The 72,089-nt window shown below is 36.0% G+C and overlaps 1 protein-coding gene across 5 annotated transcripts; it reads left to right on the top strand.

The window, feature by feature from the left end:
• Window positions 1-37,036: 37,036 nt before the first annotated feature.
• On the top strand, window positions 37,037-67,576 carry LOC149537836 (RGG repeats nuclear RNA binding protein A-like). 5 transcript variants are annotated; one of them, XM_089799220.1, is made up of 8 exons: window positions 37,037-37,507; window positions 41,624-42,011; window positions 47,559-47,624; window positions 47,750-47,867; window positions 48,066-48,227; window positions 48,368-48,430; window positions 48,522-48,730; window positions 67,274-67,576. In XM_089799220.1, the coding sequence occupies exons 1-7, from the start codon at window positions 37,318-37,320 to the stop codon at window positions 48,711-48,713; spliced, it is 1,179 nt and encodes a 392-aa protein (XP_089655346.1). In that variant the 5' UTR covers window positions 37,037-37,317; the 3' UTR covers window positions 48,714-48,730; window positions 67,274-67,576. The 5 variants fall into 5 exon arrangements, with proteins under 5 accessions (XP_089655346.1, XP_089655345.1, XP_089655347.1 ...); XM_089799219.1 differs by lacking the exon at window positions 67,274-67,576 and adding an exon at window positions 64,616-64,751; XM_089799221.1 differs by lacking the exon at window positions 67,274-67,576 and adding an exon at window positions 55,600-56,130.
• The last annotated feature ends 4,513 nt before the right edge of the window (window positions 67,577-72,089 follow it).

The following is a 72,089-nucleotide window of genomic DNA, read 5'->3' as shown; positions in this document are numbered from 1 at the left end:
AAACCATTGCGGTGTTTTTTAAAATACAACATAGTTTAAATAATCGTTGCACTGTTATATAAACCACCATGTGTTAAAAAATGTATTTTTGAAATTAAAAAATTGCAATTTTTATTTTGTCTGCCTTAGAGTGCATGCCAGAGGTCGTATGATGTTGATATGCAAAAAATATTTGCCTCCCTATCAACATTGTCCAAAATTGACAAATTTATATAAAAATAAGGGTTTTCTCATCTTCTGAAGCCAACTGTAAGGTTTGTTTGGCCTCAAAGTGCCCCAAAAATTAGAGAGCCCCTATTTTTTATAGAAAATACTCAAAAACTACTAGATTTATTCTGTCAAACCCTCATTCTTCTTTTTCTCCAATTAAGAACAAGCTATTGTAGGTCAAGCTCTGATACCATGAAGGATTTGAGCAATAGAAATTCACAAAATCTAAAGAAAATCTGCATGCAAGAACCTATTATTGCTTATTTTTGCACCCCCACCAAAATTTGAATTCAAATACAAACCCCACCTAACGGCTAGTTCCCATGTTTAATATTATTTTAATGCCTGAGAAATACCAAAAAATTAAATGATTAAAACCTTAGTGTATTTCACTTTTTTCCTTCCGCTAGCCTGTAACTTCCTGCACCATCAAATCTTCCCTAGATCTATGGTTGGTGCTATCTCGCCATGGGAAGTTACACATCATTTTGCTATGGCGACATAGCTCCTTAGCGATGCGTGGCACAGATGACATAATGGGCCCACCCTTCTCTAAAGCAATATTACAGTTCATCCTCAGTGGCATGTTGTCAAGTGGGTCACAGTACAATGGTGGTTTTTCATTGGTCATTTAGCCAGCTCGATGCATAGTCTTACAGTTTGTTGATCACTTTAGATCTAAAGAAAATCCATAGCAGGCGCTATCTCACTATGAAAAGCTGTGAGGATGTTACGCATAGAAACATAGCGCCATTGTGACACGTGGATTAGTGGGGCCAGGATTCACCAAGACAAGGACACCAAGTTGTGCCAAGTGGTTGCCAAGTAGATTCATGGATTAGAAACTTTAAGGAGATAGCACAGTAATACGGTGAGTCTTCACGATCATCGAATCAAGGAAGATATACGATGGGTACTATCTCGCTATGGGAAAGTGCTCGAAGGATACGCATAGCGACATAGCCCCTCGGTGACACATGTCTCAATGGGTCCAAAAAAGGCAGTAACAGTTTGACGCGCTGGCAGATAATGTGACTGTCGCGGTCAGGGTTGCAAGATGGTGCGGTTAGTTAAAAGACATAGTCAATTGCGTGGAAACTTGCAAGGTGGCAGAATGAAATGAGGTTATTGGTCCACGTGGTGCATTTTCACTGTGAGATTTGGCTGACTCACTGACTCTGTTGATTCATGCACCAAAGAATGATAAGAAATCAGGTTTTACCGCGCGATTTGATCTCTGTAATCAATCCCAACCAACCCAGAATGAATGCGAGACAAGGAAGAACACTCCACCTCCGATCCAATCCATCTACTTGGTCATAACACAGTTATGGCACAGCCTTTGTCTTCTCAAGGCCCTGTTTTAGTTAAAAATCAGATTTCATGGTACCAAAAGGCTATACTTAGATCAGATTTCTTCAGATTCCCATGATTGTTCCTGACAGAGCCTTGATGGCGATGGTTGCAGGATGGTTTTAGAGGGAAAATCTCAGTTATACCTAAACTATAAAGGCAAATTTTGTGAATTTTGTCAAGGTCGATCATTCTCTGTTGTTCTTTTTTGTTGCTCTACAATTCTAGTGTAAAATTCCCTTTGCCTCTAAACTGTATGATTTCTGCCTTATCTCCTTCAGCCATTGGTGTGAAGTGCAAGAACTCTTTGCCTCCACTAGTGTTTTGTGGAAATCTATAATCTGCATGACTATACCTCCTTGGCCTATGAATGATAATATAAGTGAATCTCTCTTTCCTCGTGTATTCATCTTGGTCTTCTAATTTGCATGTGATTATTAGATTCAAGCAAGTCTAAATATGTATATCCTTAGTTTCATTCTGGTTCAAAAGTATATATATGGGCAGAGATTTTTCTGAACACTCTATTTTGGTGCATCACCTCTTTAGATTACATTAGGTAGATTTTCTTTCATGCTCTCCTTCTCCTTTTGCCTCTCCAAGAGTAGTTAGGTGCATCCTAATAGTAAGAGGAAGCCGGCCTTCTCCAGAGATTCAAACTCACAGTTCAAGTCCCACAGCTTGGAGGTTGTTTCCATGTTTCACTAGGTTGTCCTCATGCATAGGCTTTGGACAAGGGTACAAACCTAAGTGACAACACCTATCATAGAGAAGAAGAGGCAAGGGTTTGGCTCTGAGAATATCCAAATTATATTATTAGACTAAAAGAATGAGAGATAATTACAAATGATCAATACTTATAGAAAAAGATCGAAAAACCTAAAAAGGAAACCCTAAGATATAATTGACATTTAGTAATTACTAATTAATTATTAAATGGAAATACAAGTCCATAAAGTGAAATCATAAGAAAGGGAGTAAAGGTAACTTAATAAATTAAATTAAATTAGCACTTTACTCTAACAGTTAAAGCTACTCTACTAAGAGATTTGAACCCTGAAACACCTATTAAAATGTTCAATACTCGATCCTTTGGTTGTTTCCCCACTTTTCGTTCTCTAACCAATTAGCAAAAGTGAATACTTGTGTTTAAATGAAAAGAGAAAATTCTTGGTTTTGTTTCAGTCTAGGTCTAAGTCCTTTTAGGTTAGGTGAGTCTCTATCAAATTTTCCCTTTTCTCCCTCTCCTCATTCCTAGCTGGGTGATTTTTCATTTTGTTGAGTGATCTTATGGGTAGATTAGTGCCTAGTCCGATGGAGATTCATGTTACTCATTCAATGATCAACTACAAGTTATATCCATTTGTGACCTATTACTATTTTAAAAATTGATGCTTGCAAAAAATTGGAAATTGTCTTCTCCTCGATGGGTTTTCTACCCATGAGGATGATTTCCCATGAAAGGCACTAAAGGATGCACATAGATCAAAAACATGCAAATAACAAGGCATCCTATAGTGAATCAATGTTTCATCTGTTATTATGACTTCAAAAAATGGTTCAGTGTCATTGTGGCCCTCATAATCATCCTCAACAGAAAACTCAAAACTAACTTCTCCTCAATGGGTTTTTAACCCATGAAGTTGGTTTTCTAAAAAGGCAGTTTGGAAAGAGAATGAACACTATTAGACACTTCCAACTTCAAGAAGGGTGATTGTCCAAAATTTTGATTAAGAAAGGAAACTTTAATAGAGAAATGGAAACTATCTTCTCCTCAGTAGGTTTTCAACCCATGAGGACAATTTACCGAATTCCAAAGAAAATCAAGTTAGTGATCATATTGGATTTGAAAATCATGTTTAGAATGTCTTAGAATGATAATAAAGTGAACCTAACCATTATGGAAAAGAAATTATGAGAAGGATCTAACTTGGTGGACATTCTTCCATGGAGTACCCTAATGGTAACTTCCCAAAACTTAAAGGAAAATAAGAAAGTAAGTTATGGGAATATAGAAAGTTACCATTGAGCCCAATGAAATAGTGAAAAGACCTCTAGATGCCCATTAAACCCTCACATTTACTATTCAATAGGTATCCCCTTAAATTCATTTGTGTGGCATGAATTTTGAAGATCAACAAATGAATTGAGGCTCCCATATATATATAGAAACATAAATAATTGAACAAACTACCACTCTTTCTTTGAACTGCTATTCTATTAATGTGAATAGTTTTTTTGAAAAGCTAGTAATTGTTGCATGAGCCATTCCTTTCACTTTCTCAATTCAAATCTTGTCCTCAAAGTCATGGCAACCAATTTTGCAGGTTTTGATGGATTGACTAGGATCAAATCCCAATTGCAAAATTTTGCAGACACCTCTCTTTGTTTCTATGACATGGGGGATTTTCAAAAGAGGGTAAAGCCTAAGCAGATTCACCCCATCAATGAGAAACTCTGAGGCTATGGGTTGGTCAAAGCTACTAGTTTTTCGATTGCAATTTAGGCCCTGGAGCTAATCTACAAATGCATACATCATTACAACCCAGAGATAAGGTAGATTGTGCTACCTAATGACACAGTATTGATTTCAATTAATAGGAAAACTATGGTCAATTGCCTCCATGTGCTAGAATGAGAAGAATTCTTAGATTTGACCTTTGGGGGAGCCATTTCTGAGTTCTCTGCAAAGAAGATGATCTAGAGAATTAAAATCATGTAGACATGGTTCTAGAAATCTCAAAGTGCTAAGAGTAAACTCCCTAAAACCTTGTTTGGGACCAACCTCAAACCAGAGATTATCTATATTTTGGTTCTCCTACATAGTTTGAAAGGTGAGGTAGAAGCTTTGTATTTCATTGAGTAGTATTTCTTTTTAGTACAAGTCATTTTCTCTAACACTCAATACATTGACTGGGCTCATGAGGTAAGCGAAATTCTTGCCAATGCTCTTTGTGCAACCAAATTTTATAATACATTATATATGTCTTCTTTCCTCATCTATATGTTGGCCTTGTTGCAATTATGGCCAGGCCTCCCAAGAGTAGAGAATTATCCTAATGATGTGAAATCTTATGAGTTTTATCCATGCTTACATTTATAGAATAGTTATGTAGAGTATGTGAAAGTAAATGATGCATTCACCATGTGGATTTTTAGGGAGCTATGGGGATGCCCAAAAAGGAGATTCAATCCTGAAGCCATGGCTGCCATCAGCTAGTTTGGGAGCTATTTCATTCAATTCTAATCTTTTTTCTTATTTGTGTCTTGCACCTTTTGATGGATTCCCCTTGATGCTACCAAGGTATCCCAATGACATGCTCGTGTTGATCAAGATTGTGCAAAAATCCTTCAAGTGAACATATCGGGTGGGAGCTTGAAGAAGAAGGGATATGAATTCCCCATGAAGGTGGGGGTTTTCAGCTATGATACTCACTTTGATGCCAAGAACATGTTGAAAGTATTTGAGATGAAGTACAAGTTGGACATGTATGGAGTCCTAATGCCCATGTTTGATTCGAATGGGTATGCTAGAGATTTTTTACATATAGGAAGTGTAATTAAGCATATCACCACCATTTAGGATTATTGGGCTGACTGCAAGGATGAGTTTGAGAGCTGTGATCGAGCCTTTTCTAGATTAATAGTTGATGAGGTGAAGATGTACAAAGTCAACATTAATGTAGAAGGGGTGGAGGATGATGGATAAAACATGTATAGAAACACTTACCTAACCAAGCTCAAAGGCACTCTAATAAGCTCAAAGCCTTATGAAGACACCGAGGAAGAGCTAGATATATAATGATGGCTCGAATCTACAAGAGGGCTAGAAAATGGGTTGAATGAACCACATCTTAGAGGAGTCAAAGCAAAGGCACATCCACTCAAGCTTCTCCAAAAGTTGTAGTAGCTTCCTCTTCCCAAGGTGGTATATATGGTACAACCTTGTCTATTACTCAAGGTCCAACACAACCATAAGGTGGAGGTGATCAACCTCCTAACAAGAGTATTCCTCTAGCCAAAACTTATCAAGATGGTTCTCTTCCATTGATCAGAACTACAATAGAAGCTGAGAAGAAGGAGGTGGAGGAATTGAAAGATGGTGCAATCACAATGGCTCTCTCACCCCATAATAGTTTGATTCCATCTGTGAGTCCTATACTAATCCTACCAAGTAGTCCCTAAGTACAAGTGTTGGATCTTGAAGATGCTGGTAGTAGTGAAAGTGAGTCTACTGAGTTCAATGAAGCAACAAAGAAGACCACAAAAGTGGAGAAAGGTCCTGAATATTCAAAGCTCATTTCGCAGGTCTCAAAGAATCCTTTCACTTTAGCTACAAAGACATTGGCCCCAATCAAAAGAAATATGTTTAGTATAGACACACTTTGGACTACATCCAAGGTGATTAGCACAAAATCATCGCTAGAGGACACCCTAGATAGAAAAAGAGAGAGAAAAGAAGAGTGAGTTCCCAATAAAGAAACTTTATCTCTAGCTATCCACTCTAGATCAACATTGAGTAAATTCAAGAAGCAAAAGATCTTATCAAATCTTGGACAAGATCCTTACATAGGGCATCTGACTATGGAGATTGCCAAGCCCACTAAAGAAGGAAGAATCAAAGACATATCTATGGAAGATTTTTCCCTACATTTTGTGGATCTGAAAGAAGTAAGACATGATACTAAGGTGGGCTTGTGGAAGTCAACAAATGATGTGATAGAGGAACAACAAGAAAGCCTTAAGCTAGAAAAAGTCAAAATGAAGGTAGAGATTCATGAGCTTAATGACGTTACCAAGCAGTTAGTCACCCTGTTGGTGAGCATCTCAGGAATGTCAATCACCAATGATCCTACTGTTAATGACGTTCAAGCTCTCATCTCCTATTTACAAGAATACAAGCACTTCGGGTAGATTTTTAGAGAGTGGAGCAGGAAACTCAAGTCAAAAAGACTTGCGATTATAGAATAAATAGGCAATGTAGTACTAAGGTTTGAAACAGAGAAGGATAATATCTCAAACAATCAAGCCACCTTGGTAGTAGAGAAAGTTAAGAGTGAAGATTGCATTTCTTTACTAAATATGATTATACATATGAAGGCTAAGGAAGCTATAGAGGTAATTATTCTATTGTGGGAGATGAGCCTCTATTTGAATGGCTATAGAGCATGCAATTCAAATCTAAAATGATCCTAGTGACAGAGGAATGGCTGAAGGAAATGGAAGCTAAAGTAAAAAAGGATCAAGATAGAGACAATAAACTATTAAGAGGTTTGCATATAGATTCCTAGGCTAGTGGATAAGGAAAAGGGATCATCAGAGTGGCCTTCATGCAAAAGAATTTCTCTAGTTATCTAGATGGCTTGACAGAGATATCTTCTAATCATCAAAATAGAGTGTCTGAGCTCTAGAAACTTGGCAGTTGTGTACACATTGTTATGGAGGAAATACAAGAGCAGTTGAATGTCATCAAGGATTTAGCTAGAGAGCATTCCAAGTGGCTCTTGAGATACACCAAGATCCATGTTCATAGGCACGACACGTTGGTTCCAATCATTTTCACTACTAAGGCCTATAAGGCAAAGTTAGGAAAAGGAAAGAAGGTGAAGTAATTCATATCCTATCCTTTCACATTTTGATGTAATGATTGTAACTAACAAATTGGCTCCTTGCCATTTGTCAATTTTGAGGAGATGAACCAATTTGAGTCTCATTTTGTAACGATCATCTCAAAATCCTATATGTATTGAATCAAAAGATTAATAAAAGGTTGGTTAATTTTTGTTGTGAAATACTTGATGTTGCAGAGACAATTTGAGGGTATTTTGTGTCAATCATTTTCTATTCCATTTGTTTCTATATTAGTTTTATGTTTACTCTTTTTGTTTGAATTGAATCATGGAATGAATAGAGTTTTATTCTCCTATTTTGAAACTATATATTGAAGATAATAGTATTGTTATTGGAAGTTCAAGAGAAATCCCTTTCCATGCTTTCTTTCAAGTTAAGTCTTTTTCATTCTTAGTACTAAGATCTTGTTGATATTAATTTAGTTGTAGATAGTATACATTGTTCAATTGTTTAAACTTTTTGGGTTCATAAGATGTGTGAATCCATAAACTTAACTAATCCTAAAATTCAAACTCTTTCCTAAGTTAGTTCCTATTTAGGCCTAACTTGGTTCACCTTTCCTATTCTCAAGTTAAGAACATAGCCCATTTTAGAGTTAGAGATTAAACATAATTCATTGCAAATTCTAAGCATAAAAGGGAGTTGTACCTAAGAATTTATTGGGAAGTTAGTCACTTAGTAACAACTTTCCAACTATTGTAATCAGTTGTTGTTCACAAACATTGGGCATCCAAAAGAGTAAAAGGAAAGAATAATCTATTTACCAACATATTTTTGGTGACTTACTGGGGAGAGGAACAGTTGCTAGACTAATAAACCTATGACATGAAGAAAATGGTGTTACCTCATGAGAACATAGTCTTGGTACTCCAACCTTACCTTGGATTCTAAGATGCAAGAAGATGCAATCTCATCCCCTAACACATTCACTTGGAGGAATTGGGGGAATGTAGAGAACTATAGAAATGCTAGCCAGGTGTTAGAAGGAGAAGAAGCTAGAGTGGAAGCACTAGAAAGAGCTATTCATAGGAGAGAACTCTGAAGAGGAGAAATAAAAGTAAAACGTGAAGCTCAGAGGAAAAATTAATCCAACATCCTGGACCAAGAAATGTTTCTCAGAAGCACCAAAGACTAAGGTGGGCAAGACCCTGTTTCTGAAAAGCTTACAGAACTTGGTTTCCCCATCCTAGAAGTACCTCAATGAAAGGGTGATAAGAAAAGTCAGAGCAAGACACCTTTACCCTCTAGAAATCAAAACTCTTCATATACTACTTGCCAAGTATTGACCTTACATGGGTGGTCACCCCTCCAGCTGTCAATTTTCTACCATATCTCGCTAGGACAATCATGGTTGTTCCTTGGACTGCAACAACAGGTCCATTAGCACTTATAGCTTATCACCCACTCCCATCCAATTCGAGGAAGAATTTCCCTAAGTTTTTAGGTGATGGGAAAGTTACTATTGATGAACATATCAAGGCCTTTTTTGCAGCTACTCATATCTTAGGGGTAGCTCATGAAGATGTAGCCGTAAGGCTATTTGTAGAAACAATGATGGAGAATGTAGTGGATTGGTTTTATCATTTGAGTGATGGCTCAATCACAAGTTGGGACATGATGAGGATGACTTTCAAAATGAGATTCAAAATGGTGGAAGATGAGCATGTCCTATTAACACAATTGATGTCCATTAAAAAATAACCTCTTGTAAGTATGAGAGATTTTGTTGCAACTTTCAATAAGATCACTAGTAGAATTCCTAATGCTGATAGACTCGATGTTGGAAATTTGAAAACATTCTTCATAAGTGTGATGCCACTAGATATCAACTATGATCTAAGGAGATAACCCCATAGACTTAGCAGATGCATAAAGGAAAATCATTGAGTTTGAAGATGACTTGATCTCTGCAGGAAAATGGAAATGAGAACTTCAATCGAAGGGAAGTTCCAGTAATACCACTTCATCTGATGAGATGATATAAAATTTATCGAATGAACTAGTCATTGTGAAGAGGCAACTGATTGGATTTAATCACTCCTACCAATAGAATTACCAAAATATGTTGGGAAGGAATGCTAATGGAAAATTTTCGCAACTTGTGGGTCCACACTAAAGGTTGGCAATCAAAGTGGCACCTAGGAAAGGGAATATGTGTGTTTTTCATTTAACAATAAACCATGATAGTGAAAGTTGTCTTGAAATAGCTCATATGATGCAATTGTTGTCTACTAATGAGTTAAATATTCCAACCCCTAGCTCTAAGTCAGATTTGTACTCAAATGGTGACTTTGGAAGTTTATTTGTAGAGTATGAGTCAAACTCTGGTCAATAAGGTAAATGCTATGCAACTATTGATGGAACTTCATATACAATGTGATGCAGGAGCATCTTGCATGGGAAAATTATTAGGGAAAAAAAAAATTGAAAAAAAAAAAAAGAAAAAGAAAAAAATTGAAAAAAAAATTTGTGGAGGAGAGAGAAAGTGACGAAAATTAGAGGAGAAATAATAAAAAAATAAAAAAGGGGAAAAAGGAGAAAAGAAAGGAAAAGAGTATTTCTATTTTTGAGGTGCATAGGTAGCATAATAAAACAAAATAAAAAATAAATGGTTGTCATTCCATTTATCGAGGTGTGTGGGTAGAATTCTAGAAAGTTATGAATATTGTAGAAAGTTGTGGAAGTTGTAGAAGGTTGTGGAGGAATTCTAGAAGCTTGTGGATAAGTCATGCATTGGGTGGTAAATGCCTATTTAAGCAAGGCATATGAGCATTTCTAAATCAAGCTCAAGGAGAAGCTCGAAGAGTAGAAGCTCGAGAAAGAGAAGCTTGAGAAGTAGAAGCTTGGAAAGGTGAAAGTTGTGGAAGTGGAAGCTTGACAAGCTTGGAAGGCTTCAAGGTGTGAAAGAGAAAGAGGACGTGAAGAGTGAGTTTTCCTGAGTCTGTGGACAGAGCGCCGAATGTGAGGCAGTTTACAGCAGGATTGTGATGGACTTGTGAGTGTAGACAGAGCGTCGAATATGAGGTAGTTTACACTTGGATCTTGGATTAAGTTTGTGAGAAGAGCTAGTGACTGCGGTTTAGAAACAAGGAGGTTGCTTGGTGGCTTGCGAGCACAAGTTGAGATCTCAGAGGTTTCTACCAGAGTGTGGATTTGGGCTAGCTTGGGTTTGGATTGTAATTGCTAAGCATTTTCAAGTTTAATAAAATTTTGTGGGAAGCATTTTATCTCTCTTTGTCTTCATATTTTTGCATTCTTGGTTGTGATTTGGTAAGGGTGGTGTGGCCCTTCGTCAGTGGTATCAAAGCGTACCTTCATTACAATGTTAACCAGTAGCCAAAAGCACAAGAACTAGTCTTCCAGTCATATTCTAGGAAGTGAGGTACTAGTCATTTCAATCAAGGAGCCACCATATCTCAACTAGGTAAGGACAAGAATCCTTTTGATTTTATCCACTTTTGTAAATATTCCAGGATCCAAATCTCTCCCATAGATTACCTAAAATCTCATCCCTATGAGTTAAAAATATTAGTAGATCACTATAAATGAGATGACTTCAATTTGAGTCATAAGGTTACCACTAAAGAAGAAGATAAACTCCTGCCATCTAACCTTTTTGATCAAGATGAACCCATAGTCTTAGCAACCTTCCCTAGACAAAAATACAACCCATTCCACATATCATTATACATCAATGGGTGCAAGTTAAGTAATTGTATAATCAATTTAGATGCATCAGACAATGTGATGCCTTATCACATAGTTAAAAAAGCTCTAGGCCTCACTCTCACCAAAGTTCATGGTAGATGTTATTCTATGGATGCCAAATAAGTCCCATTACTCAAACAAATTAAATATGCTCAGGTAGCGTTGGCCTCTCATCCTAAGAAGAAACTATTGTTGACTATCTTGGTTGTAGATATCCTGGCAAGCTATGGCCTACTCTTAAGTAGAATTTTTTGTAGAGATTTGGTCTCAAGCAGTCATACCCATAGGAAGCAAGAAGGTTAAGTTGGAACTTGAAGAGAAAGCTAAATTTATAGTTCTAAAGTTAGATGATGCCAAAGTCCAAATTCTCTACCAAGAATTAGAATTTGGTAACTATATGTTGTCTACTGAAGATGTTTTAAATAATCAAGGAGTCGAATACCTAGGAAATAAAATCCTTGGTGAAAAGGAAGAAACATCATCTATATGGACATTAGAGTTTGATGGAAGTTGCTCCTCATTAGGGTCTGGTGCAGGTGTAGTGTTGATACCCCCTAAAGGAGAGTTTGAACCCATGGCTTTAAAACTAAAATTTATAATACAAATTACATGATAGAATATGAAGCTCTATTACTTGGATAATAATTGCAAATTAAAATGAGATAAAGATCATAAAAGCTCTAGGTGATACAGAGCTCATTATGTGACAGATCAAAGGACAATACTCTATGAAGAACCATAAATTCAAAATTTATAGAAATAGGGTCTGGGACAAAATAGAGGGGCTAGATGCATTTGCAATTGAGTCAATGCCTAGAGAGATGAAATCTAAAGCAAATTCATTGGTTGTTTCTACCTCCTTGTTGCTCCCTCGTCTAGAATTCAAGGACAAAAAGTACTTGGTAGAAATTGTGTACAAAGCCTTTGTTCCTAACAATATAGAATCTTGACAAGTGTTCATGTAATATCCTCCCCTGATTTGAACTTTGACTTGCAAAAATTTAACTTAAGCAATATTGTCAAACACTTTGTATGCAAACTCATAAAGCTGATTTCCTCAATAAATTGCTTTCCAATGAGTAGATTTACGAACAACTATGAAGTGACATTAAAATGCATAATACACATCATAACATTTTCACAAACACTTGGCACACATTCAATAGTGTATGAAAAATCTGGAAACTCTTTCAATCTACTAATAAAGGGTGATTTTTAAATGTAGATGTGCACTTACAGCTGCCTTAAAGGTTGCAACAACTATTCAGACTTGTATTCAACAATTATTATGCAAAATATCAAAATTTGACAGAAGAAACCTGGAATTAGTTGCCATAGTATTTTGCAGATGTAGTCGGCCAGCCCTCCAAACTTCTAATTAGCCAAAAAAACAAGTAAACTTGATACCAACACTATTCACGCCGTACTGTAGCAAAATACTGTTGATGCCGACTGTAGCAAAATACTGTTCATGCAGCAGTATAGCAATAAATAACTTCAGATCTGCACCTCAAACCCTTGTAAATTTCTTTATGCAAATGCCCCAAATGAAACCCAGTGTGTTTCTTGAAGTGAAAACACCCTTGATCCTCCTGACTATGTCTTCCAATAGTGAAGAGAATGCTAGCAAAGAGGGATTCTGTCCTCCAAGCCCGATAATCAGATATCCAGCAACATAACATTAATCTTCATCCAAGCATACAAAAAAAAAGCTCTTCCATTTCTTTTATAGTGTTCTCACAAGAGCTCAATCCTTCGTTTTCTCAATGTGGGATAAAACATAACTCCCTTTATGTACCTTATGTCTCCAATGTGTTATAAAAATAAAGGGAACTCTTTTAATTTAAATATTTCCCACAAACTATAGTCTATGCATTAATAAAGTTAAATATTTAAATTTAACTTTATAAAATGGCTTTATCAATGCATAACAAATCTTATCAATGATAAATAAGTCTTCCTGTCGATTTTAAACAATTACCATCGACATACCAATGTGACCGAATGTCCGGCCATGTCCAAGATGACTTACTATAAATAGTAAGTATGCCCAAAGTTGCCTCAGAACCCCTCAGAAAGACCTACAACTGAAACTGTCTAGGCCAAATGGCCTCTAAGCCCCTTTAATGTCCTAGTTAGCCTACGGGACTGTGGGGAAATAGGCTAACGACAACATCATGCTATGAATGCTAGAAAGGGGACATTACAGTCCGCCCTTCCCAAAATTGCTTGTCCTCAAGCAATTTCAGCTCTGGATGCTGCAATATCTGCTCATTTTCCCAAGTAGCATCCTTGACAGGTAGGTTCCTCCACTTCACTAGATACTCCCTGATAGTCCTCCTACGAAGCACCCTCTCCCTGGAGTCAAGTATGGCCTCGAGAACCAAGATAAGCTTTCCCTCATCATCAAGAGGTGGCAATACTACTGAAGGCACCACATTGTGACCCAATGCCTTCTTAAGGCGTGACACATGGAACACATTATGCACTTTACTGTTTGCAGGCAACTCCAACTCATAAGCTACTTCGCCCACTCTCCTGATTACTTTGAACGGTCCATAGTAGTGTGGTTTCAATTTCTCTACTCCACTCTTCTTGAGAGAGGACTATCTATACGGCTGTAACATGAGGTACACCATATCTCCCACCTCAAAAGACCTCTCAACCCTGTGCTGATTAGCATATTGCTTCTGCTGATTTTGTGCCTTTTGCAAATTTTCCTTCAAGGATCGCATAATGTCCTGACACTCCTGCAAAGTATCCTTGGCCTTAGGCACCCTGCTGTCCCCAAATAACAAATCCAAAAAATTAGGAGCATCATACCCGTATAGTGCCATAAAAGGGGACATTTGAATAGACATATGGAAAGAGGTATTATAGCAGTACTCCCCTAGATGTAGCCACTTCACCCAAGCCTTCTGCTCTCCTGCAATGTAGTTTCGAAGGTACCCCTAAACCCATTTGTTCACTATCTCTGTCTGCCCATCAGTTTGGGGGTGGTAGCTGGTACTCGGAATGAGCTCTGTTCCACATAACCTGAACAACTCCTGCCAAAAGTGGCTCATAAATCTGTTGTCTCTGTCATTGACTCTGCTCTGTGGTATCCCATGTAGTCTGAATACCTCTCGAAAAAATAGTTCTGCTGTTTGTGCTGCTGAATATGTAGACGAAATTGCAAAGAAATGTGCAAATTTTGTCAATCTGTCTACCACAACAAAGATACAATCCCGACCCTGTGCCTTGGGGAGGCCTGTGATAAAATCCATGGAAATGATATCCCACTTCTTCTTTGGTATGGGTAGGGGCTGTAGTAAACCACTCGGAATAGAATGTTCCTGTTTGTTTTGTTGACACACAGGGCATTCCCTAACAAACTGCAGCACCTCTGATTTGAGTCCTTTCCAAGTGAAGTGCTCTCTCACCTACCGATATGTCTTAAAGAATCTGGGATGTCCTACCATTGGTGAATCATGAAATGCCCTCAAAATCTTCTGCTTCATAGCAGACCCGGGTACTAAATAAATCCTTTCCTTGTAGATGATCAGATCATTTACGATAGCGTATCGACTATCTTGAATAGCTCCCTCGATAATGCTAGATGCCCAACTATCCTTAGCATATTCTACCAAGATCATCTCTCTCCAATCATCCATGACTATCCCAACAACAAGCAAACGAGGCCTTCTAGATAAAGCATTTGCAACAATATTTTTCTTCCCTTTGACATAGGCTATGTCGAAATCATAGGCCTGTAATTTACTCACCCATTTCTGTTGCCTGTCATTAAGGTCCTTCTGTCCAAGGAAATGTTTCAAGCTATTATGATCTATTTTTACTGTGAATCGGCTTCCCACTAAGTATTGCCTGAACTTAGCTAGCGCGTGCATGATTGCTAGCATCTCTTTGTCGTAGACGCTGTAGGTTCTCTCCACACCTCGTAATTTTCTACTCTCATATGCGATGGGATGTTTGTCTTGCATGAGAACAGCTCCTATGCCCTCTCCCGAGGCATCCCACTGTAGCTCAAAAGGCCTGGTGAAATCTGAATGGCTAAAACAGGACATGTACTCATCAGCTCCTTAAACCTGTCAAAACAATCCTGAGCCCTCTCTGACCACTTGAAACTATCTTTCCGTGTCAAATCTGTAAGTGGTGCTGCTATCTGTGAAAATCCCTTCACAAATCTGCGGTAGAACACACAAAGCCTGAGAAATCCCTTGAGTTGTGAAGTGTTCCTCGGTGGTGGCCAATCCAAAATGGCCCTGATCTTGTCTGGGTCAACCCGAACACTTCCTGCACTAATAATATGCCCTAGATAGAGCAACTCTGTCATCCCAAACTCACATTTACTCATCTTGGCATATAATGACTCCCTCTCTAGAATACTGAGCATTGTATCAATATGCTTCAAATGTTCCTCCCAAGTACGGCTGTATATCAGTATATCATCAAAAAATATCAACACAAACTTCCTCAACTGATCTCTGAACACTCTATTCATACAGGACTAGAAAGTGGCAGGGGCATTTGTCAACCCAAAGGGCATGACTAAGAACTCAAAATGTCCATAGTGGCATCTAAAAGTTGTCTTCTCCACATCCACCTCTCTAACCCGTATCTGATGGTAGCCGAATCTCAAATCAATCTTGGAGAAGTAGCATGCACCATGCAATTCATCAATAAGCTCATCGATGCGCAGGATAGGGTATCGGTTCTTGATTGTCTTCTTGTTTAGCTCACTATAATCAATGCACATCCTCATTGTACCATCCTTCTTCTTCACCAATACTACTAAAGAAGCGAAAGGACTTTTGCTTGCCCGTATGTGCCCCATGTCAATCAACTGCTTAATTGCCTTTTCTATTTCATCCTTATATCTCTTCGGATGGCAGTAAGGTGTGATGATAACTGGCTTAGCCGCTTCCTCTAATTCAATAACATGCTCGATTCCCCTATCCGGGGGTCTCCCTGGAGGTATCTCACCAAACACCTTAGTATGTTTGGTTATTGTTTTTTGTACATCAGGTGGATACTCTAGTTTATGCTGCTTTGTCATCTCAGGCATTACTCTAAACTCTGCTGCCCACTGCACTTGATCATGTCTAAAGAAACTCTGCATTCACTTGAGTGACACCACTCAAAGTCTCCCATCTGACAAACCTCTGAGCACTATCTTCTTACCATTTGCCTCAAACCTCATTTCCATTTTCTCAAGGTTAAATGTAAACTCTACCAGAGACTTCATCCAGTTCATCCCAAGCACCATATCCTGATCACCAATGTTGACCACAAAGAAATCTCCTGTCATGTCATAATCTCCCAAACGAAGCTACAAGTTGGAGATTTTCTTGGTACATTCAATTTTGAAGCCATCAGCAACCATCACCTTAAATCCCCTATGCTCCTCTGTATGTAGCCCTCTGCGTGTCACAAACTTCTCATCAATGAAGTTATGTGTCGCCCCTGTATCAATGAGTGCCACAACTCTCTGTCCATCCAAGGTTCCCCTAACTCTGAAAGTGGTGGCCTCCTGTATACTTGACAACTGAGCTATCGTGCTATCACCGCGTGCTTCCTCCTGTGAAGAACTATCATCATCTCCATCTGATTCGGATGACTGCTCTGAATCTCCATCTACTGACTCTTCGGCTGAAAAGTACTCCATCTGCTTAGCTTTTGCTTTCAATGGACACTTATGTGACAAATCCCAAGGCTCCCTGCAATGAAAACAAAGCTTCTTCTTCCTGAGATCATTAAGTGTCTCATTTTCCAACCTCTTACTTTCCTCCTTAGTTGGCTGAACCTCTTTATGAAAAGGTTTCCTATCCTTATCTTTCCTTGAAGGGAAACTCTTTGCCTGGAATTTATTTTTTGAAGATGAAGAGGAATCCATGTCACGAGCTTTCTTAATGGCTTCCTGCAAAGTGGGAGGGTTGAGAGCTTTAATCCACCCTCTCAACAGATCAGCTAACCCATCCATAAATAGAACTAGTATCCTCCGTTCAGATACATCTGTTACTAACACTGAAAGTTTCTGAAACTCTGAAATGTATGTTTCCAATGATCCCCACTATTTAAGCTGAGCTAACTCCTTGAAATGGAGTTCTGGATCCTTCTTATCAAAACGTTCAATCAGCCTCTCTGTAAACTCCACATATGAGGTAATGTGTGCATGTCCCATAGTGACCATACCATGATGCCACCACTCGTGTGCTAACCCATCCAGATGAATTGATGCATACTTAATAGCTTCTTCCTCGGGCATAGGGTTCAATTGAAAGTATGTGTCAAGCTTTTGAACCCAAGCTCTTGCTGTAGACTTTCTTGAGCCATCATAATATGGTAACTCAAGTCTCCCTACTTTCTTTCGTAGCTCATAGCTCTGGTTCCTGTCATGTCCACGTGGCATATGTTTCATCTGCACATCCATATACTCCCTAAAGGTAATTGCACCAGTAAAATTTGGCCCTCCGGCTTCCCAATCTCTCCTCAAATGGTCCTGTATATCAGTAATCTAGGGCTCTAGTACGAGCTGCTCTGGAGCTCTAGGAGGAAATGTAGGAATCATGGGCCTTGAACTCACTGTCCTAGCTCGCTGGGGTGCATGACCGAAATTGTTCCCAACTTGTTCATCTCCATTATGTGTCCCATCCTGATCATTTCCATTCTAATTGTTTCCTCCACCCATGTTAGCACTCAACCCCATTTGACGAGCCATCATCTGCATCATAAGATCCAATCTCTGATTCTGTTCCTGTGCCCTTTGTTCTGCTACTCGTTGACCCTGTACCAAGGTCTCTAATAACTGTAAGAATCTTTCCTCTCCAGGCTCTAGACCGACATTCCCGCCTCCACCTAATCTTGTATTCTTGTCATCTTGGTCACCCATATTGTTGTCTTGATCAAAGAATACCTTCGTTGTGTCTCTATGACTGGATTCTATACCCCCCTGTACGGATGAACTAGACTGTTTGCTTTGCAGGTCTGAACTCCTACTTTGTCTTGCTCTGGTATTGCGGAAATTATAAGGCCCCTGTCGCATGCTCAAACATAAATGCTCTGATTTTAGTGTTTTGACATTTCATCAAACACTTTCCCCTCTATCCGCCAGTTCCAAATTTCCTATAAGACCTCCACAGGATGGCAGGACTTATAGCTCTGATACCACTGTAATATCCTCCCCTGATTTGAACTTTGACTTGCAGAAATTTAACTTAAGCAATATTGTCAAACACTTTGTATGCAAACTCATAAAGCTGATTTCCTCAATAAATTGCTTTCCAATGAGTAGATTTACAAACAACTATGAAGTGACATTAAAATGCATAATACACATCATAACATTTTCACAAACACTTGGCACACATTCAATAGTATATGAAAAATCTGGAAACTCTTTCAATCTGCTAATAAAGGGTGATTTTTAAATGTAGATGTGCACTTATAGCTGCCTTAAAGGCTGCAACAACTATTCAGACTTGTATTCAACAATTATTATGCAAAATATCAAAATTTGACAGAAGAAACCTGGAATTAGTTGTCGTAGTATTTTGCAGATGTAGTCAGCCAGCCCTCCAAACTTCTAATCAGTCGGAAAAACAAGTAAACTTGATACCAACACTATTCACGCCGTACTGTAGCAAAATACTGTTCATGCTGACTGTAGCAAAATACTATTCATGCGGCAGTATAGCAATAACTAACTTCAGATCTGCACCTCAAACCCTTATAAATTTCTTTATGCAAACGCCCCAAATGAAACCCAGTGTGTTTCCTGAAGTGAAAACACCCTCTTTTAATTTAAATATTTCCCACAAACTATAGTCTATGCATTAATAAAGTTAAATATTTAAATTTAACTTTATAAAATGGCTTTATCAATGCATAACAAATCTTATCAATGATAAATAAGTCTTCCTGTCGATTTTAAACAATTACCATCAACATACCACTATGACTGAATGTCCGGCCATGTCCAAGATGACTTACTATAAATAGTAAGTATGCCCAAAGTTGCCTTAGAACCCCTCAGAAAGACCTGCAACTGAAATTGTCTAGGCCAAATGGCCTCTAAGCCCCTTTAATGTCCTAGTTAGCCTACGAGACTGTGGGGAAATAGGCTAACAACAACATCATGCTATGATGCTACAAAGGGGACATTACAGTTCAAAGATGACAAGAGTTTGTAGCTATTTTTAGAAGATGCCAAATCAACTCACGAGGATCAACCCAATGAAAGAAATCAAGAAGATCTACATCAAAAGCAAAAACAAGATCAAACCAATGAAGTTTAACTATGAGGTAATATCATTCCCTTGTACTTTGTATCATTAGAGAGATTCTTTAATAGCCATGATACATACATAAAGAAAAAGAGGATAGAAAGGGGGCCTACTACCGATGAGTATGAAGGGGTGAATATTGGAGACATGCAAAGTCCCAAAATGATCAATATTGGGAAGTGTTGCTCACCTAAAGAGAAAGAAGTTGCCAAAAAACTTTTCATAGAATATCAAGATGTTTTTGCCTAGAGTTACAAAGATTTGAAAAGCTACAAAGGTAGAAAATTGAAACATCAGATTCCCTTAAAACCTCATGCAATTCATTTCTGATAGAAGTAGAGGAATTATAATCTGAAAGTAGTAGATGATGTATTCTCGGAAGTCAACAAGATGCTAAAGGCAAGAATCATTTATCCTATTCATCACTCTACCTAGGTAGTGAATATAGTGCTAGTTAGAAAGAAGAACAAATAAATAAGGATCTATGTAGATTTTAGAAATGTAAACCAGGCATCTTTGAAAGATATTTATGCTCTCCCTAACATGGACTATCTACTACAAATAGTGGCTGGAGCTAAAATGATGTCCATGCTTGATGAATTCTTGAGATACAATCAGGTAGAAGTGGAAAAGAAAGATCAACACAAGATAGCTTTCACCACCCCTTGGGGTACGTTCACATATCATAGAATGCCTTTTGGCCTCATCAATGTCAATGCCACATTTTAGAGGTGTATGAGTAAATATTTTGTTGACTTGAAACATTAGATTATTGCTATATACCTAGATGACATCACCATATTCTCAAAGAAGAGAAAAAACCACATAGAAAATTTGAAGAAGGTGTTACAAAGATGCTAGGAACACGAAATATCACTTAATCCTAAGAAAATTGTGTTCTACATAACAAAGGGAAAGCTACTCAGTCATATAGTATCTCAAGAAGGTATCATAATCGATCCTAAATGAATCAAAGCCATTTGAAGGTTAAGCCTACCAGTAAGCAAAATAGGAGTTAAGTCACTCTTTAGACAAGTGAATTTCCTTAGAAGGTTCATACCTAAATTTGCAAAAACCACTAAGTGTATTGTAGATATGATGAAGGAAAATTTGGGTTTTAAATGGAATGAGGTAGGAAAGCAAGCCTTCTAGAATATAAAGATTGTTATTGCTAATGCTCTAGTATTATGTCATTTGAACTGTAAGTTGGATTTCATGATCTACTATTATGCCTCTGAACACACCTTATCAGCCATCTTCATGCAAGATAACAAAGAAGGAATATAAGCCCCTATTGCCTTCATGAGTTGAAATTCTCTCAAATCAAAAACATGCCTTTGTCATAGTCAAATCACTAAAACATTTCAAGTTCTATATCTTACATTCACATTTTGTGGTTTATGTTCCTGATGTGGTAGTAAAGAGTGTGTTGACTCAACAAGATGTAGGGTGCAACACCGGAGGAATGTGGGTAGAAAAAACACAGGAATACGACATTGAAATCAAGTCCACTAAGTTAGTAAGAGGTAATGCCCTATGCAAAGCAATTGTAGAAAATGGAATTTCTAAAGAGCCAGAAGAGAAACAATTGGATTTGGTTGTGGGTCTGCAAGACCCTTCGTTTGAGAGTATCACTTATCTACTGACATATGGAGAATGTCTTGAAGTGATGATGATAAAACAAAGAAGAAACCTTAAGCTAAAAGCTACCAAGTATGTGATTTGGGATGATAAATTATTCAAGAGAGCTATAAATGGTACTTTTCTTAGGTGCGTAGATAAGAAACAATAGGAAAGACTATTGAAAATGTTTCATGATGAATCACGTGGCGGGCATTTCTCATCCTCAATTACAGCTTTCAAAATACTACGACAATGTTATTATTGGTCCAACATGTTCAAGGATGCCTACTACTAGGTGTCAAAATGTGGAAAATGTAAAATGTTCACAGGTAGACCCCAATTAGTCGCTTTGCCTCTCAGACCTGTGATTATTGAAGGTCCTTTCCAACAATGGGGTCTTGATTTCATTGGCCCTATCAATCCAATATCTAATGCTAGTCACACATATGTTATAATTGTGACTAACTACTTCACCAAATGGGTGGAGGCAAAGGCAACCAAGAAAACTACTTCTAAAGTAGTTTGCGAATTCATCAAGGAGAAAATACTGGTTAGATTTGGTGTACCCATCAAACTAGTAATAAATAATGCAGTGTATTTCTCTTCAGTCAAGATTACCAAATTTTGTTTCGAGTATGGTATAATAGTTAAGCACTCATCTAACTACTTTCTATAAGGAAATGGTCAAGTCGAATCAAGTAATAAGAATTTGATAAACATTGTTAAGAAATTGGTGTTAGACAATCAGAAAACTTGGCACAAAAAGATTCATGAGGTGCTTTGGGCAAATAGATTAACCCCAAAGAGGGTGATCAACATCTCTCCTTTTGAACTAGTCTATGTAATGGAAGCAAGTCTTCCTTTACCCCTGGAATTGGCTACAAGAAAATTAAGAACAATTATTGAAGATAACATCTATAGAGATGGACTAGAGAAGAGAATCTTGTACCTATGAAAACTTGAAGAAGAAAGAGAAGAGATTGTGGATCACTTTACACAACATTAGATGCATGTAAAGAACTTGTTTGACAAAAAGGCAAGGCCATGGAAGTTCATGGTAGGAGATAGTGTATTGATGTGGGATAAGTGAAGATCATCAAGGGGCATGCATAAGAAATTTGATACTCTGTGGAAAGGCCCATTCAATATTCACCATGCCTCTGAAAATAACTCATTAGAATTAGCATATGTAGATGGTGAAGCATTACCCCTAACTTACAATGGTTAGGATTTGAAGCTCCACCAAATTTCAAATTGGACATAGGTAACCCTTCTATTGTACTATAGTTATATTTAGTTCTCATTTTGTTTTTCCTTGTTAGGTTTGCCTCATTCTTCTTGCTTTAGTTTTGTTGTGCAGCCTCCTTTTAATTTTGTGAAACCACAGATCTTGGATTCCTTGCTTGGAAATAGATTGTCAAAGTCCCCAAATAGAGCCAACTGTTGCCCCACTTTTCATTCTATAACTAATTAGAAAAAGTGAATACTTGTGTTTAAATCAAAAGAGTGAATTCTTGATTTTGTTGGAGTGTAGGCCTAAGTCCTTTTAGGTTAGGTAAGTCTCTATCAAATTATTCCTTTTCTCCCTCTCCTCATTCCTAGTTAGGTGGTTTTTCATTTTGTTGAGTGATCTTATTGGTAGGTTAGTACCTAGTATGGTGGAGATTCATGTTACTCATTCAATGATCAACTACAAGTTATATCCATTTACAATCTATCACTATCTGAAAATTTGATGCTTGTGGAAATTTGGAAATCATCTTCTCCTCAGTAGGTTTTCTAACCATGAGGATGATTTCCCATCAAAAGCACTAAATGATGCATACAGATAAAAAACATGCAAATAACAAGGCATCCTGTAGTGAATCAATGTTTCATCTATGATTATGACTTCAAAAAATGGTTTAGATTCATTATGGCCCTCATAATCATCCTTAGCAAAAAACTTAAAATTGACTTCTCCTCGACAGGTTTTCAACCCATGAAGTTGGTTTTTTGAAAAGGTAGTTTGGAATGAGAAGGAACATTAAGTGGTCGTTGAAAAGGTCTTTGCATCTTGTTTAGACATTTCTGACTTAAATAGGGGTGATTGTCCAAAAGTTAGATTAAGAAAGGAAACATTAACAGAGAAATGGAAATTGTCTTCTCCTTAGTGGGTTTTCAACCCATGAGGACAGTTTCCTGAATTCCAAAGAAAATCAAGTGAATGATCAGATTGGATTCACAAGTCCTATTTAGAATGTCTTAGAATGATAATAAAGTAATCCTAACCATTATGGAAAATAAATAATGAGCAAGATCTAACTTGGCAAATATTCTCCCACAAAGTACCCTAATGGTAACTTCCCAAAACTTAAAGGAAAATAGGAAAGTAAGTTATGGAAATATACAAAGTTACTGTTGAGCCCAATGGATTAGTGAAAAGACCTCTAGATAACCGTTAAACCCTCACATTTACTATTCAACATGTATCCCCTTAAATTCATTTGTGTGGCACAAATTCTGAAGATCAATGGACGAATTGAGGCTCCCATATATATAGAAACATAAACAGTTGAACAAACTACCACTCTTTCTTTGAACTGTTATTTTGTTAATGTGCATAGTGTTTTTTGAAAAGCCAATAATTGTTGCATGAGCCATTCCTTTCACTTTCTCAATTCAAATCTTGTTCTCAAAGTCATGACAATTGAGTTTGTAGGTTTTGACAGATTGACTGGGATAATCCCAATTGTAGAATTTTAGAAAAACCTCTCTTCATTTCTACAACATGGAGGATTTTCAAAAGAGGGTAAATTCTAAGCAAATTCACCCCATCACTAAGAAACTCTGAGGATGTGATTTGGTCAAAGCCACTAGTTTTTCGGTTGCAATTCAAGCCCTGAAGCTAATCAGCAAATGCATACATCATTACAACCCAAAGACAAGGCAAATTGTGCTACCTGATGACATAGTGTTGATTTCAATTGAAAGGAAAACTATGGTCAATTGCCTTTGTGAGCCATAACGAGAAGAATTCTTAGATTTGACCTTCAGGGGAGCCGTTTTTGAGTTCTCTGTAAAGAATATGATCTAGAGGAAAGAGATCATGTAGACATGGTTCTAGAAATCTCAGAGTGCTAAGAGTAAAGTTCCTAAAACCTTGTTTGGGACCAACCTCAAACCAAAGATTATTGATATTTCAATTTTCTTACATAGGTTGAAAGGTGAGGTAGAAGCTTTGAATTTTGTTGAGCAATATTTCTTTTTAGTACAAGTCATTTGCTCTGACACTCAATACATTGACTAGGCTCATGAGGCAAGCAAATTTTTGTCCACTACTCTTCGTGAAACAAAATTTTATAATACATTATATATGTCTTCTTTCCTCATCTATATGTTGGCCTCATTGTGATTATGGGCAAGCCTTCCAAGAGTAGAGAATTTTCTTGATGATGTGAAATTTTATGAGTTTTATCCATGCTTACAGTTACAAAATAGTTATGTAGAGTATGTGAAAGTAAATGATGCATTCACCATGAGGACTTGTAGGGAGCTACAAGGATGTCCAGAAAGGAGATTCATTCTTGAAGCCATGGCCACCATCAGCTAGTTTAGGATTTATTTCAGTCAATTCTCATCTTTTTCTTATTTGTGTCTTGTAACTTTTGATGGATTCCCCTTGAAGCTACCAAGGTATCCCAGTGACATGCTCATGTTGATTGAGATTGTGTGGCAAGCCATTCAAGTGAACATATCGAGAAGGAGCTTGAAGAAGAAAGGATATGAATTCTCAATGAAGGTGGGGACTTTCAACTATGATACCCACTTTGATGCCAAGAACATGTTGAAAGTATTTGATATGAAGTACAAGTTAGACACGTATGAATTCCTAAGGTCCATGTTCAATCCAAATGGGTATGCCATAGCTGTTCCACAAATAGGGCATGTAATTAAGCATATCACCACCATTGAGATTACTTGGCCGATTGCAAGGATGAGTTTGAGAGTCGTGATGAAGCCTTCACCAAATTAATAGTTGATTAGGTGAAGATGTACAAAGTCAACTTAGATGTAGAAGGGGTGGAGGATGATAGCTAGAACATGTATAGAAAAACTTACCTGACCAAGCTTAGAGGCACTCCAATAAGCTTAAAGCCTTATGAAGACACCAGGGAAGAGCCAGATATAATGATGGCTTGAATATACAAGAGGACTAGAAAATGGTTTGAATGGACCACAACTCGAAGGAGTCGAAGCAAAGGTACATTCTCTCAAGCTTCCCTAAAAAGTTGTAGTGGCTTCCTCTTTCCAAGGTGTTATATATTGTGTAACCTTGTCTATAACTCAAAGGCCAACACAACCATAAGTTAGAGGTGATCAACCTCCCAACAAGAGCATTCCTCTTGCCAAAAATTGTCAGGAGGGTTCTCTTCTAGTGATTAGAACTACAACAAAAGCTGAGAAGAAGAAGGCAGAGGAATTGAAAGATGGTGTAGTCATAGTGGATTTCTCACTCCATAGTAGCTTGATCCCATCTGTGAGTGTTGCACTACTCCTACCAAGTAGTCCCCAAGTACAAGTGGTGGATCTTAGAGATGGTGCAAGTAGTGAAAGTGAGTCTATTAAGTCCAATGAAGTGGCAAAGAAGACCACATAAGTGGAGAAAGGTCCTAAATCTTCAAAGCTCATTTCACAAATCCCAAAGAATCCTTTTGCTTCAACTATGAAGACATTGACCCCGGTCAAAAGAAAGATGTTTAGTATAGACACACTTGGGACTACATCTAAGGTGATTGGCACAAAATCATGGCTAGAGGACACCTTGGATAGAAAAGGGAAGAGAAAAGAAGAGGGAGTTTCCAATAAAGAAACTTTATCTCTAGCTATTTGCTCTAGATTAGCATTGAGTAAAGTCAAGTAGCAGAAGACCCTATCAATTCTTGGACAAGATCCTTACACAAGGCATCTAACTATGGAGATTTCCAAGCCCACTAATGAAGGGAGAATAAAAGACATGTCCACGAATGATTTTGCCCTACATTTTGTGGATCTCGGAGAAGTAAGAAATAATACTAAGGTGGGACTATGGAAGTCAACAAATGATGTGATAGAGTGATAACTCGAAATCCTTAATAGTAAAAGTCAGAGTGAAGGTGGAGATTCATGAGCTTAATGACTTTATCAGGCAGTTAGTCACCCCGTTGGTGAGCATCTGGGGAATGTAAATCACCAATGATTATACTACTACTGACATTCAAGCTCTCATCTCCCAGTTACAAGAAGACAAGCACTTCAAGTAGATTGGTAGAGAGTGGAGCAGGAAACTCAAGTCAGAAGGACTTGCAATTATAGAACAAATAGGCAATGCAGTACTGAGGCTTGAAACAAAGAAGGATAATATCTTAGCCAATTGAGCCACCCTAGCAACATAGAAAGTTAAGAGTAAAGATTGCATTTCTTTACTGAAGATGATTATCTATATGAAGGCTAAGGAAGTTGTGGAGGTAAAGATTCTTCCAAGGGGAGATAAGCTTCTATTTGAATGGCTACAAAGCATGCAATTCAAATCTGAAATGATCTTGGCAGTAGAGGAAGGACTAAAGGAAATAGAAGCTAAAGTGAAAAAGGATCAAGATAGAGACTATGAACTATTAAGAGGTCTGCATACAGATTCCTAGGCTAGTGGATAAGGAAAAGGGATCATCAAAGTGGCCATCATGTAAAAGAATTTCTCCAGTTATATGGATGGCTTGATGGAGATATATTTTGATCACTGGAACAAAGTGTCCGAGCTCCAAAAACTTGGTGGGTGTGTGCACCGTGGCTATGGAGGAAATATAGGAGCGGTTGAATGTCATCAAGATTTACCTAGAGAGCGTTCTAAGTGGCTCTTGAGATACCCAAAATCCATGTTCATAGGCATGAGGAGTTGATTCCAATCATTGTCATCGCCTTGGCCTATAAGGCAAAGTTAGAAAAAGGAAAGAAGGCAGAGTGATTCATATCCAACTCTTTCATATTTTGATGTAATGATTGTAACTTGGCTCCTTTCCATTTGTCAATTTTGAGGAGATGAACCAATTTGAGTCTCCTTTTGTAATGGTCATCTCATAATCCTATATGTATTGAATTGAAAGATTAATAAAATGTTGGCTAATTTTTGGTGTGAAATACTTGATGTTGTAGAGACAATTTGAGTGTATTTTGTGTAAATCATTTTCTATTCCATTTGTTTCTATATTACTTTTATGTTTTCTCTTTTCATTTGAATTGGATCAAGGAATGAATAGAGTTTTATTCCCCTGTTTCAAAACTGTGAACTAAAGATAATAGTATTGTTATTGGAAGTTCAAGAGAAATCCATTTCCATGCTTTCTTTCAAGTTAAGTCTTTTCCATTCTTAGAACTAAGATCTTGCTAATATCAGTTTAGTTGTAGGTAGTGTACATTGCTAAATTGTTTAAACTTTTTGGGTTCATAAGATGTGTGAATCCATAAACTTGACTAATCCTAAAATTCAAAGTCTTGTTTAAGTTAGTTCCTATTTAGGCCTAACTTGGTTCACCTTTCCTATTTTCAGGTTAAGAACATAGCCCATTTTAGAGTTAGAGATAAAACATACTTCATTGCAAATTCCAAGCACAAAAGGGAGTTGTACCTAAGAATTCAAAGGAAAATTAGTCACTTAGTAACAACTTTCCAACTATTGTAATCAGTTGTATTTCGCAAACATTGGGCATCAAAAAGAGTAAAAGGAAAGAACAATTTGTTTACCAACACGGTATGCACTGTAATGCTAATAATAGATCTCCTCTATCCAATTCCTTAATCACTTCCTCTAATCTAATGTATCTCTTTATTTTTCAATTCACTACTCGATTTCCTCTATCCTTATCTCATCGATTCACCTTAACTTAGTACCTTTGCACAACTTCTTTCACCTCTCATGATTAAATTAGGGTTTACCCTTCCTTTATAATCATCTCACGAAGTTGATAGATCTAAATGAACGATCTAGATTTGTCTATTTTTCCATTTAGTCCTCCTAATTTTTTGATTGGTTAATTACCTTACATAGGGATTGATGATCCTTTATTGAACATATAATCAACTCCTTGAATCTCTCCTCAATCATTGAAACATACTTTCAAATCAACAAAAATAGTTTATATACAATTCTATACCATTACAAACAATTCTATAAAATTGTTTTACTCAAATTCTATATTGTTTTGGTTCTTGACCTTAACTAATTTAATTTGTTGTCCCTTGGTTCATACCGAGGTTAGCCTTTGTTGTATTGCTTGGCTTATACTTCTTTTTGACTCAACTTCTTCATTACTTGACTTGACTTATTTTACTAAACGACAATGATGTGCACTCGACATATATTGTTATTTCATCTTAGCTAAATAAGTACACCACTCCATTCATTTATTCAGCTTATTAAGATGGCTCAGTCATAGTGACGGTCGACCAACTCTACCTAGAAAATGACTAAGTGTTTGACACTAATAGACAACATGCCTTGGGGATTCAACAGTTACAAGTATCAATTTTATACTTCTCCATTTATTTAATTATATTTAAAATATTTAGTTTTAATTAGAAAATATATATTCCCAAATAAACTAAGAATTGGATATCTACCTTTTTCTTCTCACTTCACCTTTAATTCACCTCACATATTTGTAGACTTAATTCAAAGATGGTAATCTTGTTGTCTCACACCTCAACAATTTCCAAAGGAAGTCATTAAAAGTTTTGATTGTAAGGTAGGTACAAGTTGAAAACTACAAGTTATCATAAATTTGAATCAAAGAAAAAACCTAAAGAGAAATTATTTATTATGGGTGACCTTGAATTTCTCTTGCCAAATTCATTGTAAAAACATTGTTGACTCTCTTGAAATTTGAGTAGCTATTTCAAAATTGTAGGCTAGGATAAAAACTATTGATCTAAAATCTTATTCAAAATATTTAGCATAATTCAACTTGGAAATTTATTGCATACATCCTAGAGGTACAAAAGAATACAAGGACATGTAAAAAATAATTACTCAATGGAAACTTAGTTATCATCTCATACAAGCGATTATTGATCAAACCAACTAAATCAAAGTAATCAAACCCAATACAAATTGATTGAATGAATAAAAACATCCACTTATCTAGGTTTAGTACATCTTCATCACCTTTAAAACCATATGATAAAACAATTATATCTATGATCTCCCCTTGAAGAAAGGTCTTATGTATGGTACATGGTAATTTGGATTATCTTTGGGAATTATATTCATGTACATTATCTTTTTGTTATTAAACTCACATTATGATAACATGAAGTAAAAATGAGAAAATTAATCCCTGTTAGAAAGATAAAATAATATTTGAATGATTACTTAATCAAGAGTGACTACAACTCAATCATAATGTGTTGTGATTGCTATTCTATTGGGATCATTTATTAATGCATTCCACTACTAAATCAACGCAATTTATAACTATCAAGAATATCACAACTTCAAATCCCCTTTCTACCAATCTTTGGGTGATAAGATGCTTGTAAGGGTATTATAACCTTCTCCATAACTCATTTAAATCCATTAAACTTAATTGTGTATCACCTATTTCAACAATTACACATTCTAGGGTATTAAGATGATCATACACTAAATGCCTTAATTTTATGATCTTCGTCAATGATTTAGTAAATTGAGCTCGTGGAAATTTTGTAGTTGAATGAGAAAATATCCTAGTCAAGGAAAAAACAATTACAATTTTTATTGTAATGTTATGGGGGAGTCATTAAGATAAAGCATTTGAAGATCTTAAATTTGTATATGACAACATTAATACCCTTCTTGGTAATGTCACTCATGTCTTTTCAAGGGAGTGTTCCATTTTCGATTTGCAAACTATCTTTAAATTAATTACTTCATCACCTTCTTTCCCTCTTAAGAAATATTCTTTAAAAAAAATATTGGCATGTGCAAAAGTCCTTGAATTGACCATTGAGCCATAAATATTTTATAAGAAGTTCTAAAACTTTCATTAGTTTTAGAAAAAAAAAAATTTACAACTTTATCTTTCTTTGATGTTTGGCCATTATCTTGTGTTGGTTCTATATTTAATGTTGGGATCCAACATAGGTTCTTTGAAATATTTGTTGGTCCCAAAATATATCTTCTTCCTTGGCTGCAACTTAGATTTAATTTGGACCAATCTTCTTTTTTATATGTCACATTTCAAGTTTCATTTTAGAACTACCACTTGGATGCTTAGGGATTATGTGCTTGAAAAATGCCAAGATCAACAATGGAAATTGAACATTATTAAGACTAAAAATACCCATCACTTGATACAAAATACTTAGTTTTGTTCGAAAAGAGTTGTAAGATCCTCCAACATGTTTTGAAATTTGACTTACTTTGTGACAAGCGTAGAGAACCAAAAGATCTACATGGAAAGTTTGACTCCTTATGGAGAGGCCCATTCCAGATTAAAGAGGTATGTGGAAAAAATTCCTTCATCTTATCATATCTCAGTGGTACTCAGCCACCCTTACCTTACAATGGGCAACATCTGAAGCATTATCATCAGTAAGGTGTGCAGTCTGCAACATTGTACATATCTTAGTTAGGAGGTTTTATTGTGCTTTCTTTTCTTTTCTCTTTGGTAGTGTTTCCAATTTTGTTGTGCTTAGTCCCTTTTTCCTGGATTTATCTCCTTTTGGGGTGACTCTATAGCCCTTGTGATAAAGCACTACTCTTTCTTAACTCTGGGTTCATTCAGTGTCCTGCACAGTCCTTGTCCCCTGATAGAGCCAGTTGTTGCCCAGATAATTTTATGAGAGAGGAGGAGAGGTAATTAACTAATAGAGAGATCGAGAGAAAATGAAATAATAATTATTTTCCACTATTTCCATATTTTCTTCTCTCCTTGTACTCCAACTTCTAGAGAGAAGTTCGAGGTTTGAGTTTGAGTTTCATTCTCTCCTCAACAATTTTCTCTCTCCCCGTAGTACCTCTCTCTATGTACACAAACTTTTAGAGAGAAGTACGGGTTTGGGTTTTCCTTCTCCCACACAATCCCTATTTCTCCATGTACTAAAGTACTCTCTCTCTATGTACTCTAACTTTTTAACCTAATCCTAACCCGAACTTCCCAACCCAAAATCTACCTGTTAAACAACCACCTATTGGGAATGAGAAGTAATAAAGAAATCGAGAGAGACTGTTAAAACCCAATCAAAGCATGTAACCCCATTGCATCTCTTGGCAAGCCATGGCATTCTAGAGAACCAAACAAGGCATGATAATTATTTGGAAAGTGGACTTCAATTTACCTATAGGAATCTTGAAGATTGGGAACTGAAACTTAATTGTTTCACATGAAATCCCAAGAAGTGGCATCTACATTTGCAAAATGGTGGGGCATTCTACATGAAGAAAGTTGTGCTAAGCTCCAGCAAAAATGATTGGTGAAGTTGTTCAAATGTCTTGACTTCAATTTACTTTCACAACGTAATTGACTTGATCCAAGACATTCCAATGGAAACATAGTCAAGGAACATATACTGTCTCTCTTGTGTGACCTGCGGCCTTGAGGAAATTCAACAATATCATTTGCAAAAACTATTTTCCAAAATGTTTGATACAATGCGTTGATGCATTGGAAACTATGTGAGCATTTACCAAGTCAAAATTTCAAGCCACATGCGTGCTGATATTTATGATATGGTAGCTATGGCAAGAAATCATTAATCTTTTCCCACTCTCTATGCACAAGTTTGGTCATAGATGTGTAGCTCCTGGTATAGTACGCCAAGTCAACCAGTTGCTTCTGGTTTACGAGTTCCCACCAAATGGAATCATAGACAAGCACATGAATGGTTTAATTTGATATCATCAGATCATTGAAAGTTGGCAACGCATGGTCCACATATTATTGAATCATTGATTATAACTTTGTATTATTATATTCAAAATAGCCAGCTTGGAGATTCAATTTGAATGCATCCCAAGTGATTAAATAATTGAATCAAACTCAACAATATTAGTTTGTAACAAAGGCGTATCAGAGCAAAACAAGGCACGTGACACATTTGGTAATCATTCTCCAGCAAAGACACTCAAACTATTTGATTAAATTCCTATCTAAAGTAAGCCATTTCTAAGTCAATACAGGCCTTAGACCAAACACATGAGCAGACCAATGTGAAGAAAGTTTGGAGTAGATTTTATATTCCAAATGTTTAACACAATGTGTTGATGCATTGGAAGGCAAACATTTTTGAAGCTAGTTTGGTGTTGAATATTATTAGGAGGAATTAACTCCTCTGTGTCAAGAATTCAGAGATATTCAAGAAGAGTGCAGGTTTTAAGAAATTCTCATTACTTCATAAATATTTAAAAGAACCATTGGAGAGTCAATGTTCTTAAAAGGAGAATGTGAAGTAATCTACAACTTGCAATAGTTCAATGAAAATATTGAAGTGCATGGAAACTACTTAACAACATGCTGAATCTAAGTGTACCCACATTCATCTAGCAAAGCTGCTGAATTGTTTGACGAAATGCCTCTATTGCGTATGAGATGTGTGCATTGTTTAGAAGAAGTAAATGGACCAAAATGGTATTGATAAGGGATTAAAAATGTCTTGTGAAATCTCTAGATAAATGTTGGATCCTTCAAGTGAAATAGAGATTCTGATAAAGTTTCACAATTGTTTGAAGAAAATGGAACACAGAGTTTGATACAAAGCAAAGTGAATATTGACTTCACATGCAACATTGCACCAGGATAGGGATTTGGTAAGCGATACCATGAAGTACAAGTTCCAAGGTAAAGAGCCTCCTGTGATATTAAAAAGCACGCTTCCTGAGATATCAATACAAAGATGGGACATATAGAAGCTGTAGACTTCTAGAAAATGATCAGCAGAGAAGATAAATCACCCTTGGCACAACGAACATTGGAAAGTGGTCTAGCTCATGCAGGAGGACATCCGCTTGTAGTTCAATGTGTGGAATTGGTTTTAGAATGTATCAAGGCATATGATTAGAATTCCAGGGACATCAAGACCTCATGAGGTAATGTCATGGTGAGGATAGATCCAGTATCTATCTCCATCACATTTAGATTGCTAGTAAGAGAGGAATTCATATAAATCTCTAAAGAAGGTGCCCAAGGGTACTTCCATCAAAATAAGAAAACATGTCAGAATGCCATTGCTAGGAGTTGGCTGGATCAACCCAGACAAGGACAGTCATAGTTGCCTAGAGTGTTACACACGAATATCTTTAATGAAGACATTTCTGATATGATAATTCTTCTCAATAGAGTGGTGGGAAATTAGACAGTTGAAGATTTTTAGGATTGGATGTTCTTGTACATTAATACTATCACCATTGGAAAACAATTTATAGATTGGGGAGAAATGATTAGCGATGCCCTTCATCACCAGTTAATAGGATTCAATGCGAGTCAAGGGTTTTATATGTCCTCGTACCTCATGTACACAATCACTAGTATGAAGTCATGGCTTGGTCTTAACCCTTATGGGGAGTATAAATTAACCACACAAATTTATAATTATTACCCTCAATTGCAATTAAAATAGAGCAATGCACACTTTTGTAGGGTGAATGATGCTTTTTCTATGCTCACTGCTAAGGAGCTACAGGGAGATATAGGACTCTGAATTTCTCTTGAAGCAGCTAGTCTCATCAATACTTATGGTAGCTTCTTCATACAATACCCCTAATTCACTTGCATCCACATTAGAGGTTTTCAAGATTGTCCTCTCATGTTGCCTCACTTTGTAGATGACAAGTTGGTACTTTGATAAGTTTGTAGGAAAATTGGCCAGGTAAACAAAAAGTGGAGGAACAAAAGATCAATTCCTTTCCCAACTGGCATTGGACACTACAGTTGTCTTTCCTCTTTGAATGCTCAAAATATTGAGAGATCCATGGTGAACATAACTTTACACTCTTTCCACGGTCACTTCCCATTTGATGGCAGCGAGTATGTTAAAAATAACTTGGCACTTGGACCCGACTATCTCCATTTCCCTACAATGAAGATTATTGGGCGAACTATGAAAATGACTTCAAAGTGAGAAGAAGAGACTGGATGAGATTCACAATACAACAAATTATTGATTACAAAATGGGATGGGATGTGACAAGCATAATAGAAGACGGTTCAGACTTGATTGATGGTTTCTTCTTTGAGTGGATACAATTATTAGAATTGCCATATAAATTGGTCTCTACCAAAATTGAAACACCTGAAGGAAAGGACCTTCTTTGTGATCCAACAAATTGAAAATTGGCTAAAGAATAAAGTCAAAGAAGTCACCGCTACTAAATCAATAGGAAGAAGTAGTGCAAAGTATAATAATAATTCTTAGGAAGGTACATTAGTTTCAGCCATTCTGTCTTCTATCCCTACTTCCTCGGGTTCTTTACATAGCACACAAGGGGGAGGTGATGGTGAAGATCTGGATAAAGGAGTTGATCTAGTTTTGACATGTGAACTCAATGCAGTCACCAAGAAGAAGAGATCAAAACCCAAGGAGAAGACTTTAAAATCAATTCAACAGAAGATAGATGAAGCTCCTGAAATGAACACTTTACCATTATTTGTAGATGAGATGATTCAATCCATATCATCTCCTGCACACTCATTGTCTCTCGAAAGCACATAAGCAACTCATAAGGAGCCAGTTGTAGAAAATGTACATAACTTGGATTTATCATCTATAGTCCTCCAGGTTCCTTTAGTAAGTAGCCCATCTGCTAGTATTTCAACATCTTGGTTACAACAAAGTTTAGAGGGAAAGAAGAAAAGGATGGTTCAATTAGAAGCACCAAATCTGGATGTCGTAGCCGATTTAATGCATAAAGGTGCAAAGATAAAGAAGACTAAAATGGATTCCAGACTGGTAGTGAATCCTACCTCAGGAAACTTATTTGTCAAAATTGCACAACCAATTACAAAGAAGGACATAAATGAGGCAAATGAATCTAATTTCAGCATCACTAAAGTGGATCTAGGCCAGACTACCCATGAGGGAAGGGAACACAATTTCCAAGTGTCAGCTGCTATCCTAATGGAATAGTTAAGGAGAGATAAGCAAGCTAAGAATCAACTCAAGTGTCAAGTTCGAGCACTTTCTTCATGCATCCGATTGATGGTTAGTGATTCTTTTCCGGATCCTAGCTCATCTATAGAAATCACAGGAGATCCTAAGAAGATGTTTGATGAAGAAACCATTCAAGACATAGGAGAATGTCAAACTTATGGCAAGATGGTGAAAGCATGGGTAAAAAGCATGAAAGAATGAGCATCAAGCTTATTTCAGGATGTTAAGGTTGCATTTGCCAAAGCGAATCATATACAACAAAGCATTAAAAAAGAGCTGACAACTCTCAAGGAACAACAAACATTTTGGAGAGAAATTGATGCTAATTTAGTAGAGATTAAAGGAATGGACAACAATATAGTCAAATCACTAAAGTTAATCAGCAGTGGAGAAGAAGAGCAAATTGATAGATGGCTATAAAAGATCAGATGCAAGAATGATAGCATGAATCAACAATTGGGAGAAGGAGAGCAATTCTTGAACTCTTGCAAGTTACTGAAAAAGAAAGCCTTAGGGGATATACTGATGATTGTAGAAGGTATTCCTATTAGTGAACACACTCAAAATCTAGACATATCTTCCATTTTGGAATACATAGAGGCAAAAATCAGCATCGAACTTGGCAGTAAAAAAAGTTCAGATGTTAGTATTATGACAAGATTGAGCAGTCTCTCAGCGGTATTGGACTCCTATACTCAAAATTTGCTAGGTTACGTCATAGAGTTGGATGAAGTTAGAAAGAGACATGAGCTATGCAAGCTAAAGATCTAGAGTTTAATCATCATTAAAAATAAAACTTTAGCTTAGGTCATCAAATCATTTAGAGCGTACAAGGCAAACTTAACTCAGCTACTCACATCACCTGCAGATCAAAGAGTAGGCTCAAGAAATATTAGTGATCATAGTTAAAAGTTAGAAGTGCAAGGTTGTCTCGAGTTTTTATTTATGTATTTTGTAAAAAGGGTCAAATTTAGAATTAACTTTGGTTTTGGTCAATGTCTTAACCTTTTCTAGCTGTAGTTAAGCATTGAAAGTTAGAGTTGGTTACGAACTCTTTGGAGTAGCCCAAACTCTAACTTTTTGAGTAGTTACGAACCTGAAAGGTTAGTTATTCTAAAATAGCTATAAATTCCTAAAACTCAATGTAATAAGGGACTTTTTGGATTGGAAGACATGGAACACTTATGTTCTGATAACAAAGCAAATTTTGAAAAGTGTGTACAATTGTTGTTCTTGTAATCAGTCATTTCTTACGTTCTTAGTGCAAAGAAATAAAAGAAAGTACATTTGGTGTTATCTTTCTAATGAATTTGAATTGTTGAAGTGTTGATTCATCATATGAGTATTTTCATGGTATGGTGTGAGTATTCATGAATCACTGGATTAGCATTGTGTTAGTGATAGCTCTCAAGCGTAGTTCTTGATTGCTTTCATTAACAATTTACATTATTTTTATGGAAACATTGAAGTCGTGTGGTCCATTTGCTATCAATGGTTTCCTTTTTATTTTCTAAGTTCTATGCATCTTTATTGAAAAATCAGAAATTTTATCTTACAAGGGAGTTGCCCCTCTAAACACAGAGGAAGGTCGGATATCAAGGGCCCATCCAACTGTTGTGAATGGTTTGCCACATACACTCCGTTGGACCATTTCTATAGTGACAAATCTGTTTACCAACACATATTCAAATAACTTAATTAAACTTATCTAATTATAACATTATAAACACAAAACAATCAAAACAATTAAATTAAGTAAAAATCCATCATTACATGCAAATTTTATTGTTTATACTAACATATACTAATAACTTCATACCAAGAATGTTTCAAAGGGCCCACATAAGGTTCTTTCAACAAGAACATTTTTAACACATTTTCTCACTTATTCTACTCATGCTAACATACACAAATAACCTCATACCAAGAATGTTTCAAATGGTCCACATAAGGTTCTTTCAACAAGAACATTTTTAGCACATTTTCTCAATTATCTGAACTATAGCAAAGGATATATCCAAACCAGCCACGTCATAGATAACCTCGCACTAACAACAAAAGCTGATAAGACTGGAGGTGAACAGAAGAATTGTAATTTTAAAATGTCTGAGCTTTGTTGGAGCGATCCCTTCTTGAATAATATTATTATAAAAGCAAGGAAGATCAAGGAAATCTGTTCGTGTTCTCGTCTGTTAAAGCAGATTACATATATACAATTTTCTTTCGTTGTGCAGTGTGTTGATAAATGGTGAACAAAGGAGTATTTAGTTGTACGCCGGGTCTGAAGATTCATGGATTATCCTGCTTATTGAGGAAGAAGAGCTGATATTGGGGATTTTTTCACTAGGGTTCTGAAAGGAAAGCTGCAGGTCTAATGGCGACGGGGAATCCGTTCGATCTGTTAGGTGATGACGATAGTGGCGACCTGACGGTGGTTTTGAATGCGCCGGTTGTTGCGAAAGAAAAACAGGGGGTGAAGAAAGGGAGTGGTAATGCTCCAGTGCGGACGACGGCAGTGGCGCCTTCAAAATTGCCGTCAAAGCCTCTACCACCAGCTCAGGCCGGTATGTAATTGCAAATTCTTTTATTCTATCAGAAAAAATTGTTAGTTTGATGAAAAATATTTACTTTTATTTTTCAAGATTTTGAGTTATCTCATCTGCTTTTTTCTTTCTTTTTTGTGTTGTGCCAATGCATGGGTGATTTCTTGTCAGTTGACGGATAACATGCATTCAGGATTTTAGATTTTGCTGTAGGATGTTTATCTATTGATTGGTCTATTTCTTTTTGGTTAGGTACACATTTCTGTCATTTGGGAAGGTTGTTGGGGGGGGGTGGTGGGTGGATGATATGAAGTCAGCTTTTTGCGGTTTTATGTTGTTCGTCTTCATTTTCTTGGCGTCATTCAGTGGAAATATTCTTTTAGGTTTTCAATGTTTTTGCTGTTGGGTTTTGGGTTTTACTGTATCCAAAAATATAGGAGGTGGTGGATCCTATAATTTATGTATTGTATAATTGGATGGAAACAAGAGAATAGAAGCGTGTTATAATGCGTAGTTTTTTTTTTCTGATAATTTCTCAACTGCTCGATTTTATTTTCTTTGACGAGAAAATTTGCATTAGTATGCGATTTTTTTGGGTTGTACTGTGTGAGTTTTCTCCATTAACGATTTGGATCGTTCTCCACGTTCCATTATCAGGAAATAAAAGCCAAGGTGTATGTGGATTTTAATGGCAACTGTTATTCGTTGCCGACACTCTTTTGTCTAATTGAATCACAAGTTGTTTTGGATGGAAAAAATGTAGATAGGAGGTTATGCCTTTGTAATATTTGTCTATGCTCTTGCCTGTAGGGTGTTAGGTTTTACTGCGTGATGAGTTATCTTGCTTTAATTTTACTGCTTTTATTTGCCTTATTTATTTGGTTTTATTTATTTCATGTTATTTCCATTTTAAATTTCTGTCATCTCATGGGAATATTGTTTGTGTATTAGGGATTTGTTATATGAGATAATGCTTGTTTGTTATGGATTCAGTTGCTGATTTGTTATGGACTCGTACCCGGCTTTGACTTGGCAAGGGCAATTCGACTTGTGACCCAGCTCGGACTTGGTCATGACTTGGCAGTGACTCAGCGAGTCAGGGTATATTAATAGAAATACCTTAGAGAAATGTGAAATATTTGATGGCAGGTCAGGGTCACATGTCATTTTGACCCGGCAAGGGTAACTCGGGTCGCCGACCCGGGTGAATCGAGTGACTCATGGCGAGTCTCGTTACTATGAAACTTTCTGTACTTCACACTGTGGTTAGGTTCTAAGGTTTTGTTATTGATGGCCTTGTTTGTAGGATGTGCATTTAGCTGCCCAGATTCTTCTCGGTTGCTTGTTATTTAAAATTTCCTTTGCATTTCATTTTTTGACATCTGACAGGAGAAGTGTCATTTGGGTTTTATGGGTTTCATCATATATGAAAAAAAATGCAGGATGGTCTTTGGTTTTGTTATCCATGTCAATGTTTGTAGGCTTTCAGATTTCATTACAAGGTGTCTTTCTATTGCTCTTTTGGTATCTGACTTGATCTTTGAGTTTTAAGTGATTTTGACAATAGAAATATGGTTTTGGGTATGAGCGTTTTGTTATTTGTGCTCATGCTGATGATGTTTATTATGCTACTTTGGGATGTTTCTTTATTGCGTTGCTCTTGTTATTTACAAATTTTAAGTTGTATATTATTTGATGTAAAACATGCAGTTATAGCTTTATATGTTCTCTAGTCCTTGTTGATTTTTGAGAAGTTAAGTCTCATCGACTGATGTTTCTTGTTGAGCTCTATCAATTGACTGGAACATATTTGTTTGCTGGAAGTTTCTGTATCATTTTGTTACGATTAAGTACCTCAAAACTCCAACTTTTATGTTGTTCGGCAGGAATTGTCGTAAGGACTTAAGTTTTTATTTTTTGTCTTAGTTACCAGTTCGAGTTCGGTTTTATGTTCCAGTTTGAAGAACTGGTTCTTGGGTGCAGCAAACTTTTGGAAAGGGGTTTGGGTGCGTTCGTACAAGAACATGTAAAAATTGTATATGCATATTTATGGAGGCTAGAAGCATGAGTTAAAATTAGAATATCACATAATATCATAGAATCATATGATGTAAACAACAAAAACACCATAGCGTCATGAATCGTGATCATACCATCCTATATTTCAAGTTCAACATCCAATATTCATAACAGCAAGTTTAAGTGTCATTGTTTCGAGTTCAACTAATGGATTAAAAATTTAGTAGTATTCTTCTACTTCATCTTCTTCATCATCATCATTTCTTCTTCTTCTTCTTTTTTGGCATCTGTTGACTCAGCAATTGAACTAAAGCCGTGGGATCAGCAGCAGCAATAATTCTATTGGCGTCGACATCTTCAAAATCTTCAATTGCAAGCTAACATAAGCCTTTCATTGACATCTTTTAGGTTTAAGGATGTCATAATTTTATTGAATTTGGCAAAAAATGTCATTTTATTGATGTCCACAGGGCCAAGTTCATCGAAGTTCGGACCAAGATGTCCTGGGTTCGATTTGTTTTGACCTGGTTCGCCCGGGTTCCATTTTCCAGCCCGCCAGTCAAATTGGGGCCCTGGAAGTCGAACCCTCCCTGGATAAGCAGGGGAATTGGACCGGGGCCAGGTACCAGTTTATAGCCAGGCTGGTCTGGCAGGGTCTAGGGGCGAACCAGGGTAACTTAGTTTTTTGTTTGCTTTTATTCTCATTGTTATTTGAAGTATCTTTTGCTCCTGGTGAAAATTGCTAATTTTTGTTGGGTTTTAGATTTCATAACTGATGTCTTGTTAGTCGAACCCTCCCTGGATAAGCAGGGGAATTGGACCGGGGCCAGGTACCAGTTTATAGCCAGGCTGGTCTGGCAGGGTCTAGGGGCGAACCAGGGTAACTTAGTTTTTTGTTTGCTTTTATCCTCATTGTTATTTGAAGTATCTTTTGCTCCTGGTGAAAATTGCTAATTTTTGTTGGGTTTTAGTTTTCATAACTGATGTCTTGTTATTGCTTTATATTTATTGTGGACTAGGAACTTTCAATTTTTTTTCATTTTGACATTATAAATGCAGTTAAAGATTTTGGCATTTTATAGACTCTGTCAATGCTTATAGTTGATACCACATTGCTTTACCCTTCGACCTAAAAGGTTTTAGGTTTGTGCATTCAATTATAAATTCCTCTTAGGGGATTGGGTTTATTATTAGATGGTCCACTGTTGTGTTTTTTTCCCTCCAACTGCAAAGTTTACCAGTGATGATTACTTTGTAATAATTTAGATTTCACTATGTTTCTGAATAGCTTTTCTAATTATTTGTCTTAAAACTTTCAAATATTATGTTATTTGACTGCAAAAGTTGTGATTAGCTATTCTAATTATTGCTGTAGGATATTAGATTATACTATATTTTTTTTGTTATGTTTTAAAAAAATTTTGAAAATTTGAATTTGTGTCTATATTGGCAGTTTAGTATCGACAACAATGCTTATGTTTTCTCTGTTGCTTCACATGTATTTCAATTTGGAGGCTGGACTGAATTATCTTAGTGTCCGTTATTACTTTTAAGGCAATGTGACGTGCTTGATTTAGTTAGCTACCCTTAATTTATAAAATTTGTTTGTTTGTCAGTAAAATATGGGTGCCTACCATTACAATTCATCTAGGGTTTTATATTTCATTACTAACAAATTTCCTCTTGCATTGGACTGATTATTTATTCACTGAAAAAACCTTTTCTGGGATTTAGCAGGACAAAATCTGTTATGATATAAGTGTGTTTAGTAGGTTCCATTTCTTATAGGGTTTCTCATCTGTATCGATGCTTTTACTGTTTGCGAATTGTATTTTCAGTAATTCACTATTCTCTGTTTGGCTTGACCTTTTCCCATGTTTTACAGAAGATTGCTGTTGGATTTTTTTTTTTTCAATCAATCCACTGTGACAATAGTTTTGTGCTCTGCCTCTCTTATTATAAGGTTTATAACTTATGGCTAGACAAGAATATGTATTGATTTGGAACTTCTGAATTACTATTAGATGGTTTCTATTTTGATTTGTGATATCTAATTGTTGATGCAGTTGGTATTTTATTTGTTGCTTGGGGTTAAATTTAGTTTTTGAATGATGGCAGTAAGAGAAGCAAGAGCATCACAAACTGAAGGGGGTAGGGGTCGAGGTGGCAGTGGACGAGGGGGCCGTGGATTCTCTGGGAACAGGGACCAGGACTTTGGAAGAGGTCGCGGTGGGAACTATAACAGTGAGCGAGGCTTTAACCATGACAGTTATGATGGTTATGGTGACCGTGGTGGGTTCAATGAAAGAAATGTAGATTTTCCACCTGGTCGTCAAGAAGATGGGGAAGTTGCTTCTGCCGAGAGGAGACGGGGTGGAGGTCGTGGTGGTGGCCGTGGAGGCCGTGGAGGCAGAGGGTTTGGTGGTGGCCGAGGGGTTGGTGGTGATGCCAGGGATGAAGATAACAGCAAGCGCATGTATGACCGAAGGAGTGGCACTGGTCACGGGTATCTTCGCTTCCCTTACATAGTGCAGTTTGTTAAACAATTCTTCAGTACTCCATTCTAACAAATTTGTGTGTGATGAGATCACCTTTAATATTCCTTAGAGTCCAATTTTAAATTAAGTTGTTTAAGTCTGTTTCGTCCACTTGTGCTGATCTGCAAAGGGACTGAGAAGTTGGTGCATGTGCCTTTTTTATGACCTGTGAACTTTACGTTTTGTAACTTATTTTGTGTTTACTAAGTGTTAGCATTTGGTTATTAGTGCAAGTAATTATGGAATGTGGATAACTCCCCAGATATCCATACTGGTAATTAATGTAGATTTAGTCCTTTATTATTTGATAATTTTTATGAATTATCAAGGTTGAATTGAGAGATCCACCTCATTCAAATACAGGGCTTATATGATACATCTATAGAACACTGTTTTTCTACTGAGAGAGGTTGGGGGAGGGAGGTGCGGTGAATCAGTAGAAGAGTTATATTTAAACTGATTAGCATAAAAACAGAATTGACAAGAGAGCAATCACAATACATTGAAGCCACTGCACATGAAGTATGTGGAAAATCCAGACTGGGCTAAATAACACGGTGATAAATGCTGCTAGGATCTTCTGTCCTAATCCAGCCTCGTGAAGAAATGATGCGTGCAATGCTTAAGGGCACCAACCCTAAACAAACCGTAAGGAATCGCTGAAATCTTCTGCTTAAGAGCACCAACTCTCACAAAAGCATCGACTTTGTAATCTGACCACCAACTTAGCATCCTAGAGGCACCGACCATGAGGATTTTACAATTCTCGTTTTAACAAAACCTTCACTCAAACTTCTCTTATCTGCAGAAGTACTTTGTCAAATTCCTTTCATCTTGATATCTGTCAAAACATCAGTCACTAACAAATGACATGTATATTTTTTACTGATGGATTGTACAACCCTCACTTCATTGACTTCTGCTCTCAACATTCATACACACTCATGAAACTTAATTATATCACCAATTCCTCCACACTCTTTACATCAGTCCTGCATTACTCTTAAATACTTGTTTGCTATCGGTTAAGCAGATAGTAGTTGATTCCAACTTTTATAATTGATCAACAGTTCAAATGGCACTGTGAAACAAAATAATTATTCTGATAAAAGTAAAACAGAAGTCAAAGAAAATAAATATTTCGATAAACACTAACCTTCAGAAGGCACTGCCGTCTTCTATATGTTGCAATTCATGATATGCAGTTTGTTTCTAAACACAAGCAACGATATATACAATAACACATTAAACAGAATCTAACTTCTGTAACTTGTATGCATAGGTGGCAGTATCATGACTAAAACTGATACCTGATAAAAACAGAGAATCACTATCTTTAGAAATGTTCAATGCCTGATAAATACTCTAATGGTGTTTGATTTCTGCAAACCTGATATCTCTGTATTCACACCTGTGAATCACTCTGATACGATCATTATAATCTCATGTTCCTTGCCTAGTTGAAACTTGCAAACCTGCCATAATAATATGTCCACTAATAACTATTGATATTCTTTTTATTCTCTCTTTCTTAGTAGTTCTGATATAAATCCTGTCATGGCAAATAGAGAGTTGGGTTGTGCTTTCTGGTGAAAGTCCTTCCACACAGACTCCAGTGATTTTCAAAGCTAGAACGACAGTACCCAGATAATATACAGAGAAGATATGAAACGAGGAATATTCATAAATGAGTTCAACAACTTCTTTGCAGTAAGATGATTTATCAATCAACCTTTGATGAAGTTTGCTCAATCATCTTTGATTATCTGCATTCCAGTCATTCTCTTGCTCGATCATTTGTATCCCCTAAGGTAGTCATCTGTGTTTCATATACCATCTGTTTGTTCTGCTGTCTTACATTAGTCAATCTGTTTGACATTATGAATCTGTTTGACAGCACTTCTGTATCTCTTTTGGACATCAATGATGATTGATAAATAGGAGAATTTCCACAGCAAGTCAAATTGTGATATTGCTATCAGGATTTAACTGTGTGATTTTGAGTCAAACTCATTGACTAATGTTTCATGAGTAGTGATTCAACATGAATCCATCTCTCATGAGAATAAATAGAACACTTAAGCACTCATTGGATCTAGGCGATGCTCACAGGGGTGAAGCATTGGGACTTCCCGGGAGGTCACCCATCATACAATTCTATGGGCTGCCCCCACGTTACGGCAAGAACTTTATGGATGGAGGCCCAACCACCCCCTTGGCGAATAGTAGGGGAATTGTAGCTCCCTTCCCGTGCATGCCCAAGCGGGCCACCCCTGCATAGCCAGCTGCCCACCCCATCGGAAGATGCCTATATTGCCCGAAGTCCCGGTGCTTCACCCCTGTGAGCATCACCTAGATCTAATGAGTGCTAAGTGTTCCATTTATTCTCATGAGAGATGGCTTCATGTTGAATCACTACTCATGAAACATGAGTCAATGAGTTTGACTCAAAATCACATAGTTAAATCTTGATAGCAATATCACAATTTAACTTGCTGTGGAAATTATCTCCTATTTATCAATTGATGAGCTTAAGGAGCTTTCTATGAATGGTTCATAAGGCACAACACTCGGTGAAGGATTTGCAAATGGGGTTGCAAGCTTTGGGTTTAACCATGGAGGAAACTCCATAGTTAAGCGCGCTCAGGCTGGAGTAGTACCAGGATGGGTGACCTCTCAGAAAGTCTCGGTGTTTCACCCCTGTGAGCATCACCTAGATCCAATGAGTGCTAAGTGTTCCATTTATTCTCATGAGAGATGGATTCATGTTGAATCACTACTCATGAAACATGAGTCAATGAGTTTGACTCAAAATCACACAGTTCAATCTTGATAGCAATATCACAATCAATGACAATTTTCTTTTTAACATCCGGAAGTTAAACTTGGGTGTCTGCAGATGGATTATTTGAAAACTGGGAAATAATCAGATAACCATTCTTGCATAGAATTGTATAAGCTCTGTTTTGATTTTTGAGCTGGTAGATTTCATCCTCCATTTTCACTTTTGGGGTTCTTGTGATCTCACTTGGAGGCAGAGTTGCCAAAAACTCCTTTGTCCCTCCTTGGGCGCACGTATCCCTGTATCCAATCTGGAAATGTATCCAATACTATTTGGATACATGTCACATATTGTACAATGTCTGCCTAAAAAAACTTGATTGTCCAACTGTTCCAAATACCATGGGATTTAATTTTTGTAAAGATTTGACATAACTCTTCCCAAATTTAATTTAAAAAAACTTTATTAAAGCGATTTAAAAAATAAAATAGTGTAAACAAAAGCCTACACCATATGAGAAAGACAAATAAAATGTGTTTTCTATTTCAGCAACTTGCTTTTTGGGTTATCTTCTAATGCAACTCTGCTATGTTTACATTTTGTGAAGTGTCAAATTAACTTATAAATATTTATGTAGCATTCATGTGTCAATATTGCTTTGAAGTAATTTAAATCTCCTATAATAACTTAGAAAACTATGTTAAATATATGTATGTGTTATTTATTAATTTCGTGTCCAGCTGTATCCATATTGGGGGTCTTAAGAAATGTCCGTATCCGTACCCAATACTGTATCTTTATTTGTATCCGTATCCGTATCCATGCTTGGAGGTATTAGGGATGGACTTTGTAAATTATCATGATAGGTTGTGTGCCATTGCACTTCCCTTTATCACATTTCTCTTTGGGAAGGAATATTTTGTAATTCAGATGAGGCAAGTTTACTTCTATGTTGATGGAATGTGTGGCTCCCTGCCTCTGTTCAGATGGGTTGTTGTTGAAGGTCATGAGAGTGGACATAAATATGAGAAACTAGCGTAGTCATATAAGACCTAGTAAGGAAATTTTATTCTAGTAGGTGCTGTTCTCATCTTTTTGATCCTATTGTGTTCTTGGAGCCTTTTGTACCTTTTACTTTACAATTGTAGTGAATGAATGAATGCTTTTTAATGACGTCCATGAGACCAGAGCAGTCTAAGGGACCAAAGAACAACAGCACTAGATAATTTCCGAATTCCTTTCCATTTCTAATCTTTTGATATGGATCTTAACCAAAAAACCGGCAGTCTGTTTTATCTTGTCCTCTTCAAATAGGCTACGCATGTTACCTGCCTTCAAGATGACCTCATTGAGAGATTGGATGTTGTTGTATGCCGCACATTCTGAGAGAAAATGCCATTCAGTTTCAACTGCTCCAGACTTGCAAAATAAGCAAATTCTCTTCTCCCAAGCCTCTTTGGGTCTCTTCCATCTTCTCGTCTTGCACCTGAGGTGACGAGATCTTGTCCTCAGTTGTGCCATTAATAACCTTGCCTTTCCTTTAATAGCAGCCCCGAGGTACACTTTTTTGCCGAGTTCACTGGTGATTAAATTCTTTAATATAATAGGCTTTTTTTCTACTCATATTATTGTTCCACATGGCATTGTGAAACTTCCCTCTGACAAACTTTCTTATGTTTGCATTTGTGTTCGGGCAATCTTGTAACTTGATGTTCCATTTAGCCAACCATTAAATGTTTTGCTTCATCCATGTTTTCTTCCTTCGGTTAAGAACCTCTTCTTTCACAGTTTTCGGCCAATGATGATCCTACATGTTTTCAATCTTCTTTGAGTGATGACCTCCCAGCAACCTCAATATTTCTGTGTTTAGCTATTTCCACAGTCATTTCCAATTAATTGTTCCCTGCTTTCGCTGAATGTATTATCTATTTTGGTTGGAAGACCGTAATTAATAATGATTTGTTTTATGATTGCGAATATTCCCATATGCATGTGTTGAGGTAGCATATTGAAGGGGTAGGAGACTGAATTGACACACCTAACAAAAAATGAATTGAAGATATTTAAATTAGTGGGTTGAGGTAGCACTTATGAAGGTGTAGGAGATTGAATTGATACACCTAACAAAGAACAAATTTAGAGATTTAAAAATAGTGTGTTGAGATAGCTTCCATGGAGTGTACAAGACTGATAGAGATGCCTACCAAACAATCAAAACAGTCTTTAGGGTTTGCATTGCTTTATCAGAAGTGAGATTTGCATTAATTTCAAAGTTCTAGTAGCAATATTTGATCATCTTTGTTCCTATCAAATGCAATCTTTGCATTGTGAATTAATGATAATAAGCGCACATATATTTAATATCTTTATTTAAATTACTTCTTCCTGCCCAGTATTTTTGGTAGGTGGTTCTTTTCACAAGCATACAGTGATGAGGATATGGGCAATAGCTCTCCTCGTAAAGTTTTCAAGTTCAAAGTAATTGCAGATGGTCCTCTGAAATTTATCGACAGACAGCTTTTTATTGTAAAATATACAGTACTTGATCCTTTCCCCAGGGCCTGAATTACCAATTTCTCTGCAGTGTTGCATCACTAAATATAGATTTCAGAATGTTTAATCGGAATTAGAATATGGAATGGGGTGTTTCATGCTTACATTTTAGTTTTAGTTCATGGGAGGGTGCCTTGAGTTTTAGTGAGTGTAGTTATTATAATATTGGGGCATTTTGCAGCACTGAAATAAAGAGAGAGGGTTCTGGTCGAGGAAATTGGGGAACTCCTGTTGAGGAGGCTTTACAGTAAGTCTCTTGGCTGGCTACATAATGGAGCTAATTTGAAAGAATTTATCTTAGTTTTGACAGTTATATTTGCAATCCCAGTTTTGCTTTTTGTCTTACTAAACAATTTTTCTTTGCTTTTTTAGGGAACCGGAGGAACCAACGTCTGCTGGGGAGGAAAAGTTACCGACATTAGAGAAGACGGAGGATGAAACTAATAAAGAGAGTTCACAGGATGAAGAGAAGAAACAGGAGGAAGATAAGGTACTGATGTTGTTGACTTTCTATTATTTATTGTTTCAGTGCATCTTTGATTGTTAGCTATTGTTTAGCATTTTCCCTGCTTTTGGTGTTCTCTGGTGTCATTGGCTTCAGAAATCGGGTAGTCCTGCATTCCATTTTTTTTAATTGTTAGTGCAAATATTGTTGTTTAAATCTGATATCAAGTATCTGACATGACAGGAGATGACACTTGATGAGTATGAAAAGCTTCTGGAGGAGAAAAGAAAGAAGCTTTTGGGAGTGCAGAAGGTAGAAGAACGAAAAGTTGATGCTACAGCATTTGAATCAATGAAACAACTTTCTACTAAGAAGAAAGATGAAGATCCTGTTTTCATAAAAGTGGTATATAGCCTATTGCTTTGAACTCTTTTTCCTGTTTTCAAGAAGAGGGATACCTTCCACCATATGTAGAGTGCTCCTGCTACGTTTTTGTGCTTATGATTTGTAATAGCCACTGTTAATAAGTGGATATACTTTGATAGTCTTCAGAAAAGGACAAGGAAAAGAAGAGTGATGCAGGGGAACGGGATGAACGGATGAGAAAGGTGAGTCAAAACCATTTCCTCTGTGCATTAACTCAAATTTACTTGTCTTTGGGTGTTTGCTAAATCATGTTTTGAATTTGTTCTGTTAAAGCCAATGAGCATCAATGAGTTTCTGAAACCTGCTGAGGGTGAGAGGTCTTATGGTGGAGGCCGAGGTAGGGGTCGTGGTCGTGGTAACCGGGGAGGTTTTACAGGTGCCCTTGGTGGTAGTGATAATGCTCTTCAACTTGAGGCTCCAAGCATTGAGGATCCTCGGCATTTCCCTACTCTAGGTGGGAAATAACTCTAGTCATGATGAAGGTATTACATCTCCTTACATCATTGACATTTGAGATGAGTAAAGGTAGGGAAGGAAGTTCTCCGTATTTAAGAAAGTTTTGTAGGAAGAACTAAAGTGAGTAATTGGCTTTTTGGAGTTTGTTTGCGACATGATATTTATATTAAAGTCATTGGAATTTCTTAATTGAAGAGGTTTCTGTTTATGATTGATGATATCATTTGGGAATATTACTTGCTTGTGATTCAGCAACTTCTACAACCATATCATCATTGATTCATTTCTAGTTCATTTCTGTGGGGTTAATTTCCAGTAATCCTTGCTTAAATTTAATCAATAGTAAAAACTCTTATCTTCTCCCGGGAACTTATAAACTGCATTGTTGAATTGAAAATAGCAGTAACTGAATCATGGTTTAAAACAAGTGCAAAATGTTTGAAAATTATTCAAGTGTTCACTGGGACGGGCTCCCCCTGCTCCCTTTCCTCCACATTCTCATGTTTTTGGGACGGATATCTTAAGATGCAAGGGCTTGGAGGGATACCCCCTGTTTTCCCAACACCATTGCCCAAAACCTGAGGATTTTTTGGGGTAACCCTCCTCAAGCAGGGGAAATTTGGGGACTTTTGGGTGTCTCTAAGATTCCAGGGGTCTCCAAAACGTTTTTAGGAGGTTTGTAGGCATCCCTTGCAGTGGGTGGGATGCAAAAGACCACTTAAAAACAAATTTTGTTTAGGAATGTGTGCCACAGACTTAAATCCTTGTCGGTTATGGGCTCCATTAAAACTCTTAACACATAACACAAAAGTTTACAAAAAGGCTATCCAAGTTTCATTCCAAGTCACACGTGCTTATTTACAAATAGGCCATCCAAGTTTCATTCCAACTCGTACGTGCAGATTTGCAAATAGGCATTTTTCATTCCAACTCACTCTAAAGTGCAACAACGAAGTAAAAGTAATCGAAAGCGTCGAGAACAAAGGTGAGGAATAATGGAGGGCATCAGTATTGAGGAATAGTGCGAGAGAGCAAAGGGGGGATATCAATCTATTGATAAACCAAACGATTCGAAGCATTTTTCAAGGTGGACTTCTTATATGAGTTATCATTGACTTTTTAATTGATCAGTTTTGTAAATAGTAGTATTATTAATTTTAATCGACATATTTCAAAAATATTATAGGGGTTTATAATTTATATTCTTACAAATGTCAATTCTAATTTACTGTTGTAGTATTACAAATGAACATCTATTATATAGTATTTAATTACTTAGGTGTTATAAAGTTTTTTTCAAAGCGAAATTTAAACTTTTGTGCACACTTCACTCGGAACTTTTTATCCGTCATGATTTTTTAAAAAAAATGTTTGAACAAAAGTTAAATTCTCATTTTTTAAAGATTAAGAACACACATTCCAATTTCTCGATGTTTTGCTTTTCTTATTTTTGTGTAGGAGCACACATTCCAATTTGTCTATACTTCGCTTATCAGCTTTGTGCTACTTGAAATAAGAAAATTAAGTTCTTTTGGATAATACATGGTTTGCATATTTATTTTTTTAGCTTATCAGCTTTGTGCTTCTTGAAGTAAGAAAATTAAGATCTTATGGGTCATACATGGTTTGCATCTTAATTTTTTAAATTATAAACGTGTAAATCTAATTTGTATCTAAGAGAGAACACCAGTGACTATAAGATCTCATAGCATGAGTGAGAACAAGGTTAAGTCTAAAAGGTTGAAGTAGAATCATGTTTTTGATGATTGTATAAAGTAGACAAGTGGAAATTATGGTTGCCCTTTTAATGTGTCTATAAAAATGTGTCAACGATTTTCTATATTTAAGTTAAAAGTTTTTTGGCAACTACATTACAAGCAAAGCTTGAGACATTTAGTGGCATAGTGTCATAGAATTGTCACTTTTGCATGTGGATATCAAGCTGACATTAAAGTTGATGCTTGTCTCTCTCACAGTAGAGGCAAAGAAGTAGAAGTATAAAGAAGTAGAAGTATGTGTTAAGTTGACCCAATTTTAAATAAAGTTATTTAATTAAGTAAAATTTTAGGCCCTATTAAAGCAAGGCATCTATGTGTGCTTCTTTACCACTAAGGTTGATATGTCTTTAATGTTGTTCAAATTTGTAAAGTGCACAAACACATATTCAAGTTTATTCTAGTGTAGGGCTAACCAAGGTAATGGGAAATAGATGGTGTTCGATGATGCTTGAAGTTTGGTGATGGATTTATTCAATTTGTAACCCATATGTTTGGCAATGCTTGAAATCTATTGGTAGATTTATTCAATCTGTAATCAAAGAATGAGGTAGATGATGCTATTGGCTTTTGCTTAATCAATAACATTCTATTTCTTCAACACATTCATTAAAAGGAAATTATTGCAAACATCTTGAGACCATCATATGTGCTATTGGGGGAAATTAATTTGGGGACAACAAATTTGTACAAGAACTTTAGTCTAATATTTGAGTGGGGAAAATAAAGGATAGTTGGTCACACAGGGATGGATCATAGCTGTGCATGTTAGATATAACCTACTCATGAATATCATATCCTCATTACACACATTAATGACCCTTATTTCCATTGTTGACTATTTAAGACATTGTAAGGATGTTGATTTTTTAGTTGAGACTTTAAGGATTGCTCTAGAGTAGTTTGGGTCACAAAATATGTTACAAGTAGTGATAATTGTAATTTATGAAAGAAGTTGTGGATCAAATTGGGTTATGTGATGGTAGAGAGGTGGAGATGTTCATTTGCAACCATCATACTTTACATATACTTATTAGGACTTGATCCAACAAAAAAATATTGGAACATGCAAAAATTAGGTATGCATCATACTTCATCCTCTTAGAGATGTTGTTTTGATTTGCAAGAGACATTGCAACCAATATTTAATAACATCTAAGTGAAATTAATGACATGAATCCAAGATAAAGAAAATGAAAAAGGAAAAGGAGGTTTTGAAGAGATATTGTTAGGGCACAAAATATATGTTGTTTATCATTGATTAAATATTAAAAGTGATTAGATTTGGGGATGTTAATGTACCTAGCTTTAGAGGTGTATGAGTGCATTGATTATTGTGCTTTTCCAAATAATTGCACTGTCGTGTGGTAATAGGATCTACTACAATTCTATGACAAACATTTTCAACCAATAATTCACCATAGATGGGGAAGCTCAACACTCCCTCACACATGGTTATTTTTGCATTGAAATCAAAGTGGTACATGTAAAGACTTGACAAAGTTACACCTATTCAAGATATTGAGGGGAAGGTATTTTATAAAGACTATTAAATACATATAGTACTCTATAGATATCAAAATCATTCATATTGAGTGGACACAATTTGCCACATGATTCAATATTGTGGTAGATCATGTGTAAGCTTATGTCATATCCCCTAAACAACTTGACAATTATTTTGCATTACCTTGGCCTTGATGTAATTTGGACCAGGAATGCAATTCTTAACTTGTCTACACAAATATACGTGTCTATGTAAGTAGGTGGGCTAGTTGTGAACTTTAATGCTAGTATAAACTTGTGTATTTGTTATCTTATTATGCCATCTTTAATTTAACGTGTTTACATTTTCTAGATTAACCTAGACTAATAATGTCTTGGTGATCTTGTGTCATTGGTTGTAGAAATCATGGTGCAATATGAAGCGCATTATGTGGTTTTGTTGGTGAGTTAGAGGTATCTTAGTACAATCCATGGTGTTAAGGTCATTGGGCAACCTTTTTGACAACTTGTATTTTTACAATCCATTTGAATTTAACTTAATTACTTCCCTAGGAGGATAAGCAAGTCTAGTAAATAATGTTTGAAGCTACTGCCCAACTTGGGACCTGCCATTTTATAAAACATAATCAAATTACAGGCATTGGATAATGGTGATATATATATATATATATAGATTAGAAGCATAAATAAATATTTGAATATTTGAATATAATATATATTAAAAGTTATTCTTGTTCAATCTAAAAATAAAATTAATATCGATAATAGTGATAATTATAACTATAGGAATAATGGGTAAATAAGGACTAGAAAATAGAGCCTATACATTTTATGAAACTGACGATGTTGGAGAGGCAAATAAATAATATATTAGATGGCGTTAGAAGGAAGGGCATTTTCCATGCACAGGCAGAAGACATTTTGGGGGAAAATGAAGAAATTACCATATTCAGGTCTAGAGATAGGCATTTAAGAGGATTGGCCAAGAGCACGGAAGGAGAGGTTGGCCACTCCCTAGAAGACATGGAGTTTTGCATCTTTGACCATCAAGTGTTCCTAGACAAATTTAAAAGTCCTGCAACCCCTTTGTGTTGGAGGGATAGATTTGCTTTTTTAGCTATTGGGTAGAAGGGAGGGCAGAGAGTTGAGAGCATAAGGAATTAGAAGTTTGTGGCAAAAATTGTTATTTTAATTCTTCCAGGTTAGATTATTGTTGCTGCAATTTATCTCAATAGCTCAAAGAATTTGGTAATTAGTAGTACGTATTTGCAATACTTTTGCTATCCATTTCAATAGCTCAAAGAATATGGTAAATGATAGTATGCATTTCTTACTTTTGCTATCTATTTCAATAGCTCAAAAATTTGGTAAATAATAGTATATACATCGATTACTATGACAATCTAATTCAATAGTTGAAGAATACAATTAATTAGCGTTGCATACTTCCATTACTTGCTACCATTCTGGAAAATATTGAGAATTGTCTTTGAAATGCTTCAACCATTTTGTGAAGCCTTTTTAATAATTAACGAACATAGTTGTGCGAGGGTTGTGTGTTTGTTGTTGGAAGTCTTTAGAGTTTCTATATGTTGAAGCTTAAATAGAAACTTCTATGGCCTTCTCCTCTTGCAAGTTGCAAGCTAGGATATGAGGGTTGCGTATTAAAACTTGTATAAACCTTTACTTGTTGAAAAAAGAACTAAGAAAACATAGGTTTGCCTTTATGTTACATTTAATTTTTTTTTTAATATAACTTTCTCTTGTTGATTAAGCTTAACCAACTCAAGCAACCATCCTCGAACCCATTCTACCTAATTCCTATCACCAGACCTCTGTCTTGGGAGACAAAGAGTATCTAGTTTTAAAAACAATCTAATATATTCTTCGACTTGTTGCACCAAGATTTATAAATCTAAAATAACTAGAGAATTGAGTTAATTGGACTTCAAGTAGGCTTAAGCATCATTTTAATTTTCATGAGTAAATTGACTGGTATGCTTCTAGCCATAACAAGCCTTTATTTGATGGTATGATGGATCTTCCTTACTTTCTTTGATATCCTCTAATGGTTTTAATATGTTGGTATGAAGATGAAATCTCTTTTACAACAAGAAATGCTAGCAGAAATCATCATTTGGTTGTGTAGCAAGCTGACTACCTCATTGGCCCAAGTAGATTTGAGTAATTAAACCATTCTTGATTAATGAAATCCAAATAACTCGAGATAATATGGATTATAATACCCATACATCATTCAAACACCAACTTGGTAGATTAATAAGGACAGTGAAGTAGGTATCCACTTATTCCAAATTAGAAACCTCCTTCCAATTATTAAGGCTATGCTTGGTACAAGAGATGGCATTTACGACTATTGATGGTATAAGGGCCCTACGAGGTCATAGGTAGGGGTTGATCACCTCATTGCGTAGGCTACCCTTCTCCATCCTAGGTGACCATAGATGGAAACCTTGTAACCAATTCAAAGACAAGCTTATCCATGATCGAGATCAACAATAGTCACGGAGCATTGTTGCTGCACTACTGCTAGTTGTACCCCATATATAGACGAATTTTGCCATGAGCATTTGCCTTAAGGCCAACCTCATGTCAGCAATGAATGTCCATGGTTCTTTTGCTATTTGATGGACTGGAGAAAGGAGAGACTCTAAAGGAGAGTAACTAGGTATCTTTTTAAGTACCACCATGTTGAAATACCACTAATTGCCTTAGTTCATCATTGATAGGAACACCTAGCATACTTAGCCTTCATATATTACTCCTATGGACTAAAGGATGGTCTAAACCTCCACTATTCACCTTAGACCACAAAATTCGTATGGAGGGGTGGATAGGAATGATGTTCACTGTGGAGGGTTTGTATTGCATCTTTGAGGCAAACTATGGAAGAATAAAGCATAGAGTCTTTTGGACCAAGAAAGCATTTTTGGTACACTCATGCTAATGTTATTTGTTAGCCCTTCATTGTTCTTATGTTGCATGAACTTGTAGAACTGTAGATAGTCGATGAAACATATTTGGAATTTTTTTTTGTAGATATGGAATAACACATGATAATTTTTATTGTTGACTTTGGATGTCTTTTCTCATTCATTTTTTGTAAAAAAAAAAGGTGCAAATTTCAATTCTTGTCCAAGGATATCATTACAACTTACATCTTTAACTACCTTTCTAGTTAGTCATTTGTTGTCATAGGTATCTCGTCTTTTTCTTATTGAGAGGAATGGATCTACTTATAGTTTCGTCTACTCCATAAATTAAACAAACTTATCTCTAGAAGGGTAGAAAAGTTCATCGTTGTACATAGTGCTTTGCATTTCATTGATTGTAATACACTTCCGTACAAGGAGAGCACAACATTTCAATGAGATGCAGAGCTAGAGGAGCCAACAAGGTTGATAATAATGCTATAAAGGTAGGGTGGGTTGGTATTATTTGGAGGAGCTTGAATTTGTGGAGACAATAATCTTAGTAATGAATGTGGTGATGATTAGATATATTAGATCATTTTTTTCTTTTTGAACATTATTATCATCGAATGAGCTTTTGTATATACTATAGATTTTCATTAAGAGATCCTGATTTTGTAGGGTGTTCCCCTGGCCTGGCATTCGACTGGTGATCCTGTGGCCTGGAATTCGACTGGTGATCTCGTGCCCTGGTTTTGGTGTTTGACTGGAGATCTCGTGGCAAAATCTCGTGTCCATGCCCTATTGTGGTGAAATCCTCTCCCTGTAGTGAATAGACAAGGAGCCTATGCCATGTGCAAACAAGGTATGGAGATGTAAAGGAGTCCCTGTCATGAGCCCTTGCTGTGAGTAGATGCTGTGTGCAGGTTCCGACCCGTGCCCACTTCCCTTTACAGGTTGAAGCCGTGGTTCTTGCCAAGCGTGAATCCAAGCTTGGAGATCCCGTGGGCTATAACAGAGCTGTTATACTTTGGAGGTGCTGGTACGCTAGTTGTTGGCACTCTCTCTAGTTGATGACCAAGTGTTTAACAATATACCTCTACAAACAGATTATCCACGACAAGACCATATTGCATTGCATGTGAACTGTTTGATAGAATGTCTCGTATCATATCTACTTTGGTTTATTCATATACAATTTAGTATTGTGTATTCATGTACTGCTTAGTTTTGTTTTGAATCATGGACCCCCCACCCAATCCAGCAACTTTATAGCAAATAGTTGACTGCTTGACATTATTAGAAAAGGATAATGTAGTTCTGAAAGTCACAACTCTTTCTCTCTCAATAGTTTTCCAAGGTCTCTTAGTACAGTTGCAGCAGTTTGAATCAATGAACCAAACTCTCCAAGACACTATTCACTCCCTATTTGAAACATTGAATGACTTGAACCAACAAGTTGTGGCTAATTTTTCATGCATCCAAGACCTCTCTGAAGCTTTTACCACACAAACAATAGGCATTACAAAAGATATTAGCTCCATTATTGAAGAATTTGGGGATATTGGAAACCTCAAGGACAAGCATACTGAGCTCATTAATAAATAAACATCTCTCTTGACTGAAACAAAGCAACAAATTAAAACTTGGGGCTCCACTTGCAAAAACTCCAGTGCTATGCCTTTGCCCGAGGTTGAAAAAATGTCCAAGAGAATTTGGCAGAAGACTGGTTAGCCGCTTTAGGGAACTCAACCTTTGGGTTAGAGGTCTTCCTTTGTCCTCCATTGATCCTCTTCCCACAAGATACTCATTTCTCAGTGAGCAATTGGGTATTTCTGATATTACATTATACAGAGCATGGCTGGACACCCTTTTTCTTAGGTTTCTCTCACTGGCTGATTGACTACAAGCTCTCGGGGCAAAGAAGAAGCTCTTCGGATCTTCCTTCTTCCCACAAAGATATTTCTTGATGAGGACCTCACAAAATCACAGGTTGTTGAACTAAAGCACTCTAGGAGTCTCATGGTACAAGCAAGGAGTAACAGGAAATGGGTAGTAATAAGGAATCTTAAAGCAGTTGTTTGTGACTCACCTCCCAAGGGTTGGGATGAGAGACATACCTAGGCCAAATGACGGTCTAAGCACCAACAATTGGGCAAGTCTAAGCCCTCCATTGGCTCTCTACTTGTCAATTGTTGGAATGTCAATGGCTCCTTGTGGTCTTTGCCAGGCTTACTTCATGATGCAGTTGGGTATGTAGATTTGTTGGTTATTACTGAGACTCATGAGTCCTGCTCGGCCCCTTCCAAGTTACACAGGGTATTAGTGGCTTTCAGTTTGCAGAGAGGAGGTCCATGCTTTAGGTGGTGTGCGTGGTTCCGGTGAGGTTGCTTGTTTGATTAGAGATGATCTGTTCAATACTACCACATTGGTTCTTTCTGACACTCATGCCATATTTATGTGGATCTGGGTTGGAGGCACCAGTCACCGTTAGAGAGATATCTTCATTGCCATATTATACTTTCCACCAACTTCATCACCTTACACCACTCATAGTGTTAAGGACGGGAACCCTTTTACAGATCTATTTGAGAGCATCTCTAAGTTTGGGGCTATGGGCGATATCATCATCTTAGGAGATTTTAATGCACAAACTAAAGATCTCTAGACTCCCCAGTACGACCATGGGTCCGACTTGAATTGTACTATTGAGAGGGATCCTACTAATATGGGGCTTCAACATTTGTTTGAGGATCACAGTCGACCTCTAACTTTCTATGGTTGCCACCTTCTCCAACTCTGTGAGTCCTCCAACTTGGTGATTCTGAATGGCCTCTCTTGCTTCTTGGGTTTTGAGCTTTTTACCTGTTGGCCTCGTAGTGGGGGTATGAGCGTGGTTGATTATATCCTCATTGTTGCTTCTTTCCTACCCCCCATCCAAAACGTTACTATCTCTCGTCTTCGCTTGGCTGATGATGCCCTCCTTAGCCTTTCAATTCGTGTTTCTTCCCACCCTCTACCACCCATCTCTAGTTACCTTGCCCATATTTGCCCCCATACCCATTTCCATTTTGAGGATAGTGATCAAGACCTCTTCATTTTTCATTTGAGAAGATTCCTTTGCCCCGCTAGCTTCACGGATCATAGTTAGGTGTCCACCATGTTTCACCCACTAGCTACTGCGATTTGGGAGTCAACTCTCCTCTCTATCCCTCACTGCTCCATTCCCAACACTCCCAGATTTATTCGATGGAATACTTGTCCCATGAACTAGTGGTTTGATGATGCCTGTAAAACATTCCACCGCTCATTATGCTTGGCTTTTGATACGCATTCCCCCGCTTTCACCAATTTATGACTCTTACAAATGCTTTTTTTGCCATAAGAAGCAATTATTCATTGCTTCACAAGGTAGATCCCTTGGTGACACACGTATTTAGTATCCCAAGTTGTTTTGGCGCATCATGTTCCCCCGATGTAGCCAACCCTAGTCCACTCCCGACCTTCATCTCCTTGCCTCCCATGTCTACACATTGTATGACATCTCGGGTTAGCTCTCTCCCCTTCCCAACCCACTCTCCCATTGTCACTTATTCTCCACCTCTAGCATTTACAAGGCCATCGGACTTATGAGATATAGCAGGGCGGTTGATGAGGAGGGTTTTTAGGCTGAGCTCTTCAAGCTGGATACCACAATCCTGGGCCCTTATCTCTCTACACTATTTAATAGTGGTTTGTTTTGGTTTTCCAGACTCATGGTCGAGATACGTTATTCACGCGATCCATAAGTCTGGGCTGGCCTTTGATCCTGAAAACTATAGGATCATCATGATTGGGCATACATTTGCCAAACTTTATATTACAACATTGAATACTATTTTATCCAGTGAGTTTGATAGGAGGAATTGTAGGGCTAAGGGTCAAGTATGATTTAGGGCAAACTGCTAGACCATGGATCATATCTTTACACTACGGGCTATTATTGAGGAGGCTTGACACCACTCAAAGAAAGTTTACTGTTGTTTTGCGGATTTTTGTAAGGCTTTTGATTCCATCCCTAGAGTGACCCTTTTTCAACGACTGAGAGATATTGGTATTTCTGAGATCTTACTAACGACTATCATGAGGTTATATGAGACAATGATTGGTAGACTCAGGACCACAAAGGGCCTCTTCGACTCTTTCCAGAGCACCACTGGGGTGAAGCAGGGCTGCCCTCTCTTGTACACCTTGTTCGAGATCTACATTGATGAGCTCGAGGCTTTTCTCAGTGACTCCTCACTTCTGGGTGATGGTTGTCATCTACACCAGGTATTGATCTCCATCCTTCTCTTTGTTGATGATGTGGTTCTTCTTGCTTCTCCTGAGGGTCTTCAGAGGCTTTTGGATAGACTTGCATCTTTTTGTGACATGAGACAACTGGTCGTGAACCTTGAGAAGACTTGTGTTATGGTCTTTAATGGTCTGAAGACCTCATATCTCCATTTTCACTTCTAGGGTCGGGAAGTTGAGATTACATCATCTTACACATACCTTGGGGTTAAGTTTTTCGGATCTTGTTTCAGCATGAGATCAACCATTTAGCCTCAGATCAGTAAAGGGTTGGGTTCCCTTGCCATGCTCGAGAGACAGTGCTTCATAAACCACTTTTAGGACACATTGTTTAAGCTATCCCTCTTGGATTACTTAGTAAGACCCACAATGCTCTATGGTTCAGTGGTTTGGGGTCCTTCCCTCTTAGACTCGGATTGGGTCATGATCAAGCGTACCTAGACTCTGCTCCTTTGTCAGATTACCAGATGTCATAGATCTAGCCCCCATAGTATTATTTTGGCTGAGTTTGGAGCTCACCCATTTAGGCTTGTAGCCATTTTTGACTTGATCTGGTTTCTCTACCACCTTCATGACTTTGTAGACTCGTTGGAAAGCCAATGCAGATACCCTTACTTAGCCTACTACTCCTTAGTTGCTATTGCAGACTCCGATCTAGCCACTAGAGCCCACTGTTGGTATGCTTAGGCTACTATCCTGCTGAGTTTAGTTGGGATTGACATTAACTATCTCCCTCCCTACTAGTTCTCATTGGATGCTCTTGCTCATCTACTCCCCTCTCAGCAGGAGTTGAATGAGCATGTCAGACTTGACATTTACAAGTATGTCAGACTTGACATTTACAAGTAGTATATCATACAGACCTAGATGGATCCTCCAGGGGGACTACATTTGAGGATGACTTTTATGCCGAACACTTCTTAGATATTCGGGATGGGATTATTGTACGCCCTGAGTACTTACACAGATATTGGACACATGCCCTATGTATCTCCCCTGGCTCCTTCAGGGTGGGGTCGCACATACTTCGGATCTAGGTCAATCACCATATTGCTAGAGAAGATTGAGTGTGTACACTTTGTACCTTAGCAGAGGCAAAATTTGAGATCCATTTCCTTTTTAGATGCCCCATATACTATGAGATTAGAGGGAGATCTTATTGCCTCTTTAGAGATTGCAGATCCCTCTTGGTATTTTTCAAGTACACAGATCAGCATTGCATTGCGCTCTATCTCTGTGAGTCCTTACAGCTTCGTGACCATATTTTACAACTACCATCTCCTAGGAGTCAGACCTAGGCACAACTTATTACGACCTTCTTCTCGCCCTTAGCTCTGGCTTGGGGTGTGAAGTGACCGTACAGTTTCCCTAGCACGGGCCATTCCAGATTTGTGAGATGCCACAGGGGACCTCTTCGCCAGTGACACTCCTCTCATAACACTCAGCTTCATCACAAGGCCTCTGGTAGTCACAAAGATCAGTCAATGTTGGACTTCTTCCCTGTGAGGACGGATACCTAATATTTTCTGTGATGTCTCGTGCTTTCTTCTTCACTTGTTGTGCTTGTTCTTTTGTGGATACCATTTGTTGCTCTATGTGTTTGCTTTCTTCTCGGTGTAAGCTTCTAGTCCCATAGACCCACGTTGTGATATTTTTTTGGACATTAATAAAATTATCTTACCTTATCTACTAGTAATGTTAAAATGTTCACTTCAATCATTGCAACAAGTTTACACCTTAAATATTTAGTAGTTTTCTCACTATGTCAAGATTTCATTTGTAATTATTATGCTTGCACATATTTTATAACTAAATTTCTAGTCTAAATGTATTTGAATTTTCCTTTGCTTCTTCCTTATTGTGGAAGATGGTTGCTTCCTTGTCATTGCATCCCAACCATCTTCAAACTTTTTCCCTAGGTCCGACCATCCTCGAAACTCATCTCTAGTCCCACTATTAGGAAACTCTATAAAACGATTAGAACATTTTATTGTAGTTGCTCAAACCTTAGAACCAGTTTCATCGATAAACACAATCATGAATTAATAGGTCTCTAAAGCACTAGATTTTGTGAGTAGAAGTCAAGCACACAAGGCCTGGTAATATATTGAACACATGTTCATGAAATGCCTTGGTCTTTTTATTTTTATTTTTTTATTTTGATAGGAGTACCCATTGGTACTCGAGTATTTGAAAAATCACTTGAATTTGAAATATATTCTTTGTCCAAAAACTCCATTCGATTGATGTGCGTATTGAATTTTCGATGATTACTTTACCTACGTAATGAGAGATAACGTTACTTTCCCTATTCATGGAAGAAGTTGATTTTTGTATGACATTTGGCTTGTAGCAATGAATTATTAAGAAATTGTATGCACTATTCTGAAACTTGTAAAGCTCCTAAGTTTAAACATAGTATAAGAGAATACACTTAAAAAATAGTATATAATTGGAACCTCAAACCACGTCACACCAAAATATGTAGATTACCACCCACCCAAAACAACACAATTGCAACCATGTATAGGAGAAACTTTCTAGCAAATAAAAAAACTATATAATGCTTGATAGCTTCCTCACGATCTTGACACTCTTAAATTGTGATGGGATATTGAAATTGTTTTAAGGGGATTTGTCTTCCTTCATTGAATAATCATACAAGATATACTATTTTATAACTTTGTGGAACATGGATAGAGGAAACCCTCCACCACTAACTTATCTTGAGCCATCTCATGTAATGAAGTAGAAATTCTACCCAAGGAAGTTGAATGCATCATAGCATCCACCTTTGTTTAGTAACGATAAGGGTCTCCATATTTCATTGATCAAACAATATGGCCAATTGACATAGCAGAAGCTTGACCTAGTATCAAAGAAGTCCTTACAAATGTTGATGATGTGAAAAATATTTCGTGGTGGACCTATGTAATTGAAGGAAAAGGTGAAAAATACTGAAATAAACATATCAAGATTTGAGTACATTGGATATTCTTTTTTCATTACTAATTGTCTGAATATTCACTCACATAATAACATAGTTTTAAATATAATCATGGTAAAAGCAATCTTCTGAAATAGTTATTAACCAATGACTTATACGACATAATTGACCTCCTTAAATAGTCAACAACTTGTTTTTACTTTATTAGATTTTCTTGTATGAGAATTGAATTACCATAGAACATAATTACAATGTTATATTAATGATTACAAAAAAAGACACAAGGCCTCATTTGTGATGTTTTACATTAAAAAAAAACAAATAATAAAAATAAATATATATCCATGCACTTTGTAAACATTAAAAATAAATATGAATCATAAAATAATTTATTTTTTCTCAGTGTAAATAACATGTAAATATATAATATTAACTACATCTTTCAAACTAAAAATTGAAGAGCATAGTTATTGAAAATAAGAATGGTGGGTTATTCAAAAGAAAAAATTACATATCGCTGATGATAATTTACCTTCTTTTATTGCATTTACATGGTTATGATTATCAATGTGCTAACAATACTAATGAATCACATGTTAGTATGACTTCTGTTTGATATGCCTATAGATAAGATGAGGGGAGATAGATGTAGTCACTTCTATGAGAGATCTACATGATGTCGCACTCCCCCTCCACTTGTTCTACTATTTGCCTATGTGTGTGTGTGTGTGCACACATGTGTATGTTTGCTCATCTTAGTGATGTAGGATCACAAGTACTAGGCATTGATTTCACTTGGCTACACAAGTATGAACTTTCCTTTAAAATCTTTAAAAAATATTATTGCAGAGGTAGTGACAAGGTCCACACAAGTAACTTCTTTTGGCATAGTTCTTCTACTTAGGTGAATCGGTTGACTCTCTTTGAATTTCTTGGACTTGGTAATTTTACACTTTCATTATTTTGGTTGTATGATTTGTTTGATTATTTCATTTATTTCTCCTCCTTGGTATAATTCTCAAATGATTTTTGCTATGCTATTTTTAAGGGTTTCATGTTTTGTTAGGAGTTTGGCTTGACTTACCTTGTTGACTATGGATGACCTTATTTGATCTTGTGGTTTTTCGTATGTGTTTTATAATTAAGTGTTATGGCTTTTTTTAGATGATTAGATTTACTTTGAGGCATATAATTTTTTTCTTGATTCGTAACATTTATTTGTTGGGGCCACATCTAGGGGATTTCATTCCCATGGTAGATCATTACAAGTCATTAGACATAGGCATCAATGCCCCAAGAATGACTATCTTGCACAAGGTTCACGCCACCCAACCTCTTAAGAACATCAGCCGTAACCCCTTATCTTTGCAAATCCTTATCCCTTTGATCTCCTTATCTCTTTGATCACCTTATCTCTCCATTCCCTTAGCTCTCCACACACCTCTACCTTATAACTCCCACTCCTTATATCTCCCGCTACGTGGTTGAGGAAATTGAACCATTGATCAGCTCTTGGGTTGGCAAAACAAGGTGAAACTAGGCTTAGTATTGGAATGACCAATTTGCATTAGGTACAGACACACATTAGAAGTCCAATGTGGTGTGAAGGGGGTCCAACTCAGCATGTGTGACATTCCAAACTTTGGCATCAAATAGGTCCATGAGGGTGAGACTCAAACATAGGATCACCCTATCAACAGGGCTTGCAACTTACCATCGCATTGCGGAGTCAACCCTCAAGGCATATAATTTTATTCTTCCTGAGTGTTATATAATATGGTAAGTATCAATATTTAATAATATTAATATTGTGATCTATTATTTCCTAATCACATATATTATAATGTTATGCACATGCACATGCATATACATATACATATACATGGGTGCATATACACACATATAAAAGCTATATGTGATTATATTTGCATGACTATGGATATTGGTTATAGTGTATATTTGGATCAAAGGCTTAAAGTTTAGTATTGCTAAAAATTTAATACTACTTAATGCGAGGTATGATATTCTAAATTATTAATTATCATTAATACGAATAGGTTATATATTATTTATATCTTCTATGCCACATATTATACATATGTGTATTAATGATTATAAAAACATTCATTGTAGTTATATTCATGTACTATTGTGAGTTTATAATTATGTCATGTCCCTTTTCAAATAATTAAAAATAATAATTTTTGCCAAGGCAGGCAGGCCCAAGAAGGTGAAGTTTTGAAAAAAGGGGTTAATCTTTGGAAATTGTTGAACTAATAAATGAAAATTATTATTAAAATATGTTTTATTAACCCCTCTTAGACGTGAGTTAGGGTTATGCTCTCTTTTAAGTGGTTTGGAGGCATTTTGGGCTCATTAGAGAACTTGATTTTTGCTTATTTCTTTGTTGTTCTTCAGAGGCTGTCAAACCTGTGGAGGAGACCCAAGAACTGGAGTTTGCAGGTTTTCAGGAAGGCTAAGGACGGGAGTTTAAAGCCATTCCATGTGCATGCTCATGTAGAGTTTGCCTTTGTGCTGAACAGTGCAGATTTGTGGATTTTCGGGTGTGTTTTTTGTAAGAGTTTGGTGTTTCTGGTTGAGTATTTCATATCAGTTTGGGTTGCTGCTGTATATTAGACATTTAGATGTTAAAATAGAGCTGAATATATGTATTTGGTCATGATTATACTTCTGTGATAGATTATCAGTGCTTTTGTGGTGTTTCCGGCTATTTTGTGTTGTTTTCGGGAGCTTGATGAGCATTGTGTTTGTCCTCCGTTCGGGAGCTAGTGTAAATGTTATATAGATTTGGAAATGTCATTTTATAGGCTGTTATGCTGCTGAAATTTCTATAAAAAATGTCCACTTTCAGATTTATTAATAATATGTGAAGCTGTGAAGTTTTTGACACTATTTCCGACATACCCGATTTGGGGGTTTATTGAGAAATTGGTGGATCTTTGAAATATTGGTTGTTTGATCTTAAAGATCTGATTAGAGGCTTGAAATATCATATAAAATTAGAGAAAGGGACATTTCAAATTATGCTAAATTATTTAATTGTGGCTTTTAGTTAAGAGTTAGTTGGGGGTTGATTACCTTTGGTAAATCTATTTAAATGGTTTCTCTTTTTCTTTTAAGGGAAGAGGGGTTTAATCTTTGAGGAGAGCTTGGTTGTGCTTTTCATAGATATTTTTAGAGAAAAACTTATGATTTGTGAGGGAGGGGTTGTGAGCATAATTCTTTAAGGATTTATAATCTTTTTTTTTGGTGAGAGAGTCATATATGAGAACTTCAAGGGTTGAGAGATGGATTTTTTGACGTGGAATTGGTTCTTCTTCTTCCACGAAGATTTATGAAAGTGGAGAGAGTTCGAATGGTGCATTTCAAGTTAGATTTGCCTTCATCTCTTTGTCTTCTTTCTCATCCAATTGAATTTTTGTAGAACTTGAAGTATGGATTAAATTTCTTGATTGCATTAAATATATGATAAAATATGGAACTATTTATATGTTCTAATGATGTATGATATCTATAATTTTCATTCCTAAGAGTTATTAAAAGTTTCAAGTTCATTTGTGTAAAATTGCAATGAGTTTTCCTAAGATTTTTAGGAACCTATTTTTGGAGATATGTTATTTGAATAATCTAAATTAAGTCTAGGGTTCTTCTTGGTTGATTTTTTGTTAGAGAAATTTGGAGATCTCAAAAGTGCATCTCCCAATTTTTGCCTTATAGGCTCAAATTATTGCCCTATTACATACATGTTAGACTAAATCTATCAATTTTGAGTTTCAAATTTTCAGTCAAGTTTATCTAAATGGTATGAATTGTAAAAATCATTTATATACTTGAATTTTATATCAAAAGTAGTCCTTTATCTTATCTTTCATTTTCCTTTACTTTGATGGGTTTTTTTTTAATGTTTGTGAAAGTTACAACCATTTTAGTGAAGGCAAGTCTAAACCTTAACTAGGGTTTTTTTGATTTAGAACAAAAGGAAAAACTTGCTTCCCCATAGTTGGATCTTCATATAAATTTTAGGGAGCATATATAGAGATGATTTCTTCATTTTTACCAAAGTAACTGACTTTATTATGTTATTTGTGAAAGACATGGGTTATTGCTCATTGATACTTGTTCTTGGTATTTAAACATTGTTTGAAATAAAACTGATTTTGGAAGTTTTCAAGTCTAAGAGGCTTGTAGGTTACCAAAGCTTTTAAGTCTTTAAACTGATTTAGTTCTTTGTTACATTTAATAATGTTTTATAGTGTGTTTGGTGCTTTAAGATGTCTTTTGATGTGTTTAGATCAACTTGCAAATGTGGAATTTTGGGAGGGTACCTAAACTTGTATTTTGAGTATTTGAATGGATTTGATTTGCTTATGTTTCTTTTTATTATTGAAGTTGTGTCGAATAACATCCCTAAAAGAGTTTTATTGAGATATTCTTTCTTGTTATGCCATCATTATGCGTTTTAGGGTTAGGGTATGTTTAGATGACATGGATCACATTAAATATGTGAGAACCCAGAGGAGTGATGTCTTCTTGTACAATTTGTATGACTTTTGTGTGAGTAGGGTTTATAGGTACACCAGGTGAGTGGCTCATTGCAAGATCCTAGGTCGTGGAGGTCGCTATGATGACCTTTGAGTGAGTTGTGTGTAATGAAACCCTAATATAAACTAAAATGATTGGGAATGAGTAAGGGTTAATTAAAATTTAATAACAAGATGAAAGAATTGATTAATGGTTCACATAGGGAGGTCATTCATAACTACTGGGGCATGCCACATGAGGGCACTAAGGTACATGACTACTAGGCTAGATTTCAACATTAGAGAACTATGCAATGACAATCACCTAACATGTACCCTAGATAACTTCCCTCTTGTATTTTGTGCTGATGCTTTATGATTCATGTTTTGGGCTTTGACATTTATGCTTAGATATTCATATTATTGGAGCTTTGATGCTTATTGGTGTTTTATATTCACTTTTAGGATTTTTATTTTGAGGTTAATGCTTTGATAGTTATATCTTGTTGAGCTTTGGTCTTCTTTGTTGTGTCAGGAAGCCCACAATCTTAGACAACCCTAGATCTTTTTGTGGACTTGGGTTCTATCTCCTAGCTTGGGGGAGTGGACCTTTGTGGTTCCACATGGCTAGAAGAAAAATGTTATGGAGGTACTATTTGTGGTTCTATGGATGATTTTGATTATACTCCATTCTTGGCTACAATTGAACATATTTCTATTGTATCATGTACTTGACAACAATGTAATAAAAATGTACTGATTTGATGTGAGCTATTGATACAGGACTTGATACTTTATGTAAATTGTTTTATGAAATGAAAAGAAATGTAAGAGAAAAGTGTATCTCTAGGTGAAACGAAAGGAAACGGTGAACATACTATATTATCTCAAAACATTTAAAGATGTAGTTTCATTAATGATATTTCGCTAAAGTATTTCTTTATATTTATGAATAAAAAAGGAAATGAACCTAGGAATAGTTATACTATGATGTATCTAAGTGAATGGTAGAAAGGAAAAAGAATTTCATCTTCTAAATTAATGTTAAAGGAATTATTATGAATGATAACATGTGGAAATTAGACTTGTGATTATGGATATTTGTAATACCCCTCATTTACTATCATTGTAGACTTCGTTGTTAAAGTTTTATCTGACTCTTCTATAGACATGTTATCCCTTAACTGATATTTGAAATACAATACCTTGATATATAGGGTAATTGATTATACTAGATGGTAATGAATGGTTACTTATAATGATGATACTTTCATGCGTCTATTTGATTATTATGATTACCTTTGTAAATTACTCTTAGTAAATGTAATTGCTTCCATAGTAATGTCATGTGATATGCCTTCAAATGATGATGATGAGTTGTTTATAGTAGAATATAATGCTACTTATGATTTATTGATTATACTTAACCCACTTGCATGTGTATGGTGTGCATGTCCATTTTATATTTCTATCTGATGTGCCTAATGTGGTTGAGGGAGGGAGTCATAGTCACCTGCTAGTTAGAATCTACATGATGTACCACTCTCTGCCATTACTTGTTTAACTTAGATCACATGCACATGTACATGCTCATCTTTTATATTGGTTTGTAGGTACCAAACACTGTCTTCCTTGATTGCCAGGGTGAGCATGCCCTATCACAATAGCTCAATGGTAAGAATGGGGAGATAATGTTCAAGTTCAATCCCAGACAAAACCTAATTACTTGTCATGAGAAAGACATATATGTGACTGTCTATCATTTTTGAAACCCACAAGTTTATCTTTGCATGTGTTAATTGATTTTGGTTTTGGTCGGTTGTACTTATGTTGCCTTTATGTGATTTGGGCTATGTGATTTACTTGATAAATAATTTAATTATCATTTTTGAAATAATCTTATGTTATTAGAATTATTAAATATTATTTGATTGAAAAATAAATATTAAAATGTGATGATATTTAATTAATTGAAAATTAATTAAATTTGTGCTCTAATTTAAAAGATTTAATTTAAAACTCTAATATGAGAAATTGGATAAAATAAATTAAAATATTAAAGATTTACTATTGATTCATTATAATTATGTAATTAATAATGATTAAATTAGAGTTGCATTTAAATAATGAGATTTAATTATTATTATTAATTAAAATGATAAATTATGCTTTTAAAAATACTTTGCATGAAAATTAAGCGAAGAAAAGAAAATAAAAAGATTTTTTTTTAAATTTAAAAGAGTAAGTATGCATGAAAATTAAAATATTTATATTTTAATAAAGCCAATAGCATTTGGAAAATTAGGGAATAGAAACCCTTGTTAGGATTATGACTCTTTATTAGAGGGTTTGTAGTTCATTTTTCAATACACTGGTTCTAGGAGACCAATTTGAGTTTTGAAATTAAAGAATTGTTGAAAGCTTAAGAGTATTTGTATTGCATGTATTCACTAGGTTGTCCAGAACTTCAGCTATTAGATTGAGGTAGGGTTTGAAATTTTTTTTGTAGAAATTTTTTTGGAATATCTGTCTACCTCGTGTTTACCATCTTGAAATTTTTTTGTTGAAATTTATGGAATGAAATATGTAGAATAATTATGATTTGAAATTAGGAAATAGAGTTTGATTCATGCATTGTTTGAAAACAATTGTCAAATGTAAACTGTAAGATTACGCTGATGAAAATTGATTTAGAAGACCCAAATCTAAGCAACAAGTGAAAATTCAATCTTAAATTTTAGAAGAAAATGATTATTATCAACTGGTGTTTGAAAGAAAATTATTTCAAAACTTCAACATAAATCCTCAAAGATTTATGGAACAAAATGTATATTGGCCTAAAATTTTAATAGAATCATTCGTTGAAATCTTTCTGAAAAATAGATACATTCAAGATATAAAATTAAGTATATTATGCTTGCATGTTTCAAAAGATCATATACACGCAAGAATAATAATTACATGCATATTATTATTTTAAAAATATATAATTTAATTTTTAAATTTATAAAAAAATTACTTATTAATTTCAAAAATTTAAAAATAAAAATAAAATAAAATTTAAAAATAATAATATTTATTTATTTCAAAAATTAAATAAATACTACTCATTCATTGGTAAAGTGGATGTTACTATTAATGTTTTCTTAAGTATTCTTAAATTATTAGTTGCATATAAGTGATTATATATTTATTAATGCAAGTGTTCAATAAGTATGTATTTTTAATTCTATAATATTCTAAGAGAAGATATCGTGGAGTTCACTATGTAATCTTGTAGTTATGAATATTTAGTATTATGAGAGAAATTATATAATTTAATTATAATTATAATTTCAAATTGAGTTATTTGTAGTTGCATTATGAATTAAAGGAAAAGTAAATATTAATATTGAACTTAAATAGAAGCCAAATTAATATTTTAAAAATAAAATTGATATAAATATTTAATCTAAGAATATAAGTCATTTATGATTTATTATTATTTTAATTAATAACATGATAATATTGCATTACATTTTATATGCACAAAGAGATTTTACATCTAAATACTTATTCATTTAAATAAGTATATCAATTAAAAAATTTATGTAGACATTTATATTCTTACTTTTTTGTTAAACACATCCTTATGACTCAATCTAAACATAAAAAATGATAGAATTAAACCATATGGTTGAAAACTATGTGTTTTTTATGTTTTGTTTAAAGTTTCATGATATTTATTTCATGATGGTTTTATGTGACTTGTATAGTTGGCTAAACTAGGATGTGCACCAAAGGCTTTTGAGATTTCTTTTATGATTATTTGACTCAATGTCATGATGTATTTTATGATTCAAATTGAGATTTATGTTTATGAGTTTTAGCTTTATGAGTATTTATGATGACTTGAGTCTTGAGAACCAATGCATTTCGAGTTGCCTATCATAGAACTGAATTTGATTATCAATGCTTTTGTGTTATGGGACACAATTGTGATTTTTTAATTTTTGGAAGGTATTTTAGGTGCATGTTATGGGAGTGGCTTACAATGGGAGCCAAAGCCCAAAATGGCTGCCACGGTGACTCTTTGTAAGTTGTGTAATAAGTGATAACATAGTAATTTAAAAGATTTAGACACACATTAAAAAGTTAAGCTAGATATTTTGCCTCATCCATGCCTTGACTTCTTGTATAGGAAAATGATGAGATTGGGATGGTACCTAGTGAGATGTACAACTAGATTCCTTGTCTTTATGAGAGGGTATTCTAGTTCCGCATAGAGTCACTAGGGGGCTGGGGTCCAAAGAGACTTCTAGGGTAACCTTAGAGTTGGCTCATGTGATGCCACTTCCTAGTATGTAGCTTGAATCTTCTTCATGGTTTTTGTATTTGCCTTTGGTGTGTACTTTTTGAATGTTATTTATTATTGACAATTGAATTTTATTGATACTTTGTAGGTTATTCATTTGTGGTGTAAATTTATTGCGAGTTGATACTCATTGTTGGATATTAATTATTGTGGGTGGTGGCCGTTTATTGATGACAATTATTTATTTTTTGGTTGTTATTCTTTTGACATTTGGCATTTGATTTTGAAGTGGTTTCCTTTCATTGTTGTATTTCATTAATTCCAATACTTGATTTATACTTGGTATCTTTTGTTGAATTTTGTATGTAGTGTTGGAATCAATTGAGTGTCTATTTAAGTTTGGTTATCTTTCTTTGTCAATAGTTTGTATACCCTTGAGGTAGATTTGGTTATTAAGATTCTTTTCCTAGGATTGGTTTTGGTGTTTGATATTCGTGTGTGGATCGTACATTATCTCCCCTGCACGGTGGGAGTGGGAGCCTGATTAGGTGACTAGGTAGTCGGGAGTTAGTGACTCTTACCATTTGGGTCCCCCACAGATTGACACCGACGTTAGATGTCTATTGATGCAGTTGTACCTTTATCATTCTTGTTCTTATCTTGGAGACTTCTATTCAGTTGATGTATATATGTATCCTGTATCTTGTATTTTGAGATCCTACATGATGTAGTACTATACTTTGATGTACTCGTATTTATTATTGCATACCAAGTGATCTATGCAATGGATGTTGTTATCTGGGTGTTATTTATCATATTAGTTGTATTATGCATTTGCTAATGAGATTATGTATTTGTTATTCATTTATGATGGTAGACATTATGCTTAAGCTTAAAACTAATTAATAAAACTTTCTTAAACGTGACTCTTGACGTGAAGGAACCCTTAAAGAATAGAAAATGTATTTGTAATTACTTATGTGTACTTGGTATGTATGTGTATATTGCTTTTGCATTGTTATCTTATGTTGTACAAACTAAAAAAATAATCACTAAA

The sequence above is a fragment of the Cupressus sempervirens genome, chromosome 9 (genome assembly GCF_028749045.1).
Source record: "Cupressus sempervirens isolate cs-2001-9-10 chromosome 9, ASM2874904v1, whole genome shotgun sequence".
In the NCBI taxonomy this organism is placed as follows: Eukaryota; Viridiplantae; Streptophyta; class Pinopsida; order Cupressales; family Cupressaceae; genus Cupressus; species Cupressus sempervirens.
Note: the sequence above shows the minus strand (reverse complement) of the source record. Positions and strands in the feature narration are given on the sequence as shown.

Excerpts from the sequence above, each read along its gene's own strand:
- LOC149537836 (XM_089799220.1), top strand. The coding sequence starts at position 37,318 with ATGGCGACGGGGAATCCGTTCGATCTGTTAGGTGATGACGATAGTGGC. Across the intron at positions 47,868-48,065 it reads AGAAACAGGAGGAAGATAAG|GAGATGACACTTGATGAGTA; the intron begins GTACTGATGTTG and ends CTGACATGACAG. Across the intron at positions 48,228-48,367 it reads ATCCTGTTTTCATAAAAGTG|TCTTCAGAAAAGGACAAGGA; the intron begins GTATATAGCCTA and ends ATACTTTGATAG.